Source organism: Lygodium microphyllum, chromosome 7 (genome assembly GCF_053477565.2).
Source record: "Lygodium microphyllum isolate KBCC chromosome 7, Lygodium_microphyllum_v1.1.10, whole genome shotgun sequence".
Classification (NCBI taxonomy): domain Eukaryota; kingdom Viridiplantae; phylum Streptophyta; class Polypodiopsida; order Schizaeales; family Lygodiaceae; genus Lygodium; species Lygodium microphyllum.
Genome location: NC_141141.1, coordinates 60,384,172 through 60,456,260, shown reverse-complemented (window position 1 = coordinate 60,456,260; position 72,089 = coordinate 60,384,172). Strand labels below are relative to the sequence as shown.

General features: G+C 41.8%; 2 protein-coding genes across 2 annotated transcripts; one reads left to right on the top strand and one right to left on the bottom strand.

The window, feature by feature from the left end:
• Window positions 1-19,805: 19,805 nt before the first annotated feature.
• On the top strand, window positions 19,806-25,291 carry LOC148033503 (pentatricopeptide repeat-containing protein At4g18520, chloroplastic-like). The gene is made up of 3 exons (XM_087681447.1): window positions 19,806-20,086; window positions 20,254-20,330; window positions 20,430-25,291. Exons 1-3 carry the CDS (start codon window positions 19,930-19,932, stop codon window positions 22,878-22,880), a joined length of 2,685 nt encoding a protein of 894 aa, XP_087537573.1. The 5' UTR covers window positions 19,806-19,929; the 3' UTR covers window positions 22,881-25,291.
• Window positions 25,292-54,659: 29,368 nt separating this feature from the next.
• On the bottom strand, window positions 54,660-58,951 carry NFXL1 (NF-X-like 1). Its single transcript, XM_087681446.1, has one exon. It carries the CDS (start codon window positions 58,774-58,776, stop codon window positions 54,937-54,939), a length of 3,840 nt encoding a protein of 1,279 aa, XP_087537572.1. The 5' UTR covers window positions 58,777-58,951; the 3' UTR covers window positions 54,660-54,936.
• Between the last annotated feature and the right edge of the window lie 13,138 nt (window positions 58,952-72,089).

The following is a 72,089-nucleotide window of genomic DNA, read 5'->3' as shown; positions in this document are numbered from 1 at the left end:
TCCCCATGTCCTGCGCATAATCAAAGTTAGTGTGCCCTATGACTCTTGTATCCTAGCCACCATAATATATGTACATAGCTACTATGCCCTTCATGTACCTCATGATACCCTTGATGGCATCCCAATGGTGTCAAGGGTATCATGATACCTCATGATATCCTTGATGGTATCCCAATACCCTCTGCCAAATGTAGCCATATAGCATGCCACAACTCCCATTGCAAATGCTATGACAAGATGATTGGCTATCATAGCACATATCAAACTGCCCATAGTGGATGTATTAGGGATCTTTCCCATCTCAACCTTTTTCTCACTAAACTATAGACAATTGGCTTAACTAACCTTCACATGAGAAGGTAGAGAATAGCCAATAGGCTTACCATCCTACACATGAAACCGCTTAAGGACTTTCTGGATATACTCCTTCTGTGAGATAGATAAACAAGTCCCTTAAAGTGATTGCATGCGATATACATCCCAAGAATGTGTGAGGCCCGTCCCATGTCTTACACCTCAAACCTCTTTTTGAGCTGAGTTTTCAAGGCATTTAGCTCATCATGAGCTCTCCCAGCAAAAAGTATATTTTCCACATAGAGTACTAAAATCATAAGGTTACCATCACGAGCCTTCTTCATGTATAAACACGGATCCATAGCACTATGACTATATCCCTATGAGTGCATAAAAGGATCAACTTGTGGTACCATTCCCTAGGTGCTTGCTTAAGGCCATAAAGGCTCTTTCTCAACTTGCACACTAGGTATTCCCTACCTTTTTCTTCAAAGCCCTTAGGCTGCGACATATAGATCTCATCATACAAGTCCCCATGTAAAAAGGCCATCTTGACATCCATCTATTGACAAAGGTCCATGAGCAACCAATGCTATTATCAAGCGTAGAGTCATCATTTTGACCATAGAAGAAAAGACTTCATCGAAGTCAACACCATGTTCCTACTTGAAACCCTTAGCTATTAGTCTGGCCTTATAAATGGGCTTGGGGCATTTAGGGAGACTTTTCAACTTGTATACTCACTTGCATGGATAGCAATGCCTTCTTGCCACTAGGAAAAGGAACCAAATCCCACGTATTGTTTGTCTACAAGGAGTCAAACTTCATGTGCATAGCCCTATCCCATGAGTGACTATTATCCTTGTGCACAGCCTCATCATAAGAGAGAGGCTCACCTGCATTTGTCATCATAACATGCGTAGCACTCATGTTGATGTCTAGCTCTAGTAGAGCATCTCAATATAGGTTGATCCTACACAACATGTAGATTTTGGGCTACTAGAGCATCAGCTTTGTAAGAGGCCATCTAGCTAGTTGTGCATGAGTAAGAGGCTCCTCCTGAAAGTTTATCATATGTACCTCAACCACCCACTCACACTACCTATGCGTCTTTCCCTCATGGAAAATGATATCATGGCTATGGAGGAAGATAACTTAGTGAGGCTGCAGATCCCATAGGTGATAGCCCATCTCACCTGCATCCCCATAACTAAGAAAGATGCATTTCACAAACTTAGGATCCAACTTATTGTGCTTGTCCTTGGAAACATGGAAAAATCCATCATAACCAAGGATGCATAAATGAGCATATGATGGATATTTTCCAATCCATATCTCCTCTACAACCTGGCAATCAATAGTAGTGCAAAGGGACCTTTAATCAAGTGTACAATAGTAGTAACCGCGTCAGCCCAAAAGTGATGGGATAAGCCTACTTGGCTAAGCATACTGCAAACTCTCTCATGAATCATCTTGTTCATGTGTTCAACAATACCATTCTGGGGAGCAAATGTAAGCGGTAGTCAACTGATGCTTAATACCCTGCTCATTGCAAAATTGCTCAAAAACTTTTGAGACATAATCACCCCCATTATTTGACCTTAGGCATTTCAGCCTCCTATACCTAGACTACTTCTCAACAAGAGTAAGCCAATGTTGAAAGGTAGACAAGACATCTGATTTTTCTACTTAATAGGGAAATCTTATACCTTATGTAAGTTATCATCAATGAATGTGACAAAGTACTTCGCACCACCTTGCCAAATGAACAAGAGCCAAAGGCTCACCCATGTGCTTCATGCTAGACTTCTTATGTGTACTACATGTCCACGTGCCATATAAACAATGATCACAAGACTTAAAACACTTATAGTCTAGGCGCCAGAGATATTGCAAAATAGTAAACATTTGCATTCCTTTCAAAGACATGTGCCCAAGGCGATGATGTCAAAGAGATAAATGTGGAACTACAACCACAATCAAAACATGATACAAGCAAAGGATAGAGGGTACTAGACTTAGCACCATGTACAATAACAAGATTCCCATGGGTAATCCTCCATGAGAAATCACCAAAAGAGATAGCATAACATGTATCATCTAAGGTACCAATAGAGATAAGGCTCTTTATGAGAGCCGGTACATGACATACATCACAAAGAGTGAACATGCTGCTTGTAGCTAGACATTACCAATACTAGCTATCTCCAATGCCAAGTCAAATTAATAGATCCAAACATATTGTGATAGGAGTGAGACAACTGTCTATGAGAGATAGGAGCGAGACCATTGTCTACGAGAGATCACATGAAAGGAAGCCCCTGAATCTATCAACCAACACTGAGTATATCTTAACAAAGCATTAGTCAGTCTGTTGAGAAGCATCAAAGAAGAAGTTGCCAAGATAAGAATGTTGGATACATCAAGTTGCACCTCATTAATCTCCTCAATCTTGACACTAGACTTTCTAGGCACAATGCTGCAATCATCATTCTTGTCTTGTACTTTACCCTTTCCCATTTCCTTACACTTATGTTCGTGCATTTTATGGCATTGTGGCTGAATATGACTTACTTTTCCATAATAATGACAAGTAAGACCGGACTTACAGCCATAGGACTTACTACGAGACTGTCCACATGTCCTAGATTGAGATATCTTAAAGTCTTTACAATGACCATTTCCATCCTGCTAGCCTCTCACAGTCAATGTATGGGACGTATGGAAAGCATCCACATTCTTTCTATTCACCTCTTTTGTCAAGAGGGCACTCTCAACATCTTGCAAATTCAGCCCATCCTTAGCACATAGAGCCATGGTGAAAGTGTCCCCCACAACTCAAGTAGAGTATCAAGTAAAAATAAAGTATGCAAAGTATCCTCGAACTCAATGTCTTGCGAAGCTAAATGGCTAATGATGGAGTGAAACTCATTCAAGTATATAGACATAGAAGTCCCTTTCTTCATGCAAAGGTCCATCAAATATTTTAGCTAATAAATTTGAGATGCATGACTTTGCTTGTCATAAAGATTCTTAATTTGTGTCTAAAGCTCATATGCAATCTAATTTCTAGTTACAACATTGTAGTGAACCTACTTAGAGAGTGACAAAATGATTGTGGACTTGCATAGCTCATCCACTTCATCCCAATCCTTAGTAGCAATATTTTTGGATATGGTACCCCCATTTTTGAGTGGTCTAACCTGCAATTTTTGCATTGAAAAAACCTGCCATATCTAGGTCTTCCAACAGTTGTAGTTGGTCCCATCCAATTTCTCAATATTGAAGATAGCACTATCATGAGAACCACCAGCCATAATGAGATGAAGCAAGTGTACAGATGAGCAAAACATGCTATTGTAATATCCTACAAATCACCCCCAAAACCACTACTAAATCAAGTAGGAGATTGGAGATACTGCCAAAGTAATGAGCTATCCAAAAATTGTAAGCAAAAGAATGCCAAGTCTAGGTGACTGCCCTCAAATAGAATGCATAAAACTGAAATGATAGGCTACTATAATAAATTGTAGCAATATGCCAACAACCAACTATAAGCGACCAAGAAGGAAGAAGCCAACAACAACTAAAACTAAAGACGATCACAATTGCAATGTATCAAAAACCATACCTACAATAGGCATAGACATCATGCACATGGTAGGTCTCAAAGATAAATGAAGAGAACTACCATATGGATAACCCACTAAGCAAAGCTCAATACATAACCTAGAACCACATAAATACCATTGACAACACCCTGATATACATAAGTATCATGTCTAAGCCAAGAGATCAAATCAGCCTACGATAGGGTAACTGTATCTAATAAATATCAAGAGAGTAAGTACATGCAATGATGAGTTCCACTATCTCACTATAATAAGCTCAAGCTCAATTGCATAAACCAAATGCTCTGTAGTACATCTAAGTGCCAATGTGGCTCAATACATAAAGCCAAGCAGCTCCCACTGAAGCAAAAGTTCAATGCCAAATGAGCAAGCAAAGCCCAAAACATCATGGGAATGCCATTTGAGTATCCAAGATCCATAGAGCATATATATGTAAGAATTGAACCCAAGTAGTTTGCAAGATTCTCACCGTAGCATCCAAGGACAGGAATGGCAGCCAGTGTCAAAGCATCCAAGCTCCAAATGTGGTACTCAAGTAGCTTCAAAGCATAATGAGCATAATCTTTATCAAACAACCACTTGCCATCCACTATGAACAATAGGGATATGACAATCAAAACCGAGTGAATATGAGCTCAATTGAAGCCCAAAAGCATTCTAAAACATTTGTCACAAGCAAACATTTGGGCATCAATACCAAGCTTTGAAAGCATCAAGTGACAAGATGCATATGCTTTTTCTAAATAAATGACATTCAATCCTATTGTTACAACAATGAAATCTTTGAGAAAAATGAGCCAAATGTCTGCTCAAATAAGCCCAAAAGTATAACCATACCATCCAGGCACCAAAATAACATCCTAAAGCATCAAACATGCATTATGAAATTTACTATTTATTGAGCTATCCATGACTTCTACAACGTGCTCTATATCCACTCAAAAAATGGATAGAAGGGCTACTTCCTAGCTCACTAAACTCAATAAGGCTTAGCTAATGGTGAACAGATCGCATGCCGTAAGTGTACGTAGTGAGCGTTAGAAGGTCCCCAAGAACAAAAGAACTCTACTTTTTGCACACCAATCAATGTAGAAAGCTTGCACGACATGAACAAGAGACCAATTGGATGCAATCTCCCCCCATGCTTTGTTTGACCACTCCACAAAGCATGTATTTCATATATTAATCATCTTCAAGCTCAAATAATAGCCCAAATTACAAAATAGCACGCTTTAGCTTTTGAATTTGCTTTTGTGCCAATAAAAAATTAAAGCTAATGGGTGCCCAAGAAGTCAGGCGTACCCAAATACAATGTCCAATACAAATATCTAAATCGTGCACCCATGCACATACAAAAATAATAAATAAATATCAAGCACTTTGATAAATAAGTGCGACAAAATATAGGCGCCATGCCTAAGATACGCGCCCATCAAAATATTGACGATAATTTGAATACACGCTATCCTCCAATGCTTTCCACTGCCACCGCTGCTTGCTCTACACATCAACTGAAGCATTCACAATTGTTAGAAAAATAATACAATTAAACCAACAAAAGTGAATACCTAGCAGTCTTCAACTATCTAAATAAATTGGTTAGAAATCAATCCTAACCTTAATTTATCATGAGTGCACACTCTAAACTCATAAACGTTTATTAATTTAAATATGTATTTCCTGGAATCACCCGCTATGGAATCACCCATGTTCACACAAAATTAACAAAACACCCGAAAAGGATAGGCGTCCCCATCGACTTCTCGCACAAAGAATCCACTTTGTGTATGAGCCCCGATAATAAAATTTTACGGAATCCACCGCAAAACCTCACAAAATCTACCGTGGCACGGAATCCACCGTGCAATATGTCTCCTGGCATCATACCCCCAGGGTGGGATAGCAATTGTCCTCAATTGCTATTAGCTCAATGTGGAGCTAACAGAGTGGGGAAAGCATTTAAGTCTCTAGCGTGCATCCATTGGGCCTCTTCAACAGGATGGTTTTTAAACTTGACCAAATATCTAGAATATCTACGGCCAGTTCTAGTGGTCGTAAAGTCAATATCTATAATAGTTTCATGCTCAAGGATTTCAGTCTCATCATCTAGCAAAGGAGGGTTTTCATAGACAGGGTGTACAGGTAATTGGCCTCTAAAGGGCCGTAATAAACTGATATGAAAGGCGTTGTGGATTTTCCAATGTTGTGGTAGTTCTAGTTTAAATGCACTATCATTGATTTTGTGTATGATCTTGAATGGTCCATAGAATCGAGGTGCTAATTTCACAACTGGGTGTTCATCTACACTTTGTAATCTATGTTTTTCTATGCGTAACCAAACATAATCATCAACTTTAAAATTCATAGCCTGTCTTTTCTTATTTGCTTGTTTTGTATATGATTGCTGGGCTTTGGCAATCATGTCTTTAACTTCATAAAAAATAGTGGCATGCATGTTAGCAATATCATCAGCAGTTTGAATTTTGTTTGATAATGATGCAACAAGTGTAGGCAATCTATATCCATAAATAACTTCAAATTGTGCTTTCTTTGTAGCTGTATGTGGTGTATTGTTATATGCAAACTGAAGTAAATGTAGATGTGAATCCCATGTGTGTGGTTTTGAAATGGTGTAAGTACATAAAAGATCTAAAATAGTACTGTTAGTAGCTTCTGTTTAACCATTTGTTTCAAGATGAAATGTAGATGAAAAATCAATCTTTGTTCCTAAGTTAGCAAACAAAGTAATCCAAAAATTATTACAGAATCTAGAATCACGATCAGAAATAATAACTTTTGGTAAACCATGGTTAGTGAAAACAGTTTTCAAAAATAATTGAGCAGCTTGAGATGCAGTTAAAGTTTTCTTTCATGGAATAAAATATGCTTGTCTACTAAACCTGTCTACAACAATCCAAATCATATCATGGTTAGCTTTAGTGTTAGGTAAACCAATGATAAAATCCATTGAAATATGTTCCCATGGTCGTGATGGAATAGGTAAGGGCATTAATAAACCATATTATTTACCATGGTGTCTTTTAACTCGTTGACAAACTAAACATTCAGATACAAAGTTAGATATATCAGTGTCCATATGTGGCCAATAAAAATCTTCAGTCAATGTACGCAAAGTAGATATAATACCTCTATGACCTTGATATGGAGGACAATGAATTTCATGCAAAACAAATGATCGAAATGAAACTGTCACACATAATCTTTTTTTATAAAACATGAATCCATTATTGTAAGATAGTGAATCAATAGGAATCCAGTTATTTGCAACTAGTTTATTCCAATCAGCTTGAAAAGTAAGATCCTGATGATAAGTATCTTTCATAGGTATAAGGGAATCAAATGATATCACAGAAATATTATGAATTGTCGGTCTTCTACTTAAAGTGTCGGCTACAACATTCTCTTTTCCTAGTTGATATTGTATAAGGGGATGAAAACTTTGAATGAAAGCTGCCCATTTAATGTGTCGGTCATATATTTGGGGTTGACTAAGGAGATGTCTAATGCTTTGTTGGTCAATTTTGATCATAAATTCAGAACCCATTAAATAATGTTTCCATTGACGTAAGGCTTGTACTACAGCTAGCAATTCTTTATCATATGTAGAATATTTAAGTTCAGATGGTTTAAGTTTACAGCTAGAGTAAGCTATGGGATGATTATCTTGCATAAGGACGGCTCCTATTCCAGATCCACTAGCATCAGTAACTACTAAAAAGAATGGTCTATTGAAATCAGGTAGTTGTAATACAGGAGCATGGGTTAATGCATGTTTCAATAAATCAAAGGATTTTTGTTGATTGTCAGACCAATTATAAACAATACCCTTCTTTAAAAGTTTTGTCAAAGGTAATGCAAGTAATGAGAAATTTCGCACAAACTTTCTGTAAAAACTGGCAAGACCTAGAAAAGAACATAACTCATGCACATTTTTGGGTATGGGCCAATTTAAAATTGCTTCTATCTTTTTAGGGTCAACTTTAATACCTTCTGATGAAACAATGTGTCCTAGATATTCAATTTCTGTTTGGAAGAATTCACTCTTTTCTGGATTAGCATACAATTGATTGTCTTTTAACAACTTAAAAACTAAAGACAAATGTTCATAATGCTCATTCTCATTTTTACAGAATACCAATATATCATCAAAGAATACTATAACACAATGCTGATGTTTCAAAAATATGTGATTCATCATACGACTAAATGTAGCTGGTGCATTAGTTAAACCAAAAGGCATAACTAGAAATTCATAGTGTCCAAATTGTGTTTTAAATGCAATTTTGAATATATAATCCTCTGTTAAGCAATTCCTCTATTTGATTTTGAATTTCTTTTTGTTCAATTTGGTTATGTCTATATGGTGCTTTACATGGTGGTTGTGTTCCAGGAATTAAATCTATTTTGTGATCTTCAGGACGTGAAGGTGGTAGTCCAGGTGGTAAATCATTAGCAAAACAATCTTGAAATTGAGCAAGAAATTGTGTATGCCTAGGATGCATTTGTTTTTCTTTAGCTTGAAGTTCATTTACCCATATTAAATAAGATTTGCTACTTTTACGTAATGCACGTTTAGCCTGAGTATGAGTAAGCAGTGGAAAAATATTGGAGGCGTGCATACCATGCAATGTGATTTGTTTTCCTTGAAAATAAATTTTAATTGAATGCATAGAATAATCTATGTCAGGATTATATTGATGACGCCAAGGCATTCCTAAGATAATGTCACTCTACTGCAAAGGTACAACTAGGAAATTTCTTCGTTCAGTATATTCACCAATTTTAAATTCTAAATTATGCACTTCTTGTGTTCCATTATATCTTGTGCCTAGGAATGCAGCTTTAATGCGATAATGTGTAGAAATAGTTTGTAAATTCAATTCTTTGACTAACTTTGCAGAAATAAAATCATGTGTGCTACCATCATCATGTAAAATAGTCTTTTCTTTACCATGCACAAAACATTTCATTGTTAACAAAGAATGGGGAGTTGGCATACCTGGCAAAGTATCCGAAGTAGTACCAATGTCGTCATCATCTTCCGTAAAGTTAGGCATTTCCTCACGTTCTTCTTCTTCAATTGCTCCAAGATAATTGATATGGAAGGTGGCTTTTTCGATTGACAATTGGCTGCTAGATGTCCAGGTTGATGGCATTTGTAACAAACTATGGGTTTGGCTTTAGAGACATTATTGGTAATGGCAGGAAGTTTAGGAATGTTGGGATTTGGCTGTGAGGATGGCTTAGGGTTTGGATTGGTGTTTGATGGCAAAGCAGGTGGTCTTGTCCAAGACTTACGGAATGAAGATGGAAGAAAACGACTTTGATTGAATCTTCGAAAATTTGAATTGAATTGTTTGGAACCATAGTTACCATTAGTTTGAAATTGTTGTGGTCGCTTGTCTCTTCCTTGAATCTTGTCTTCAGTGTCATGAGCCAAGGAAATTGCATCTTCAAGGGTTGTTGGCTTGAACATATTGACTTCAGCATAGTAATGTCCAAGTAGGCCAGACATAAACTTGTGTTTGTGAGTCGCTTCAGGTACATCTTCGAGCATGCACAGTTGCAGTAGAGCATTCCAGAAACGTTCAGTGTATTGGGAAATAGGTTCACGATCTCTTTGTTGTAGAATATCCCATTGCTTGATGGCTTTTTCATGGAACTGAGGAGGAAGGAAATTCTGCAAAAACTTCTTTTGGAAAGTCTCCCAGGTAGTAGGGCAATCAATGCTCTTGCGGACCACAGTCCACCATAAGGATGCTCGATCAACTAAATGGTTAGTGACACATTTAATTTTGTCTTTCTCAGCATATGTTTCTTCATGGAAGTAATTATCAAATTGACTGATAAAAGCAAGTACAGTCTTTCCATCTCGTGATCCATTGAAAGTACGAAATTTGAAGTTTCTTTTACTTATCTTTGTTTCTTTGCGGATGGATTGGGCTTCAAGTGTCGCATCAATGGTACATCATATAAGATCTTCGGGTTGCGATCCATCTTTGTCGGTGGTAGATTGTTGCAGATTGGCCAATTAAACTTGCAAAGCTTATTGGGCTCTTCGTTCTTCTTTGAGTTGCATCATAATCAAATCCAACTTTTGCTCCATCATTGGTTCGGGTAAATCACCTTCAGCCATAAAATCGTCCATGTGTTGTTCAGTCATCCTGTAAAATCCAAAAGACCTCACACTCTCAAAATCTTATTGGCGAGATGAGCATAGCTCAAAGGTGGGTATACAAGGCTTCTATATTTTTGTTTGGCTTTTATGGTTTTTGTCCTTTGCGATTGCGGTATTCGTTGTCACAACTGTCTTCGTAGAAACGGCATATAATCTTCGTATAACCTGCGTATGACCTTCTGTTCTTGCTGAAACTGGTTCAGCAAGTCTGCAAGTGTGAACAAGGTCTACCAAAGAGCAATAAATGGATTCTGTGCTTCTACGTGTGAACTACCTTTATGGAAGTTGTTAGAGTAAGTCTGTAGTGACTTCTGTGACTTGCATAATTTAGTAGACTTGGAAGACATAGGAACTTAAGGCTTGATGTAGCCTATGTGATTTTCGGGTATCTCAGGATGTTGGCGACGAAATCGGCGCCATTTAGAACATATTCTTATCGTCGATTGATGAATTTCATGGAGTAAGCTTTTTAAAGCTTACTATTAAGGCTTAATAAGCTTTAAGTTAAAGCTTTTGAAGCTTTTGAGCTATGGAAGCTCACTGTTTGTCTCTTTGAAAAATGACTTGAAGAAGGAGATGTCCACGTGGTTCTTTGCCTCCACAGGCTGGTCCTTCACGACGATTAGAGGGTGCAGAAGGGGGTTCTTGACCGCCAGGAACACACTACTATCGACCGTTCACGACGAAACTGATTGTAGAGCTCGATCGTTCCAGGAGCTCTGCCTTCGCGCAAGATGGTAAGCAATTGGAAGCTCTCGATCTCAGCTTCACTCGGATACCACAATCAATGTAGAAAGCTTGCACGACATGAACAAGAGACCAATTGGGTGCAATCTCCTCCCATGTTGTGTGAGCGCTCCACAAAGCATGTATTTCATATATTAATCATCTTCAAGCTCAAATAATAGCCCAAATTACAAAATAGCATGCTTTAGCTTTTGAGTTTGCTTTTGTGCCAATAAAGAATTAAAGCTAATGGGCGCCCAAGAAGTCAGGCGTACCCAAATACAATGTCCAATACAAATATCTAAATCGTGCGCCCATGTGCATACAAAAATAATAAATAAATATCAAGCACTTTGATAAATAAGCGCGATAAAATATAGGTGCCATGCCTAAGATATGCGCCCATCAAAATATTGACGATAATTTGAATACACGCTATCCTCCAATGCTTTCCACTGCCACCGCTGCTTGCTCTACACATCAACTGAAGCATTCACAATTGTTAGAAAAATAATACAATTAAACCGACAAAATTGAATACCTAGCAGTCTTCAACTATCTAAATAAATTGGTTAGAAATCAATCCTAACCTTAATTTATCACGAGTGCGCACTTTAAACTCATAAATGTTTATTAATTTAAATATGTATTTCATGGAATCACCTGCTATGGAATCACCCATGTACACACAAAATTAACAAAACGCCCGAAAAGGATAGGCATCCCCATCGACTTCTCGCACAAAGAATCCACTTTGTGTATGAGCCCTGGTAATAAAATTTTACGGAATCCACCGTGGAATATGCCTCCTGGCATCAAATAAGCCTTGGAAAGCTCCTCAACAAGCACAAAGCAAGCTAGAACAAGCCAAAAGAAGGAAAAACTCAATGTATACCTTGAGAGAAAGAAATAATGGCTACCATGAAACCTTGAGTTGAAGTTTTGAATCCGAGTTGAAGCAAAGGATGTGAAGAAGCTCATCGAATGGTTGACTTTGAAACCAATTGAAGGGAGTGAGCCCAAAGTGGAAGCACACGAGTAGAAGCAAGAGCTATGGTGGAAGGAGCAAGAGCAAGAAAAGAGAGAGACGCAAGATATGGGAACTCCAATAGTCGCAATGTGTGACCAACCTTCTCTTTATTCAAATGTCACTAAAAGAATAAAAAATGAAGAAACAATGATGGGCGCTCGCCACCTACAGAGTATAAGTGTGCAAATATTGTTAGTGTAGTAATACACGAGTAGCTAGGCATAGGCACTTTTACCCCCAACAGTATTAAGAGTGCTTATAGCAGACATGGTTTTTCCTTAATGTGCAATATGGTTGTCCCCACCAACTAAGCCAAATATCCATGGATGTAATATCACTCTCTTGCACATGGCCTTTTTGCCACCACTTTTTTATCAATGCTACTTGTGTCATTGCATCGGCTTTTGTTTGTACAAACCTCCATTGCTCATATATGGAGAGGTACTCTTTTTTTTTTTCCCTTCACAAACTTTCTAATACGTTCCTGCAAGCTTTGCTTGTAATGAAATAAGCATGACATATCTCTCCCATCTATCACATTTTTTAGGTCCTCATTGAAGACAGTTGTGATTGCTAACAAATTAGCTCCTGCCTTGTTTGCCATGAATCCATAAAATTCTGCATGTGGAGATTCTCATTACTACATCACAGAGTTCAAACACTCCCAAAACAAGACCTAGTTGGTAGTGTCATCCATTTTCATCTCACATGTGACTATTGTTGTTAGTTCCTACATATTGCAATAGATTTCAATTGAGAGTGAGTCTCAATGCCTTGCACTATATTGCATTGCATAAGAAATCCTCTTACCTTGGCACATACATGTGGCACGCCATTGTAACCCATCTATTTACTCTATGAGTATGATCAAATTATATCCATGCATTGCAAAGATATTCATTTTGTAGATACACGTGGCAGGCCATTGTAACCCATCTATTTACTCTATGAGTATGATCAAATTGTATCCATGCATTGCAAAGATATTCATTTTGTAGATATCTTGAAAACAAAACATTTCTCTCCAAGGAGCAAAGCTTGACCAAGGAAGCAACTTTTGTGGAAAGAAGTATACATTGATATTTTCTTCAAAAGCAATAGTGCATCATAGCACTCCCTTGCTAGAATTGCACTTTTTTTCTCTTGTTGCATGCTACATCAAAATCTATAAAGCCCCTAAAATATTAGTAATGAGTAATCAATGTGGGTAACAAAAATAATAGATTGTATGCATTCTCAACAATGTTGAGATAGCAAGCTCAACACATGTGGACATTGATGATGGACTACCTGGTTAGATGGGTCCGCATATCTACACTTACCACATTGGTAGTCATTATGATACTCACATAGCCATTGACTTATCACTTATTATATTTGATTTGTTGCACCTTCCCACAGCTAGCATAGTTATAGCACCAATCGATTAGTATAGTTAGCTATGTACTATTTGACTTAGTAGGCCACATTCCTTTGTGTTGTATCTTATCTATACTTTGTGCACATTGTATTATGTGTAAAAGAAGAAGAAGAAACCAGAAAGAAAATGTTTTTGGCCTCCATCTCTCTTCTTGTGTTCTCAAGTGAACTTCCTCTTGTATGTATAGTATGTGTTTAGTGCAATGGTCAAGCAACTCCTCCCATCTCACAATTCATGGCATGGTATCAAAGCGATGCCACTGAGAGAGACTAGTTTTGAAGGCTGAAGTGAAGGAGAAGAAGCAAGGATTCGACCAAGCAAGCAATATGCAAGAAGCTCTTCCACTCTTTCTGTTGGATAGTGCATGTGGAGGCACTAAAAGCATGGTAGAGCAAAAATCTCATATTGATGTGAGATTTGTTTTACAAGCAAAGCATTGTATATTCTATAGCAAAGCTATTTAGGATATGAAAGCTACTTTTTTAGCCAATTTGAGGCGGTTTTGGGTCCCATTTAAGACCTGCAAGGTTGCAAACAGTAGTTTTAGAAAATATAGCGATTTCGATCGTGTCGATCAAAAGTGGATGTATAGATTTTGAATTTGTAAGTTTTGAGGTGTTTGCTTGGAAGCAATCACAAGTTTTATCTACTACTGATAGGTTGTAGATTACATGTACTATTGAGCAGTCACTGCAAAAGGCTGTTTGGTGTGTTGTTGTGTACTTGTTGTGAAAGTTTGTAGAAGACTTGCTTACTATTTTATATCAATCATGTGATAATGGCAAAGAATAATAGAAACCCCATCATTTAGAAGCTGGATAAGAATAACTACATATCATGGAACTTTCGTGTAAACTTCCTTAGTGGAAAATTCCTTTATGAGTTTTTAAAAGGTAAAAAAAGGAAGCAGAGCTAAGTAATCCTATGATTGTAGAAGAATTAAAGGTGTGGAAATAATGGAATGCAAAAGATAAAAATGTGATGTATTGGTTATCTATAATCATTGATAACACTATGTTGGGACATTATCAGAAATGCAAAAACTTCATGTATAGCTTGAATTTGAGATGAATGATTTGGGAGAACTATGCTATCTTCTCAACATAGAGATAATCATGATTCTAGAGGATATATGGTTGTCATAGAGATAGTAATGTTGAAGAAGTACGGTATGGTTGTGATTACAAGTCTATTTCTATACCTTCGAATGTTAACGCTAAGCTTAGTGCACATGAGGGTGAGTTGATTGGATGTCATTATGTATTGGAACATTACGGGTAGCCTTGTCTATTTGAAGATCATTAGGCCAGACCTAAACTACACTTTTCATTTGGAGAGTCAATTTATATAGCCTCCATAGAAGACACATTTGGATGTAGTGCAGTGCATATTGTGCTAAAACAAGTCCACATTGGACTATGCCTTATTCTATGGTGCAAGTGTACCATTGGGCTTCCATGGTTGCACAGATGTAGATTGGACTAGTAGTAGACAAGAGATCTACCAATAGTTTTATGTTTTCCTTTGGCAATAATGTTGTTACTTGGAGCAGTAAGAAATAGTCAATAGTTGCCTTGTCTAGTATAGAGGCACAGTACAGACGTGCTGTAATTGTAGTATGCGAGGTAGCTTGGTTATGCAAGATACTTGGTTATTTGAGAATGTAGGTAACCTTAGTAGCATTCAATTGGCTAGGGGCCCAGTATATCATGCACAGACCGTTCAAACACATAGAGGTCCATTACCATTTCATTCGAGAGTGGGTTTGGCAAGTGACATTGACTTGGTTTATGTCAACATAGAGGATCAAGCTATTGACATTTTCACCAAGGCCTTGGGAGCTAAGAAGCTTTAACACTTCAAGACTATGCTTGGAGTTCAGATCTCATGCTGAGCTTGAGGAGGAGTATTGAAATATTGAGCTCTACATGAGTTGGCATCCACTACGTGTCTTGTTGATGTGGCAGGATATTATTCATTGGCATATTAGGTGACCGACATGGGGATATGCTAGTGATTCTAGAGCTGCACTACACTCACGTAGTCCACCCTTGGTTATGGCACATTCATTGTACCATCTCTTCTTTCCTTAATGGGTTCACACTTAGTGACCGCATGTACATACATTGTAGTACTCTCCTATTAGTCTTTTATCATGTTGTAGACTGTTCTTTGTATGGAAGAAGAAGGAAGAGTAAGAAGAAGAATTCACCCCTATCTCTATGTGTGCTTAAGTTTCCATTTCCTTTGTGTGTATGCTCTTCATTCTTCATATCTCTCCCACTTTGTCTAGTTTTAATGGTCCCATATGGCAATAAGTCATGTGAAAGTGAAATGTTAATTCTTGAAGGTTACAAAGGAGAGAGAGAGCGAGTTGTTAATGGCACTACAATCCCAAAATGAGTAAGTTTGAACGTACCCTTTTAGAGCACTCCCCTCGTGGTTTTATATTTTTTTCATTTGCCTCTCCTACGATCATGTGTTCACAATTTAGACAATTGTTAGAGGATAGCACTCAGAGGAAATATTCTATTTTTAGAAGTTTGGGCTAGCTAACAAGAGTTTGGTGATGAGTAACCTAAGTGATGATGTGTTTAGATGGTAGGAATATGATATGGCCCATAGAAAGGCGAATATGTTCTCCATGGTATAATGCCCCATCCATGCTATTGGGACATCTTGTATGGAAGGTACTTCATTCTATCTTGCCAATCTTTTGTTGACTGACACTATGTTAAAGTGACTCTAAAGCACTTGTAATACTTTTGTTTACTATATGAACATGACTTAAAAGTGTAGGGCCAGTTTGCACATGTTGTGCAAACAACAATTGCAAGTGTGGATAGGAGATAGCTTAATGATGCAGAGTATCACACCAAGCAAGACAAGATCATTAAAAACATGCTGTCATGATATAGATACAGAAAGTACAAGATGCTTATTATTACAAACCCCACAAATGGAGAGGGGTTCTTCCAATTGCTCTTCACATATAATTGGATGAAGAAGGGTGTGGTACCAATAATGAAGGAAAAACTTTATATTCTTGCAATATCTAAACTCAGTCATGGAAGGTATGCTATTTGACTACTCATGATTAATATTTGCATGGCAATGTGTTTGGAAATTGCATCCAACTCTCTAATGGTTGTAGGAAAAATGAGATCTTACACATGCTAATCAGTAGCAAAACTCGAGATACCATAGCTCAAGCTAAGTTTGGTGATAACAAGAGGATGCTTGGTTATGTCCTTGGGACTATATATTGTAGACATCTAAGGGTTTTATTGAGGAGTTGCAAGTTGTTGCTATTGAGTTACCTTTAGACTTTTGCAAGCACTAGAGGGATGCTCGGAGTAAACATGTAGATGAAGCATTCCATAGTCTATGGAAAGATGTGAGCATAAGTAAGGAAATAGAGAAAAAACCATAGCTAGAAGAATCCTCAAGGAGAGTGGTGTATAGGTAAGTGTTTTGTTTGAACAATGTATTGAGTATATGCAAACAATAATACAATTACATACATGGTGCAGGTGGACATGGACTTTAGAGAGGGAAAGAGATTTGGATATGCCAAAGCCCATGTTGGTTTGGGCAAATATAGAGATGCCATGGGGATCTATATCCACACTCATGGAAGGAACAAGAAATCTATGCTTGGGAGTATAGAGAGTGTCCATGGTGGTTGGATTGTCCATGGTTGGGCCACATCCATCCCTTCAAAGCAAGCCCTTTAGGATAGTAAACAATGAAAATGACTATTTGATTATTAGCTAGTATACCATTTTTTCTCAATAGATATTATGATGTAGTAATGTGTGGAGTAGATTTTCAAGCAAATCAACATAGGGAAGGGAAGGGGAATGAGGATAATGAAGATAATGAAGAAGAGGCAGAGTGTGAGTACATAAGCATGCCAAATATGTTCATAGAGATGGAGATCAAGTTAGGCTCCATTAGTAGCAAGAGGACAAGATCTACCTTGTATGCCTTAGAACGAGAGGTTCACACAAAGAGATGCTTGGACGAGAGAGTAGACAACTAAGGGCAAAGGAGAGAGGTGTTTGATACTATGGCAAAGGTCCTTATAGAGGATATAGTAACCATTGTGAAGTGGCCTACCATGTGAATATTTATAAATTGTTTTGATACTTTCATAACTTTTCTCAATGTGTACTATTAATTTTTTCATGTGGATTATATTGTGTAGAGTGGATGACTTTTTGAAGAATATTGATAGTGCATTGTGCCATAGGGAAGAGCCATGCATGATTGTGGCCAAGCTAGTGTGGGCCAACTTTCCCACCTGTCTTGTTGTGGAGATGATGGAATTTATAGGTTGTCCGTCATGGAATTATGGATGTTGCATCATTTGGTGTCAAGTAGTTGCAAACGAGGGATGGTTTATGGTATGTAGCATTGTAGACCATTTGGCTATGTTGCCAAGAATGTAAAACAAGCAAGGTTTGTGCATTACAAAACCTTGATCTTGATAGTCAAGTATGGACATATATATAAGAATGAGAAAGAGGTTTGTATCATGTCCTTCTATATTGAGTTTCATATGTCTTGTATTGAGTGATGTGCTCATAGAAGCTAAAACTATCTTTTACTATTGGGGTTAGGACTCTCATGGTCACAATTTTCTCAAAGAAGGGACATCCTCAGCCCATTATGAGGTGAGATAGAGATCAGGAAGTTTCAAGAGCCCTCTTCAATGCAAAGTGGAACATGTTAGGGGAGCAAAGCAAAAGCTTGCCATATGAGCACACCAAAGTAGGCAATGGAGGGTTTGAGCGGTCACAACACTTTACAAGTGATGTTTATATTCAAAGATGTAAATAATAAATGTACCTAGGGACTATGAATGATGTTTTATGTAACTAATGGGATGCTTTGTGTAGGTGGCTATTATCTACTTTTATCGAGGAGAGAAACATAGTAGTCAATATATTTGTTGGATGTGGGGAGCTTGGATTACAGTGCGAGGACCTTGACCTTGGGCATATAGAATGATGAGCATCTTGTTTCTCATGCTTTGTAAGATATTTAGAGTTATGAAATTTTGTGAACCTTATTCATGACAGGTGTTGGATATGACTTATTGCCCTCATATGTTATTGACTTTACCACAAATTAGATTATATGATGTTATGGTGTCTCTATCACACCCCCTCTCACACCTTTTTTAAAAATATGTAAAAAGGGTGCTTTGCTTTAGGCCAATTACACACAAAGAGAAGATCCTTGCCACCCTAAAAAGTGAAGGGGTGTAACGCCACATGGCAAAGAAGATAGGTCTTGCATTTTACTAGTTGTAGATAGATTTCAATGGGCAACATCCCCCACCCAGCGTGCATCGTCCTTGGCCAAGGCATATAAAGGCAAACAATCATATCAATTAGAAAATACAATAATGAATGAGATTTGAACTCTTGACATTAACATGCAAGGCAATTGGTTGAACTACTAAACCATATGCCTTTTTTGTAATTGTTAGAGCATTTTAGTGTGTGAACTAATGGCATTTTATTTTAAAATTTTTTTAGGTGAGTGTTTGAGGGATTAGTGGTATGTAACCAACATGAGACACCAAAGTGCCCTCTTCTTATCAAGAAATGTAGTATGGCTTGTTCATTGATCTTTGAGGTGGGCAACAAGGGACTAGTGATGTTAACTAACCTTAGATGCCAAAAGCTCCTCCTTCTTATCAACAAATGCAATATGCCCCAGTGGTTAAGGCCCTCTACTATCATCCTTTTTGGAAGGGGTCCAAACCTCATTAATTGCAAAATTCACTTTTTCATTGTGTTTGTAGATTTTTCCGCTTGTATGGGGTTGTTGCTACTACCCTAAACACGAGGGGAGGGGGGTGGGAGGAGGGGTTGTTGTTGCTACTCTAAACAACCCGCAACTCAAAAATTTGTCTTAAATCATTGCCTTTTAGGTGGCTACACAAACCTTCATTTTGGGTAGGGTTGTTGTTGCTACTCTAAAATAGTCTATATTGCAAAAAATGCAGCATGAATCATTGCCTTCAATGTGTCTACATGCACCTTCATTTTGTTTGTGATGTCTATTTGTGGATACACCCACTATGTAATCGACCTAAGGGCTACTCCATATGCAGGTCGATGGACTTGCATGATGGATGAATTGACATGTGATCTCTTCGATCATGTGCATGTATGAATGTGGTGGACCAACACACATGAGAAAGCTAGAGGGCGAGATCAATGGATAAATATGAGAGAGAGAGAGAGAGAGAGAGAGAGAGAGAGAGAGAGAGAGAGAGAGAGAGAGAGAGAGAGAAGTAAAGATGATGACTAGATCTACGCCGTGGCGTTTCAACTTGCACGACTTGTGCAAGTCGATTTTGACTTGTGTGTGGCATGGCTCTAAGAGAAATTTGCCTCTGTTTTTAGCGGGCCCACGTTGTTTGTAAGAGCGGGTGCCACACTTCTTGGGCTAATGAGAAAAGGGAAGGCGAGTCACCAATTTATCCTGTTTCATCTCGTGACATGGAAATGCCTCCATTGGGTCGGGCTGCCTTCAAGCAGCCGAAGGCGAAGAAGAAGAAGAAGTGTAACGAAAATATAAGCAGCAGAAGCCCGAAAGAGATACCAGAATGGCGAGCATCTCAGTGCGTCCTCTCCCATGGCGCAGCCGTGGGGAGGATGCAGACACATGGAAGGACGCAGACAAGAGCTCGTCCATCTCCAAACAATTAGCCATCAAGATTCCTTTGCCTCCTCCCCGAACAACGTTGAGAAGCTCAAGCTCAGGTTTTGCAATATCGCTTCCCTTTTCGCGCGCTTGATTAAGTGCACTATGATTATGTGAAGTCCTGCTTGTTTTCTGATAGCATGCGGCTGTGAATGTTGTTTTGTTGCACTTATGAGAAGTTTCTTATGTCTTTTCGTGCTCATTATGACGCTCATGATTTTTACAGAAAATCTGAGCGCTAAGCATCTCTGGCCAGATTGTCTCACAGAGCCTATGCAGTGGCATGAAGGCGGGAACACCCATGTAAGTGAATGGATGCAAGTTCATAATGGTTTAGAGGTTCAAGGCGCTGTAAACTATGTTAATGCCCTTTGGCTTTTAATATCGTGTTGATTACGACAGACAAACTCTAGAAATCTTGAACATGAGGAGCTGCTGCAAGTGAATGGTGGAGAGGGTCCACTCTTTGAGGAAGATACGGTTGAAAAAGTCAATGGAGAGCGTCCGAAGATAAATGGAAGAAGTGTTTCTAAATTGGAGTTCTCTAGCTACATGGATCCTCTGCTTTACAAGGCTACAGGTTCTTGTACAAACTGCTGCTCAAATGAACGAGAACACACTTTTCGAGAGAGGAAACAAATGGACCGGGAGATGCTGAGCAAAGAGGTGGTACTTGATTCTCTGAAACAAATCGACTGGGAGATGCTGAGCATAGAGGAGGTACTTGATTTTCTGAAGCAAATGAGTTCGATGGAGGCACCTGGTTCTTCAGAAGAGATGCCTGAGCCTGTCCTGGCACATGTTTTCATCCATATCATGACAAAATGCAGAAAAAAGTTTAGTCTAGCTCAAACAAGGTGCCTACATCTGCATATCTGCAATAATGGACTTGAAGATCATCCCAGCCTTCAGAATTGCCTAATTTCACTGTATTTAGAATGTGGAAGCCTGCCAGGTGCTCAGCAGCTATTTAATCGCTCAAGCAAGGTGGATGGCCAAACTTGGAACTCTCTAATAGAAGCCTATGTTGAAACTGGGGAACTGCAGTGTGCTCTCAATTTATATGCAAGTATGAGGGAGTGTTGTACACACCTCAGCAGACATGCAATCATGGGTCTGCTGAAAGCTTGTGCCAAGCTGCAGGACCTTGAACAAGGCCAAAAGCTGCACACTGACTTTGCCAAGGAGGGATTTGAAATAGATTCATACGTTAGCAATACATTAGTTGATATGTATGCTAAGTGTGGCTTGATCATAGAAGCAAAAAGTGTGTTTGATTGCTCTCCTGTCCAGGACACTGTTTTGTGGAGTACACTTGTTCGATGCTATGCTGAACTTGGGCTATTCAAGGAAGTGCTGGAGACTTTTCAGCAGATGCGGGTCGAAGGGGTGAATGCAGATGCTGTGATCTTCATCTGCAGCCTGAAGGCTTGTAGTATTATAAAAGATATAAACACAGGTAGGGAAGTACATGCGGAAATTGTAAAATATGGTTTTGAAGAGCATTCAAATATAGGAAATGCTTTGGTAGATATATATGCAAAATGTGGGTCACTAGAAGAAGCACGGAAGGTCTTTCACAGCCTGTCCGCACAAGATGTGGTCTCATGGACTACACTGATTTCTGGATATGCAAATCATGAGCTTGATGTAGAAGCATTAAATTTTTTGGAACAGATGCAAGAAGCAGGCCTGAGCCCAAATTCTGTTACATTCCTATGCAGCCTAAAAGCCAGTGGCAGACTAGGAGCCATTACCAAAGGTCAGTGGATTCATTCTCAGATCATTAAGCAGGAGTTAGAGACAGATGTTATAATTGGCAGTGCATTGGTGGGTATGTATGCCAAATGTGGTTTAATGGCAGAAGCACAGGCCATTTTTGATGAGCTTCCAGTCCGCAATGTAGTCTCATGGACAGCCCTGTTGGCAGGATATGCTGATTGTGGGCTTGGAAGAAAAGCTTTGAAGTGCTTAAAGCAAATGCAACTTCAGGGTGTGGCCCCAAATTCTGTTTCCTTCCTCTGCATTTTGAGAAATTGTAACAGCATAGAAGACAGAGAAAAAGGCAGAATCCTGCATTCTGAGGTTGTTAAGAGGGGATTTGAAGGGGATAACAATATTGGCAGTGCGTTGGTAAATTTGTATGGCAAATGTGGCTTGCCGGAAGAAGCAAGAGTACTGTTTGACAAGCTTCTAGTTCGAAATGTAGTTGCATGGACTGTGCTGATTTCAGGTTACACTGAACATGGCAGTAGTGAAGAAGCACTCCAGTTACTTGAAAAAATGCAACTAGAAGGTGTGCTTCCTGATACTGGTACATACATTTATTGCTTGAAAGCTTGTGGAAATCTTGGGGATGCATACAGGGGCCAACAGCTACATGCAGAAATATCTATGAAAGGTCTTGATGAGGCTCCTTTTCTGGCCAGCACTTTGGTGGAAATGTATGCTGATATTGGTATGCTTGCAGAAGCAGAGAACGTGTTTGAAAACCTAGCAGTTAGAGATGTTGCATTATGGAATGTTATCATTATCGGCTATACCGAGCATCGATACATTGAGGATGCCATAAACTGTTTGGAAGAGATGGAGTTGGAGGGTGTGTCACCAGATTTTGTGAGCTTTGTTTGTGTCTTGAGAGGTTGTATGGATGCAGATTGTATAGATAGAGGGCGAATTGTACATTCAGAAATCCTCAAGCGTGGGATAGAAAAACATTATGAAGCTGTTGGCAGTACATTGGTTGAAATGTATGCTGTACATTGCCTGTTTACAGAGGCATGGAATGTGTTCAACAAGCTACCATCGGGAAGCTCTCTGTCATGGAGTGCAATAATTGCTAGTCTTTGTTGAGCAGGGGGGGCTATCATGGATGCAATGATACCAGCTTACATTCTGTAAAAAACTGTCGCTTATGTGAGACATTTGAAAGTGTTAAATTTGAAGGGTGAATGTGCAGTCTGTTTGAGCCTTCCTGGCAGCTTCACTGGTTGGAGCATTTATGGTGCTTAAACACTAGCAGAGCCACAGTATATCAAGGCTTGATCAAAGCCTAGTTGAATGGTGAATGATTTGGTTAATCATTTTGCAGGACAGCTCAAGATGCTTGCATGCAACTCATGTCAGATGGCATTTTCTGAGTGGAGGAGCTTAGACCATGCCACATTGTCTGGATGTTGCTATGTTGGCATCTTTGAGTCTATCGTGGGGTTGCAAACAAAACTCTTGAAGAACCTCTATTGATCCTGCTGCAAAACCTTCCAAAGGAATCAAAGTGGATTTTTAAGGTGCCATTGCTGATAAGGTGAAAATGTGTCATCTGAATTGGGAGGAGGACTTCAGGAGCTACTGCTTGCTACTCAATTATTGGAGAGCTAAAAAAGTGGAGTTATTCTTTATTGGGTGGAGTAAATCCAGGATGTTGGAGGATATATAGATCTCTGGTATGTGAAAACAGGAACAAACATAGATCTGATAGATAGGTGGAGCACACAAGATTTCACGTGCAGTGTAAGGAAAATGCCACTCTGCTCAAGTTTTCTTTGGTGATGCAAGCAGGTCAATAGGCTGTCATGCTGATTATGCAATTAAAACACTGAGGGCCAGTTTACTGTTTGCTCTTACACAAGTGATTTCAGCACTTCTGTATTCCTAACAACATGCGAAGCAGAAACAGGATCATGTGTCATAGCTGTACATTCTTTTCCAAAGCGAGCTACACTGTGAGGTACAATAATTTTAAATAAATGACATGATTTCTGTTGGAGTCATGTGTAATGACCTTTGTGGCCCCATTAACGAGTACACGAGGCTTATGTGACAGGAGACGTCCTTGGCATAGCTTGTACAACAGGATAAAGGATTTTGGGTAACCTATAAGAATTATTGAACTTCTGCTGAAGGTTATGGTTATGAGCCTTGAGGAAACATGCAGTGCGGAGCTTTGCTTTGTGCACTTCAGAGAAGTAACTTGTCTGGGTCATTGCACAAGTGCAAGGTTCTTTCTGCTTCGAAAGGTGCTTTGTGACACCATGTATTGTACTGCTTCCCCTTTTTACTAGTGGAAGCATCAGAGAGTTTCGATTCTCAGTAGATGCATAGGAGGAGGATCAGCGGGCTGGTTTGGTTGAGATGGGGATGAGGTTACTCAGGTTTGTTGAAAGACACTATTCTTATTAAGCTTTTCTGGGCAGGAGGGAAAGAGAGAGAATCATGGAAAATTAACATTTCACATGAGTATGTTCACATGATTCTATTAAGATGTCTAGCAGAGCATCAGAAATGACGCCTTGAAAATAGAACAGCCGTGCACATGCAGGTAACAGGACAGGCTGCCAGTGTAGGAGCATGCCTGCGGAAATGGTCTCTGCCTGATGAGTGGGCCAAGGGCGGGGTCCTGCAAGCGCTCTACATTCTAGAGGCCTGTGAGAATGTGATGGCTTCCTTAAATTAAGTAAACGAGGTGTTCCTGGAGCTCAAGATGTGGGAAGAACCTTTCACAAATTCAAATTTGATGGGCGATTGAACGCTTCTAACCAATTATAGCAGGTCGAATGCTAGTCATGACCTGTTCAAAGAAGTCAGAGAAACATGAAAAAGATGTGGGTGGTATTTGAAAGTAGGGGTCACTTAGAGATCTCTAAGTAGGGCCATGGATATATTTACCTGCCATTTTTTGAATGTGGAAGATCTTGACGTACGTCCTTCAGAAGGCCAAGGATGATGGCCTAACATCGTCCTCTGGTTCTAAGGCTGGGTTCAGACGGAGGCGGCAGCACTGCGAAACATGACCAAGCTTTCACCTCCTTTGTGTGAACAGTGAAGCTGGAGGAAAGTGTGTTACAAGAAGGTAAAGAGTTTTTTTCTTAGTGCCAAGGCTCTTTTGAGGGGGAGGGGTCGGTAGAAAGAGGGTGGGTCCGGCGGAAAGAGGAGGGAAGTCTCAGCCATTTGTGAGATGCCACGTCAAAAGTACGTCCCTTAGACATATCTCTACCGTCGCTTGAACCCAGCCTAATTCGAATGCTGACTACCTCACCTGTCCATGTGGCCCCATTTTGGAGCCTGCTATATATGGTGTACAATAAAGTGGGGTGGCACAAACAGGCTATTAGAACACATGCTTTTTTAGACATTTTCTTAGCACACTAATGTGGGTGACCCAAGATAACATGCTTTAAAATTGACCGACATGCTTGTAATGTTTGCTTCCTTTGTGGAAAGAGGCTCTTCTTTCTTGGTCTATTATGGTCATGATCATTTCTCTCTATACCCATGTTTTTAGCTAATCTTTCACTCCCTCACTACTTGGCAGAGCTCCTTCTTGCTCCTTGCAAAACTTAAATGTGTCTTGGTTGCACTCTTAGCTAATGTATAAGGAAAGGTTTGGTGGTTAGTTTATATGGTGATACTAGCGCTCTATGCTAGGACCCGCCGTCCGAGCACAGGTCATTAGTGAACCAAAAAGTGATGGTGTTAAATTCCTCCCTCTCTCTTTCTCTCTCACAACACCGCATTAACTATACCTTGAACCTTGAACTTACTCTTGAATTGTTACAATATTACGAACCTAGATAGTAATATGGTTGCTTGTTACAATGTGTCGCCATTCTCTCTCTCTCTCTCTCTCTCTCTCTCAATACATTCCCTATGAACTTGCTTCTTGTAATATATAGCCCTCTTGTGCTAGACCCACACGTGTCAAGGTGCTCTTTATAGTGTTGATGCACACCTCTCTCTCTCTCTCTCTCTCTCTCTCTCTCTCTCTCTCTTTTACTTCAGTCCTTTCAAGACATTGGATCTCCTATGGCAATTGCTTTTTCCTCTTGCCACAATTACTTTCATGCCCTTTGATACATAAAATCTACACCTTTGTTTGGTATTTAGAGGGTTGGGGTTGGAGCATTGCCGTGCCCTTTTGATTGGGCCTTTGCCATGCCCAGATACCCCACATTGGCATAATCATATATGAAGATTTTGTTTTCTTTTTTGAGTTTGGGGCTATTTGCACAATTGGGTTGCCTTGAATGCTTTTAATTTTTAGTTTTGCTTTTGGTATTCAAAGTCATCTTGCTAGGTTGAAGGGTCTTTTAGAGTGGTAGGAACTTATCCAACACATTGATATTCTTTCCAAAGAAGACTTGGTCCCTTGGGATCTTCTCACCCCTCCTCTTCGATTCTACTTCCTCTACGGCTATTCTCTTTGATCTAGTGATTGCTAGATCTTCTGATCAACTTCTAGAGACCAATGAATGTATTTCATCCAGCCATTATGTTGCTGCCAAGGTAGCTTGGTTTCACCCTTCTCCTACAGGGGTTAAGGGTAGGGGTGGTAGGTTTATGGGTGGTAAGTTTAGGGGTGGTGTGGCTTTTTTTGCGTGTTGCCTTGGTGGTGGGAGTGGTGGTAATGGTCTTGGATGGATTAGCTCTTTCCCCTTGTCTTCAGCCCCATTGTGTCCCCCACTTGCTAAACTTCCTATTTCTTTGTGCTTTTACTTGATCCTACTCTAGGTTGAGGTGGGTTGGGTGGAGCATCTATGTCTACTCTTCTTTCCCCTCACGCTTGCTCCATAGAGTTTTGTACAGCCTAATGATAGTCCTCATTCTCCTATCTTTCCTTGGCTTGGCATTCCTCTTCTGTCTTTTAGGATTTCTCCATGGCTATTTCTAGTGCATCCGTTTCTTTCAATGGCTTTTTTTTTCTCTTTACCCTAGTTCTTGGTGGCATCTTTCTTCTTCCCCCCTTTTGCAGAACCCTTATCCTTGCTTTTATTTGGTCATCTTTTTGTGCCTTTTCTTCATTTCCAGCTTTCTCCTCTTTTTGCTTTCGAATGGTTTTGAGCTCTTCTTGCTGTGCACCTTCTAACCTTTTCCTTCTGTCTTCTTCGATCTTTTTGTTCCTCAGTGTCTCTAGTTTTCTTCTACCCTAGGTGGTCTATGCACTCTCCTCTTCTTAGGTTTGACTTTGCTTCTCTTGTGGATCCTGCTTTGCTTGTGGTCTTTTCCTTTGAGGTTAATTCCTATGTTGAGGAGGTTGACATGCCATCCTGCATGCTTGTTACCCAAACACTGCCTAGTCTTTTACAGTTTCCTCCACAATGGCAATTAGTACATTGCCAAAGGCCACCATGGCAACTCTTCCTATAGCTTTTTCTCTAGTCGGTTTTTGACGTCCCCCAGCGACTTCCTTAGACTCCACAACCTCCGAAAGTAACTTGGCCAATGCATGTATTGTGTTTCTTGTGTATGTGTTTAGGTTCACATCATTCAAGTGCCCTATGACCAAGTCTTCAAACATGGTTAAGTGGATCCTATTCATTGCAACATTGTGGTGAGCATCGGAGAACAATGTGTATAAACTTGGCCTGCAGCAGCTATAAAGTGGGATCGGGGATTGCCTCTAGCTTGATGCTGTCATTACCCATTTTTCTCTTTGTAAATTTGAATTGAGCTACAACATCTTTTCTTTATTTTGGTTGAAAGAGCACTGTGGTAGACCTAGAGCTCAATGCACCAATTCTACTGAGAGAGAAATCTTCACCTTCTGTAGTCCCTTTACTGCTTTCACTGTGATAGTCCCTCCCTTTTGTTTACATTATAATTTGTCAAGGACTCAGTAAGTCTTGGATGGTTAACTCTACCCCCAAACTTCTCCACATACTTAGCCAAGGAGCACACTTCCACAAGTTCTTTGGCTTTCTACTATTTGTCAACAACTTGTCTGAGGTTCTCGATTTGTCTATACCTCAGATTTCCATTTCTTAGGATGTCCATGTTCATGTTATAGTTTGCTTGCTTTGTGTTTGTAAAAGGAATTTGTGGCTTCCCATGCCTCTCACGGACAACCTTCTCATTGGTTCCTGCCATTTTTTGATGTGCTTGTAAAAAGGAGAATCCATTTTGAGAAAGAAATTTGAAATTACATAAGCTCACACCTTTCATTTGTTCAAAAATTAATTGCTATTTTATTTCTTGCAAAAATTGTGAATTGTGAAAGAAATTGACTTTGAGCAAATGATTGACTCCCTCCCCTCCTCGGAAGTTTAGCAATGCTTCCTAGCATGCGGAGGTGGAGTGGCGGAGGAGGAGATTACATATGGCTCAACTATGCTTATTATAGAATGACCAAAAAAAAAAAGAAAAGAAACGAAAGAACATAAATTTTACAAAGTGAAGACTTTATGCATACACAAGGACGTAGACTGATGAGATGCTCTTGGACCCTTGTACAGACGCCCATCATAAAAACTAGGATTATATTCCGTGGCAACATAGTTGCCCATGTCACTTGGTTTGATGCCCACATGGGTGATATAGGTGAGAACATCTGTGAGAAAATCTCTTGTGTTAATGAGGCTAGCAATGTGCAGTTCCTCCTCACATAGTACTCTATCCAAATACAAAAGTGGTAGCACATGGTTCTGGAGGTGAATTTTTCATGTAATGGCGAGCACTCAAAAGAAAGTGAGTGCAATATAAGCGGGCTCATACTCAGTGGTTTTAATGGCTCGATGTTGTTTAGTGTTATTCATTATTTGACAATCAAGTCACTCCCATATAGGGTTAGATCTTCAAGATGAGTCACCTAAGTCGAGCCTTTTCTATTGGTCATTTAGGTAGTCCATGCTCAAGCACTTGGACTATGTCATCTATCCAATACGGCATCATGTGTGCTCTAAACAAATCTCTTTCACTGGATAAGTAGAATAGATGCATGTCGACAGTTCATCTACAATGTCTTGTTTACAGCAACTTCTCTTGTGGGGATGCGAGACATATGGTCAGCCATGTAGTGTTGCTTCCCTTTACGTACCACCGTGAATAAGTTGAACTCTAACAACAAAAATAGCCATCGAGTGATATGTCTTGTAGCACAAGGTTTATTAACAAAATACAATAAGGCTTGATGGTCAACAAAGAAGGTAAAAGGCGTAGCCAAAAGATAATGCCAAAATTTCTTTACAACAAATACCATGGCCAAACCCTCTCTCTCTATTGTTGAGTAATTGATTTTGGTCTTAGTGAGTTGTCTGCTAGCAAAGCTCACCGGGTAATCTAGGTTGTGTTCACTAGGCTGGCACAAAACAACTTCTACAGCAAATTTCGAAGCGTCAATGTGCACATGGAATGGGAGCGTCCAATTTGAGGCTCATAGAACAAAGCCTTTTTTAGTTCCTCATATTCGCGTTGGCATTCCTCTGTCCATTCGAATATGATCAATAGTTTGTATAGAGGCCTAGCAATCAAGGCATAGTTCAACACGAATCGCCAATAATACCTTGTATGGCCTAAGAAGCACCGAATGCCCTTGTAATCAGTTGAGGGTGGAAGATCGACAATGACCTTGATCTTCAAGAAATTTGTGGCAGTGCCGTTCTTCGATACCACATGTCCTAGAAAGGATCCATGCTTCACCCAAAATTGGTACTTCAAGGGGTTCAATGAGAGACGATATAGTCGACACCATTCAAAGACCACTCGGAGTCTGTCTAAGTGTTCCCTCCAAGTAGAGTGAACACACGTCATCCATGAAGACCTCTAACTCCTTCCTAAGCATGTCTTTGAATATAGTGCACATCAGTCACTTAAAAGGTGGCTGGTGCATTAATCAACCCAAAAGGCATGACTATATAGGTAAAGATGCCCCATTCAGTGGTGAATGCGGTTTTATGCCTATCATTAGGATGCACTTGCACCTTAAGTATATAGAGAAGCCGTCCATAAAACTATAGGCCTCTTTGCCAACCACTCTCTTGAGCATGTCCTCGGTGTACGGAAATGGATAGTTATCTCTCTTTGTAGCCGCGTTTACCCTCTTGTAATTGACACACACTCTAATCTTTCCATTCTTCTTCAATACGATGACAATGGACAAAACCCAGTCCATGTGCTCAATTTTGTAGATGAATCCTACTCTCATTAGCTTGTCAATTTCTTCCTTGACGGTGTGGACATGCTTTGGATTCATGGGATACGGTCATTGCTTGACTAGCATTGCGCCTAGTGTCATGGGTATATTGTGAGTCACTATACTTGGGTCTACCCCTTTGAGACCCTCTAAGGACCAAGAAAAGATGTCTATATACTCTCATAAGAGAGCAATGAGACTTGCTTCCTCTTACTCAGTCAAGTCATCAGCTATAAAGACAGGTCGAGGTGTCTCCCCTTCTCTGGCTAAATTGACCTCCTTGACCTTGGTGGGTCCTTCGATTGGTTCACTTGCTTGCCCCTATTGTTTGGCTCCCAGCAAAATCACTACCCTATCTTCTTTTTTGAATTTCGTGAATCGCTTTGGTAGGTCTTGCGGTTTTTGCTACTCTTCTGTCCGTGTTTCCTTAGGCAACTTCCGTCGTTCCTCCCTTAACCATTGGTGTCTTAGGTGGACTAGTAGGTCTCTCTTGGTGCATCTAGCCTTGGAAGGTCGAGGTATCTCACGATCACTATCTGAGATGACTTCGGACTCAGAATCAAACTCTTTGTCTTCACTAGAAGAGGGAGTCTCTCCTAGTGGGCGCAGCTCAGAAGGTGTGTCCGTTCTTAGTAGTGGTGTGTCGCTTGGTTGGGCTAGGCCTACCTACTCATAGTCAATTGCGCCTATGTGCTCTAGCCAGGTTCGGTCACAGTCCATGCACATGACTCCTCTTTGTATCCTAAAGGTGTTCTGCTTTCATGTTCTGGAGTCAACTCATATTTGTTCAATTACACGTCCCCCAATGCCATATTCTATGGTGTCTATTTCCCTTTCGCTCTCATCATTGAAGGAACAACAATCTTCATATTCGTTGTCAGAGCTATTTTTGTCCGACTGCTCATCATTCTCCAGGTTGTGGTATGTCTCTTCTTGTTGGTCGGGGACTAAAGCCCAATTGTACCTCAAGTTTAAATCGTGCACCTTAGACCATCACCATTCAGGCTTGTCCAAGAGATCCATGAGTGGCTTGAGATTCATTGTTGGATTGCCAGCCAACTTGTCGGTTAGATATCCTAGGATCTCCAGGAGCTCTTGTCTATTGTTTGGAACTTGGAATGTAACAAGGTTGGGTCTTCCGCATAGGCTTCTAGCCATCATGTAGATTGGTACTGAGGGTGTGTCCTTGGGCTTGCCAATCCTCTTGTTGTCTTGTTCGTACTCCTCATTGTTTGAGAATGGCAGGTCAATGGTAGCAAGAACATGCATCCAGTCTCGCTCGTCCTCACGACATGTGATATACTTGGTTAAGGCCCCATAGGATTTCCTAATCTAGCCATCACCCTTTAGCGTGGTGGAGATGGCATCTAGGTCAACTGGCGTAGTCTTCCAAGTGTCCATCTCTACTCTTACAGCCTTCGTTCGATTGCCTAATAAGATTAGACCATTGCCCTAGTCTTCTATGACTCTCGCATTGCAATCCAGGGTTGGCCTAATAGGATGTTGTAGTCCACTCCCTTCATGACTATAAAGTCAATAAAGAATTGGACTCCTATGATCTTGAATCGCCAATTTTTTAACATGCCGAATGGTTTCACCTTCATTCCGCAGGCCAGCGTGACATTAAACCTAGCAGTCTCGACCGACGGGTTACCCCAAGTTTGGAGTATTGCATGGCTTAGCACACTACTCTCGCTCCCGTGTCTATGATTCCCTTTCTTGTGACATCTCCAAGAGCTAAGACTGGCAAGACTGTATGCATCTCTGTGCCCTCCCAAAAGGCATTCATGTGCAAAGACTTAAGCACGGAGTGTAACATCAAGCTAGGTATTTGCATTTCCACATCGTGCTTGTGCAAGTTTGCGATAACTTGCCCATTTGATTCTTCAACCCACTGTTTCAACTCTTGCCATAGCGTTGGATGCTGCCTAAGCAAGTTTCCTAAGCTTGGAGTCATAGGAGTGGTCACCAATGTATTAAGGAGGTTGCTAGCTACTTGCCTCTCTCCTAACCCCATAGTTCATGGCCAATGGCCTTAACTAATTCGTTGGCCCATAGCATTTAGACTTTATCTAAGCGGCACTACTTGTGGTGCAGCCACATCCCTTGATTTTAGTCGTGGGGGTGGGACTAGTGTGCTTATGCTTGAGAGATCATCAATCTCGTCATTTAGTATGGGCTTAGCATCTTTGAGGTGCTCTTGGGCTTTTTTCACTCACTCCTTCACCTTCTCGATGGCTTCGAGCTGGCACTTTGGGTTGGGGTACTCCTTGACCCTAGCACTTTCCATCGTAGCCATCTTTGAAGCTTACATTTCTGCCTCTGTGTTAGTGACCTTCTGTCCAGCAAGCAGTGTTGTGGCACTTTTGGTTTTGAGCATGACCTTAGTGTCTAGTCTCTTCTTCCGTCATCTCTAACTCTTCTTTTCAATTGAGATTGCGTCGAGATTGCTAGGCCCTAGCAATGATATGCCGGTGTGCTTTATTTGTGCATGGGTCATGACATGCAATGGGATAGGTGTGGCCTCCCCATTGAGCGTCTTGACATCGAACAACCCTAATGGAACCGATGGCTCATTTTTCGAACTAGAGGATGGCTTTCGTCTAAGGAAATCAACAAAGAGATGAGTGATTCCACACTCAGCACATCTCAGATCAGCCTTATCTCTATTTGCTTGCTCCCTCTCGGGGCAGCACAAAGAAATGTGCCATGGGTGATTGCAAGGTGTCTACCCTCTTGGGCCTCTGCCTCTCCCTTTACCTAATCCCATCACTAGTATTGGTCGGTAGTCCATAAGGATTGCATTGCCTTCTTCATCATACGATACCTGAGGGTTTAGATAAGGCTCATTGTTGTTCGGCTCCTTCACGTAGTGGACTAAAGCATCACTCGATGGATGGGTTACATAGGGTTTAGGTGGTCTAGGGATACCCATAGGGTTTATCTCCATCCTAGGGATGGTTAGCTTAGCATCATTAGGTGCTGGGAGGGCCAATGGGGCTCCCCTTCCAAAGAAGTTTGGTGGCCTACCCACAAGGTAGGGTTTGACTGTAAGACTATGAGTATGCGAGTCTCCAGGGTAGTCGACAATGCATGGCATCATGGCCGAACCTACCGCAATTAGCACAAGGTCGTGACCTAGGGTCCTAACACTCAATTGGCAGGTGGTTTTCACCACAATGCATGCATTGGACATGTGGGCGTGTTGGTTGTCTCATTATCTCTCCTATAGTTTGGCTATTTCCATCTTCATCTCTACTAGCTCTTGACCTGGATCAGTGCCCTTTCCTTTATCTCGAGCGCTTGGGCTTGATCTCTCACTCGGCCTTGAAGCCCTTTCAGAGTTCTTGGTGCCAAACTCTTCTCGATTTGAGCTCCTGGAGCTTCTCTCCTTGAGCTTATCATCCACTCTAATAGCTTCTTCAAAGACCCTTGCCAGTGCATCTAAGCTTGAGTTGCAGGCCAAGGCTTTGTAGAGCTCCTCACTTCGCATTCCGTTAATGAATACCTTGGATACTGCTCTTTCGGTTGGTCTCTCACCCATAGGGATTCTCTTGAAAAAGCTCCTCACATGGGCCACGTAATCTCGGATGTCCTCTTTCTCTCTCTGCTTGACGTTCATAAGTCGCACTAGTAGGTTATCGGAGTTTCCAAGTTTGGAAAATCTCTTAATGAAGAGATTTTTCATGCCATTGAAATTGGCTTGCTCCGCAGCATCCAGACTTGTGTACCAGGTCCACCCTTGTCACCTAAGCACATACTGAAATCTTTTGAGCATTGAGTGGGATCAGTGAGGCCGTTGGCCTCGTAGACCTGCTCAAACCGCTTCACAAAGCTGTACAGGTCGTCGTTTGCATGGTATTTGTCTAGCTGTTTCGCTGCCATGGGAATTTTTGATTGGCTCTTAGAGCCTTGGGTGACTCCTAACCCTGCCAGTAGTGATGTTGCTAACACTGCAACACTTTGCTTTGCTGACGTGTTATCTAGTAGTCGCTTCATCAAAAGCTCGCTTAGCATGAGGTCTCCTTCTAGTGCTCTCTTGCTCTCTGCCCTATTTTGGCATGCTAGGGCTAGCACTCTCTGGATCTCTCGCATTTCTATGCTCTAGCGTGAGCTCCTAGTTTGTTGATCCTTGTTGTATGTGACTATGCCTTGCGTGCTATCTTCCTCTCCTCCTTAAGATCCACTATGATTTTCTCCACAGGTTTGTTGTGGTGTTCCAATTGGGTTTGAGCGTCATATTTGCTCACTATCTACTAGATCGCCTCAAGAAAGTCTCCTAGGTCAAGCTCTTCATTGCTTCTACGGCTCGAACTACCCTTGTCCATGTCTAAGATTTCTTATTCTGCCAAGTTTTTTATCAGGCTGATGAGGTCGGGTAGATCCACTTCCTCGATAGTGTTAGTTCTTGCTACATCTGGCTTTTCAGTTGTGTTCTCCGTTTGGTCCTACTTTTTGAGATTCGATCACTCTTGGGATCTTCTCTTACTGGTGGATTCCTTTAAGTTTTTATGTTTGAGTGAGTTCCTTGTTAATTACATCCAGTCCTCAACTTACCCTCACTCTGCGTGTGTAGGTTTACTATTTTCTGTGCACTTTGTGCAGCCATACTTTCAGCTCTTTCCAAGTGGACCTCATGAAGACAAGATGACTATTTAGCTTCTACACTCCTACTTGTGCTCGTGGCCTGATGGGATGCTAAGCTTGGTTCCTAGCCTTCCTTGCCACTCAATAGGGTCTATGCCATGTCATTCAGCTTGTTCAGGGTCAATTTGGGGTCTTACAATCAGCTTACAGTACTAAGTATGTCAAGGTTGTGGAAATGTGTTGCCGCACGATTCTTGGTTGTTCGGCCACAATTTTTAGGCTTGTAACTATTTGTAAGGCGTTCGGTGAATTCTTCCGGTGCATGTCACACTCTTTGTTGGTCGGGTTTGTCAAATTTCTAGATTTTCTCTGTCAAGTGGTGTCCGATTTTGAAAATCAGACATCCGATTTAACAGTGTCCGATTCTAGGAATCAGATAGGGTCAGGTCTGATTGTCACAATCGGACAAGGTGTGTTCGATCGAATAGCGTGGGATGGTCGATTTGAATAAGTATGATTCTCAGAATCAGACAGGGGCGCTCGGTCTGATTCGGATCGGTGTCCCACAGGTCACTGGGTCCAATTTTGTGGTCCGATTGTCGTGATTGGACGGGTCGAGCGTCCAATCATTAGACGAGAAGGTGTGTCCGATTTCCTCTTGTCTGATTCTCATATCAAACAGGGGTGGGTTGTTGAGCGGTGATGTGGTAGGTCTGATCTTAAGTGTCTGATTTTTTGAATCAGACAAGGTCTTTGGTTCGAGCATTTGATTCTGCAGAATCAGACATCTGATTCTAGGAATTAGAGACTAGAAATTCCATTCGATTCCACCGGCCAAAACAAGCATCAACCACAATTTTGATGAAAATCTCCACACTTTTGCCACAATCATCTACAAGACCTTCTAGAGTTCAATTAAGGGTGTAGACCAATGGTCTCATATACATGAATCTCGCAGAAAACTTTGGCATGCTCCGATCGATCCGATGTAAGCTCATGACCTACAAGCTCTCTCTCTCTCTCTCTCTCTCTCTCTCTCTCTCTCTCTCTCTCTCTCTCTCTCTCTCTCTCTCTCTCTCTCTCTCTCTCTCTCTCTCTCTCTCTCTCAAAGCTAAGACTGCAAATGAGGCTTTTCCTTGCCTCCGAGGTCTTAAACCCTTGCTAGACACAACCTTAATCTTTTTTATCACTCCTCTTGCGATTCCAACACATCTAAGCACTCATTTTTTCCCTTTTTTCCCTATTTTTGCCTTGTTCGGACATGTTTTACAGCACAACGAACCCTAAGCTTTCCACTCCAATTTCTTTATCCTAACCTACTCTAAATGCAAAGTATTGAATTGATTTCTCCTACTTAACTAATAGTCAAAAACCAAAAGCATTTACTTGTAGCACGGATTAAAAACCAAAAACCTCCTATCTATCTCAAGCTTCGGTTCATGGATGAAACCCTTACTTTGATGCTTGATTTGAAGCACATAAGCGCTCAAGCTTGAATCTGTTGGTCTCGACAATGGAACCAGAATGTAAGAGATCTTGATCAATTTCCAAGACCCATAGATTGCTTATTCCTTCAAGCGTTTCAAGTAAGCACTAATGGCTACCTCTCACATAGCTGACACACTATCCCTCTCTATGAGTATAGTGAGTTTACCTTGATGCCCGATTGAGTTGCCTCCTCTCTCAAGCACATTGGTAGCTCTAGGATTCTTAATGCAAGCTCAAGCATCCTCAAGACTCTTCCTCCAAGCTCCATCCTCCATAGCCGTGCGCGAGACAAGAGAAGAGAAGAGAAGAGAAGAAGACCCCCATCATGTTATACACATCCCTTTTTGGGCATTTCTCAATCCTGCTGTTGTTGGCTAAACCTAGGGCCTTCTCCACCATCGTAGGGTTCAACTCCACCTCTACTTGGTGAGCTTCTTCTCCTCTTCTTACCGTCATCATGCCACAGTTTCTTTCTTCATCGTAGCTCCTTGAAAATTCTGCGCACTTGCTATAATCGACAGCCTGCCCGACCTTCTCTACATACTTCTGTAGTCTGCACTGGTCCAAAAGTCGTTTTATGGCTAGCTCCTCCAAGATGGCATCTTCTAGGTCTAGGGTAAGCTTCAATGTGAACTAACTAAAAACCCTCATTTCTACCATCAAGCCATGCTTTGCTTGCTCTTCCATCGTGAATGGGAGCTTGCCACCTTAGCTTGCCCTGCCATTTTAGGTTTCTCTTTGTAACATGTGAGACATTAGAGCGATTGATGTAGCAACTAGAGTGAGTTGTGCATGGACAAGGGATAGAGCATCTGGAAAATTGAATCCTGGTTGATGAAGAAATGTTTGTCATTGTTGAGAGTGTGGCTCCTACCTGGATGATGTAGAGTTTGGCCAAGAAAGAGAGAGTAGCCAATGACTATGCTTTGGGCCATGCTCAAATGCAATGTGTGCTTTCTGTAGGGGTGATTTTCTCTTCCTGTAAGTGGGGCTTTCACCATGGCTCTTTGTTCTTGGCATTTCTGTTGGTTTCTCTATAATGGCTCTTTGTGGGGTTGGTGGTCTTCTGGTGACTTGGACATTGAATGCTTTCATATAAAGACCCATGTCATCCTGTATTCACTTGGCAATTCGTGAGAGTACATGCAAGTCATATGCTTCAACCATAATGAACATGTGCATCTCAAAAAGACATCACTTATATGAATCCCATAGTGTTGACTTTGATGCATGTCACATGCACTTGATTATCATTGCTTGTGTGTGTGTTGACTTTGCTTCTTTTAGTATTATTTATACACAATCAAAAAACACATTGTTTATTTATGTTAAGGCTTATGAATCCATGTCACTTCATGAGGATAAAAATCAATTGTAGAACTTAGGATTGTACTGGAGCGTGGCATACGTTTCCAGTAATCGTGGCAACCTACTCAGTAACAATAGATATTTTACAACATTGAGTAGCATGGTGCCTTGTCTGAGTCTATTGGCAACATGTAGCTCCTCCTCGGTGAGAATTTTATCAATAAGAGAGTTCTCTTGGCTAGTTCTAGCTAAGTCCATACCCTGAATGGTAGTCAGTACTACTCGAAAGGAAATTGGGGCCACATAGATCGGGTCTCTTGGAGACCGCCATTTGGCCAGTCACTCCTTTGAGACTATGGGCTCCAAACATGGTTTTCAAACCAACGTTTTTCAAATTGACTTCAACCCTCTGATTGTCACTTTAGCTACTCTATCTCTAAGAGATTTGGTTGGGAAAGCACTTTGTTGAATGTCACAGTTAAACATAGTTTGTCAACTTCCTCGTCAGAGATGAGTTGCATACGTTCATGTAGGAGCTTGTCATAGTGTTTGTTTAGATATTCTTGCTCTTTCTAGGATAGTGGATATGACAAGTATTCCTTAAGCCGCTCTTTAGGGATTGGGCCCATGTCTGTGAAGGACGTAGGCACGTGCGAATAATTTGAGTTTAGCATCCAACTTAGTCAAGCACACTATGACACCCCTATGTTCGATGAGGGCTTGCTCGGTTGCTATCTCATGCAAGGTTCTGGGAGTTTCCCTAGGCTTTAGCATAGCTGGGGGCTCAGGCCTAGATAAGCAAGATTGGTCAATGCTAGGATTGCTTTGTTTTTGGGGTTTTCATGTTTCTCCTGAGGATTTTTTGCTATTGTGTCATGGTTCTCCTTGGACGTGACTGGTATAGTTTTGTCAACCTATTGTGGAAGTGTCGTATCAACTCTTGATTGGTCAATGCAAGTTCTATTGTCGGTGGATTGAGTGTTGCAAGCAACTGTTGATGGTAATGGTTGCTTTGACTTATCAGAACACATGGATGTGTTTGAGGTATCACCGTTATTAGGAGAGATGGCAATGGGTTCATTCATAGGTGGACTCCATGCTTTATTCCTTAGCTCTTCAGCATTCTTGGTCTCAATCTTCTTGGCATCTATAGCCACTTGCAACTGCCATTGTTTTTGTTGTTTTCTCCTCTTTTTTTTAGGCAATCGAGGTGTATCCTTTAAAAACTCAAGACCCTAAACTAGGTCAGCTATTGATGTGCTTGGTTGGGCTTCATCATTCTCTTTTTCTGGCATGTCCTTATGGAACATAGCCATGGCCTTTTGAATAGCCTTGCTAGGTTGTGAGGGTATAACTACCTCTCTTTTTGGAGAGTCTAGCTCTTTAGCTAATTCCCCTCTATTTAGCCCCTCATCCAATTGCATTGGCAATTGCTCTAGACTCTTGTCCTTACCCATTGGAACATGCCTCCATTGCTTCTTATCAGAGCGGGTGTTGTGTTTAGAGTTGTTTTCTCTTGCTCAAGAGGTTTGCGTGACTCTAGTGTAGAACCAATAGATGGTTTAGGGTTCATGTCATGTAAACTTGGATGAAACCAGTTGAAGAAGTCATGGTTGTATTGATGGGAAGCATAGAGATCTAGGATTGCAGGGGCTTGAGTGAGGCAGAAGACATATGCGTTAACATCAAGTACTATGCTCCCTACTCCATGCCTGCTAGCCACATGTAGATCTTCTTGTAGAAGCACTTTATCGTACAAGGGATGTTTTTGGACAATGGGGCAGAAAGTTGGATGTGATGGATCGTTGCCAGCACTCTTAATGAGGTTGGGGCAACGTACGTGGGATCATGAATTGATGTCCAAAGGGATTTCCTTTACTCAGCGAGCATCATTAGTTGGTGGCCAATTTTGGTTGCCACACTCTGATTGGAGTACCATTTCTGCAAAAAGTTACCTTTTTCCTTTCCCTTTTCGTTTGATTGCTTTGAGATTTTCCTTATTTGTCTCACATTGAGCAGTATAGAGTGAGGGTATCAAGCACAATTCTCTAACTGTGGCCTTTGGGATGTCCTTTATGACTTTTTCAACAACAACTACATAGTGGGAACAAACACGTTGCTGCTTGAGTCAGGGGTACGGCTATGAGCTTTGTGTGCTCTGGTGTTGGCCTTTCAATGTCCACATGGACATATGCACGTGTGATGGCTGTCAGCTTGTGATCAAACTTCATCAAGCACTTCATCTTTGGTTCATTTGGTCAGATGCGTAGTGTTAAGTCCTTAAGCATATCAAAAGTGGTCGTGTCTTTTATTGCATTTTGCGCATTCACTTGTGTAGATCGAGCATCAATTGAGCTAGTCAAGGTGGATTGCACAGGCATATCCTTAGGGTGAGAACTAAGGGTGGTGTCATGTCACGTGCATCTTGGACATTTGGAAACCCAGATGAAGATTGAGATAGGGATTGAGCAGCTGCACTTGACATTAGCTGTTGTGCCTCCTGTGTCCGTTTAGGGAAAGAGGGTGTAGGAGATTTGGGACTCCTAGGTGGACTTGGTTCTAGATGGAAGATTTTCTTGTGGCTGTCAGATGATTCTGCCATTTGCTTTGTTGAGCAATCAGCCTTATCATGAGCAGCATCGTGCCTGTGGTGTTTATTATCCTTTGGAAGTCAAAGGTTCCTTGGGCACTAGTGGTCTTTGTGCACGCTCAATGGTTACATCTGATATGTGCTTGTTAAGCATGCTAGGCTGAGGATCTACCTTTGAATAGTCATGTTGGGTTTCTTGATTTCAATCATGAGGGACTCAGTCACTCCAATGTTTTTGACTCGAGACACGGATTTTCATTTAGATTTCCTCCTGCACTTCGCTTTTGATACGATCTAGCCTGCAACTAACAGAGGTGGTTTAGCACAGGGTTTTGGTACCCAAATCCATTGGTTACCTGCGTAATACCCTTGAGCGTGTAGTAACATGTTGGATATCCATTGCAGAGTTGTGCTGGCTCTCCATCAATACCTTCGTCTATAAGGCTTGGGCTTCTTTAGTAGTCTTCTATAATATTTGTAAGTCCAAAGCCTATCCTTGGCATTGTCTCCTGAACTTCTTGGTTCAAGCGTAACCTCACTCACACTGGTTCTCTCTATTCAACACGCACTTGTATCAACTTTCAACAAGTCCTTGCTCTCGTTGCTAGGCTTGCCTAGTATGTCAAAATGTTCCTTATCTTTCCCTCGAGGTTTGATGAGATCACCCTTACTAAAGGTTGTGATTATCCTCATACCCGGTAGTGTCAAGTATATCCTCTGTGCTACATAATCGGCTTCACAATTCATCACCCTTTTGAAGGGTCTTCCTAGGAGGGTTTCCTTTCCACAATTAGCACTATTTGGAGGAACATGGAATAGGATAGGCAAGCTTTCAATTCCAATAGCTACAAGGATTTTGCACTTCCCTATAAGTGCTTGTGGGTGTCCCCCATAAGGACTAAGAGTTGCATTAGTAAGTGTGAGCTCTGGTTGGCCTAGTAGGTCCATGGTTCATAGGTCAAGTTATTAAAATCTGCTCCTTCATCGATGAGAGCATTGACACTATGCTCTCATTTTGCGGTGAGTTTGACCCTAAGATAAGCAACCAGTACTATGTCTTCATCTTTTGAGTCTTGGCTTATAAATTCAAGCCTTCCGATACATACCTTTGAGTCCCCAACTACACAACCAGATGTGGATTTTCCTAATGTCTTGGGTTGTCTGTACAGTGCCATTCAAGGTGCATCTATCATCAGGACTGTCATATCTAGTCATCCTCACAATGTAGCTTGATATTTTTGTATTTCGCTTTGACTAGATGCAGTCCGAATGCAATATATACATGTTTTTGTGTTGTGGCATTTTTGCCCTTATTGGCTAGATTGGCCCTTTAAGGTTCTAGGGTCTCTGTTTGTCTTTGTTCAGGTATGGGCTTTTGGTTGTTTTTTTGCAAGTGAGAATCTATGCTTGTGTAGAGCCATTGCTACATTAGGATCTAATTTGCAGGACCTGTCACAACGCAAGTTTTCTCTCTAGCCTACTTGGGGGAGGTGCGGAGTCCCCCCGGCTCGCATGGCCATTATGCTAAACACCATGCATAATTTAAAGGACCGTTCGTAGCCAAGTTTTGAACTACTTGCTCTAGATTTTAGCCTAGTGACAAATCTATGATGGGCGTTCAGCTCTATATGGTCTCTAGGTCGGTTTCAAGGGTTAGATGTTAAAAATTTAAAAAAATCCAAATTCGACCCAACAGGTCCAAATTGCAAGGGCCGAATGTCCAATTCGGCTTGTCTAAATGGTCGAGGGCCAAATGCAACTAGTCCAAATGTCGAATTTGAACAGTCCGAATGTGGTTGTTCGAGGGACAAATGGCCGAACAGTAGTGGGCCGAGTCAAGTGGGCCAAATGCAAAGTTGGTCCGAATGGTGAATTCGGCCATGTCAGCTTATCCAAGTGAGGTGGGCCGAGTCGGCAAGGCCAAGGGCCGAATTTTCATGTGTCTGAGTAAGATGGGCCAAATGGTTGATTTGGTGGGCCGAGTCTTAAGCGTTTAAATGGTGGTGGGTCAAATGGCCGAACACAAGAGGGCCCATGGTCGATTTTGGGACTCAGCCCCAAAATCGTTGTCACTTTGATAAGCTAAACGCAATGCGATTTTGGACGACTCAACAATAAATCACTCAAATCACATGATTTAGATCATGGCATATCATACGCATCTCCAATCAAAGCTATGGATAGAGGGGATGAGTTGTATATACCTGGAATAGCAAATAAAATCCAAAATGTAAATTGGCAAACAAATCAAACCCTCTTGCCCTACTATGACACTAGATACCCTAATGTTTTTTTTCCTTTTTTTCTCCGTTTTTTTCTACCCTAATGTATCCAAATCACAAAGCAAATACCTACACTACTCCAACCTACTTTCCCAAATCCAAAAATCCAAAAACTTGTTAAGGAGATCAAATACCTCTTAAAACTCCCTTGCTTCTTACCTATCTACCTCAAGCATTGATTCGGGGAAAACCCTACTTCAATGCTCGATTCGAAGCGTGTAAGCACTCAAGGCTTAAATCTGTTGGTCCCGTCAATGGATCAAAATGTTGGGAGCTCACGCTCAACCGCCAAGTCCCACGGATCGCTTATTATTTAAGCATTTCAAGGCAAGCACTAATGGTACCTCTCACATAGCCGATGTGCTATCTCTCTCTATGAGTGTAGTGAGCTTACCTCCGTGCCCAATCAAGTTGCTTCCTCTCTCGAGCACTCCGATAGCTCCAAGATCCAAGTGCAAGATTCAAGCGAGCTCGATCCTCAAGCTCCATGCTCCACGCTCCATTGCTGCGAGCAAGAGAAGAGAAGAGAAGAGAAGAAGAGAGGAGAAGATGGAGAGTTTCTCCACCATGGTCCCTCACCCTCACACACTCACTTACTCGCACTCTCATGCTCCCTTTCTCAAGCAGAAGCTCAAGCAAGAAGAAGAAGAATAATAATAATAATAATAATAAGAAGAAGAAGAAGAATAAGAAGAAGAAGAAGAAGAGGAGAGCTACTTTTGGCCACATACAAGAACGAGCTTCTCATTCACTTGGGCGGCCATCCCCTTTTTACATGGCCGCTAGGCCCTTTTTCCCATTGTCCTCCTACCTTCCTAGCTTCCTTCCTACCACCCATCTACCTTTACAATTTGCACTGCGGCACTCTTTTACAAAATAAATCATGGTGTACCTTGCACTTTTTAACCAAAGTATTGACTTGCGTTTTTTCTTGTGCGCCTCTCTTCTTGATTTAGGAAAATTTTGTACTTCTTATGTTTCCATATTTTTCTTGGCACACCTTTATCTTTCATTTCACTTTTGCCTTGGCCTTGTCTTCTGCTTTAGATTTTTTGGATTTTCCACCTTATTCATTTGAGGGTTAACATGGGAGTACTCCATTTGAATCCTGTGATCCTTGCAAAACTTAGAAAAGAGATTAGAAGTAAACTTGCCACCATGATTCCCTCATATGCCTCAAACCTTGGAAGTTGTTTCTGTCCCCACAGACACCTTCCACTTGTAGAAGTAGGTGTATGCATCACTCTTGTACTCCAAAAAATAAGGCCACACATAACAATTGAAGTTGTTAACAATCAACATCAGATACTTGGCCTTCCCAAGGGAGGCCATGCCCATAGGTCCGCAAAGGTCAATGCGAACCAACTCAAGCGGTGGACAAGCCCTCCATGTGCAACTTGGGGATGTGGATGCCGATGCCACTTGCCCCTCAAGTAGCTAGGGTAGAGGATATGAATAGGAGAAAAATCAAAAAGTCCATCCACCATCTTTCTCCGAGAAGCCTGTGAAGTTACATCCATGTTCAAATGATCATACCAAGCATGCCAAAGTAGCCCAAGATCATGGGAAGACCTCGCGACTAAGGTTGTGAGCATGTAAAGCCCACACTCCTATGTACCAGTCCAAAGAGCCACTCCCATAGACTCATCCTCTATAGTCACTACATATTTGGTGAAGATTATCCGGGTACCTAGCAGGGTAAGACCATAAATAGATAAGAGGTTGAAGCCCAGCTCCAGAACATAAAGAACTCTAGAGGAAGAAGGCTGTCTATTTGGTAATGGGGGAATGGTCCTCACTCCATGAACTAGAATCATAGAGTTGTCACCAATGGTCATGGTGGCCCCCCTGTAGATCTCAAATCTTGAAGCCAATCATGTCTGTAGGTCATATGAGAAGAAGTGACACTATCCATGAGCTAAGGCTTATCTTGTGGGAAGAAGAAGTAAGAGCTATATCCTCCATGACAAATACATGCACAAAGACAGATTCTATCGTAGTAGGGGTCGCCTTTGAATCCTTCGAATCCTTCTCCTTTGGCTTCAAATGGGGGTAATTTTGCTAACACTTCTCCTCAGGGTGAGTGCCCTTCCCACAATGTGGGCACTTGGGCTTCTTGTCCTTCAAATCCTTCTTGTCCTCTTCCTTCTTCTCCTTGGCCTTCTCCTTCTGCTTCTTCCCGCCTCCTACCTTGGTGGAGCCAAAACCACTAAATGGAACCTCTCTGAGTTGTTCGTCATGATCTTCAAGATAACTAGTGAAAAATCCTCCCATAAAAGTCTCTTGTGCCCTCAAGCGATAAGGTTGGTGTAGAAGCCGTCAAACCGAGGAGAGGGCAGCTGAGTCAAAAGGATTATAGCCATAACCTCAAAAGAGATCTTCCATCCAAGAGAGGCAATCTCACCTCTCATATTCTCCATCTTCGTGATGTGCTCCTTCATAGAAGGAGAGTCATCAAGACTGAGCATCTATAGCTTCTTCTTGTGGGCAAACGTCTTGTGCTAATATACAAAGACGCAAGCTTGCTCCACACTTCCACCATAGTCTTCAACTTGCAAGCATGCATAAGAACAAAGTCCTACAAACTCATTAAAAAAAAGATTTTGCTCGAGATTTGAGCCAATCCCATAAGGCAACACGATCCATAGAGGACCATCAACTGGATCCTCTTGGAAAAAGGGAATAGGGAACATATGAAGAAACGAGCTCCCAAAGATCAAAGGTGTTGAATATACACTCCACCTTGCAAGACCACAAGGAATAGTTGGAACCATCTTGTTTGTCTTCTTTGGGCATAGAAGGGAGAACATGCAACTGAATAGAGGGTATCAAGAGAGGCATCTTCACTTCAGATGGGTCTCGCTTCTGTGATAGATGAGTAGAAGAGGGATGGTTTTGAGGAGACTCCTCCCATCGTTGGTAATCATGAAACTCATGATAATCACGTCTCCACTCAAATGAGTGGTGTGAGATAAGCTCCTCATGGGAGTCATCAAAGCCTTGAAACTAGTAAGACATCTTCAAAATCTGCAATCACCTAAAAAGCTATAAAATAGAAGACATGAATTAGGTAACAGAATGTGTCGCTTGCACACAAGGACTATCGCCCGCACCAAAGATGCAGTTGCCTGAGGAAGGGAGAGAAAAGTTTACGCATGCCCTCCCTGGGGTTTGGTGCCACCCCATTATATGATGTCGCCTCCTCCTCGGATAATGTTGCCTCCTCCTGGATGACTACATTTGAAGCATAATGTAGATTGTACTACCAAAAAAGTTGACGTCTCCTCCATAGAACGCTACGTTGCAACAAAAGCAAGGGGGGCTGAAGGTTGCATTTGATGGTTGGGCTCCTTCTTTGCAAGAGATCTCGCCTCCATGCTCTCAGTTAGGCTCTGCTTCCATGTGAGAGTGCAGGATGAAAGAGGAAACATGAGCACAAAGAGAGAGAGAGAGAGAGAGAGAGAGAGAGAGAGAGAGAGAGAGAGAGAGAGAGAGAGAGAGAGAGAGAGAGGAAGCAGAAGATGAAGGAAGAAATATTGGACTGACCAAAGAAGAATGTTGAATACAATGATGGATTGATCAGTCCTTGCATGCAACCCGGATCATTAGTGAATGAGGGCGCCAGATCAAGCTAAGATGATGAAGGCAACACCAATGTCGGAGAGTGTTAGAGATGGATGTGCTAAAGACAACCTACAGAAATAAGTGAGCCATCGGCAAGGTGGCTATAAATAGCAAACACCCTCCAAATCTAGTTGATTGCTGCTACAAGAGGTCCTAAATCTGGGTCGACTATAGCAAATGCACAAAAATGGTTGCAATAAATGCAATCTGACTACTATTGAAAAAATGGAAAAAATGATGACAAAAACATATAGCAGAGTCGTGGAGTAGTCTGACATTGACCAAAGGGAAAAATCTCTCTTAATAAACTAGGAAAATGCACAAGAAATGTGCCTAAAATGGGAGAAATGCATAATAAACTACCAAAACTTCCATGTCTTTATTAGACTCTAATAGGAGCTCACAACCAAGAGATGGCATACTAACATGACTAAATCAGGCAAGCTAACAAGCTCAATCGCAATCCAATGCGCAATAGAATATCCAATGTCAAGTAAGTGGCTCAATACATAATATCTCCCAATGAAGCAAAATTTGAATGCCAACTGAGCAACAAGCTCAATAAATCAAGTGAATAGCATCCAGACATCCAAGATACATGTAGCATAAGTGTAAGCATCAAACCCAATAAAGATCTTCAAACCCGTAAATGTAGTATCCAATAACATCCAATAGTATGAATGGTTGCCTATATTGAGGCAACCAAGCCCCAGTCTTAGGTTAAGAGCATGTCATGAGCATAGCCAAGTATGTGCCATCAATGGCATACATCAGTGTATCCAATAGATATCCTTGATAGCATCAATTGCAATAGGTATAAGCTTTTCCCAGATAGATGACATTCAACCACCTTGTTATTCTCTAAGAAAAATTAGCCAAAAGTGTGCTCAAATCAGCCCAATAGCATCTCATAACATTGACATAGCATCCCCAAGTGATCTGGCATCAAATAGACATTCCAAGAAGCATAAGCAGCCTCCAACAATGAGGTAAGTGATGTCGTGAATTGTATTACAGTAGGGTGCCCTGTTTGCACAGTCATAGCTAAAGCTTGATGGCTCAAAACCAATGTTTAATGTGAAATTAGTGCCAAGGGCATCAAAGATGATTGCAAGCATGCTAATGATCATATGGGAACTGGAGGAGATGCCATATGGGCAGGAAGAGGAGCACGGACAGCAGGCACAAACACACTACCTACAAGCCCTATTACTGATACTTATGGTGCCCATAAGAGGGCCTAAAACAATGATTACTGTGGCCAGTGGAAGGCTTGGAGCAAGCCTCAACAAACCTTTAATCATCGGGAAGGAGAAGAGCACCAACTCATATCTCTCAACGCTAAGCCATGGCTGCCATGAAACCTATGAATTGTAGGTATTCTCCACAAGCTGAAGCAATGCTAGGTCAAGCTCCTCAGTTCTAGTGCAATGGCTCTTATATCAGTTGAAAGAAGTGAGATTGGAGTGGAAGCACGCAAGCAGAAGTAATAGCCATGGTGGAAGGAGCAAGAGCAAGAGAGAGAGACACATAAGATGTGGGAACTCCAAGAGTCACAATGTGTGATCAGACTTCCCTTATTTAGATGTCATTGAAAGAATAAAGAACGAAGTGACAATGATGGGCGGGCACCACCTGCAATGTACATGTGTGTGGGTATTATCAATGTGGCTAATACATAGGAAGCTAGGCACATGAGCATTTACCCCCAACACCATTCACAACATGAAAGGTATATTAATATTGTCATGTCCTTTTTTTCCCAATGAGTACTTAACACTATGGCACATCTATTGAGATATTTACTTGGCCTATTGCCTAATTCTACATGGTAAGCTCTTTGTGCCCCCCAATCCTTAGAAAATTTATTAAAACTACATTTGAATTAAGAAAGGAATCAATAATAGTGATAAGAAAATGTAAATGTGGCAAAAGGGATTAGTAATCTTTTCTTTGGTTTTTCAACTAAACATCCACCATGCCCAACCATGTTTTTTAAATACATTAGTTACTGACTCAAGAAAAAACCTAAACCATAGTAGTCTCATGTAAACACCCATTATTTAAATCCTAAAGTGGATTTCCTGACATGACCATTTGTTAAACCCAAACTAAGAACATACATTGGGTAAACCTTAAATATATACATTCTACAACCAATGAATATGGAGTTGGTAATTATATTTAGATGAGAAACATGTCATAAAACACACCATGGAAGGACACCAAACCTAAGTATGGCTTTGATATGTCCCCTTGGGTGACCTTAATATACCAACGTCTTGGCCTTCCCTATGCTTCCCTCCAAGTTCTATACTTTAAATAAGTTAAGTGCCTTTATATAGAGAGTAGTAGACAAACACATCAAATGAACACATATAAACAAACACACACATCTACACCATATATCATGAAGAGATCTCTCAAAAACTTGATACATGTCATGCATGACCTTATATAGAGTTATTCATATCATATCAAATGTTTACATATTTGAATAAAAAGTAAAAATATAGGCTCTCAAAGTACTTTTCCTTTCCCATGAGCTATAAGTAGAGATGCATGTAAATGTGTGCATGGTTTACACTACTTAGAGCTTTTTTGTGTGTGTGTGTGTGTGCGCGCGCGTGCGCGCATCGCACGTGTGTGCATGTGCGCGCGCGCGTGTGTGTGTGTGTAAACATGTTAAAGAGAGAAAAGATAATACAACTTTGTCAACATATGTGGAGTGGGTCTTCAAACATGGATTACCCCTATCATTGGGCTTTAACACCGCCTCCGTGTGGCTTGTTCCACGAAGAGAGAGAGACAGAGTCTTCACTACATAAACAAAGCTAGGGTAGAAGGTAAAGAACACGGGACATTTGGATGGGTAGGCAATGTAGTCCAAGGGCTTACTCATATTGACATGCAACACATGGTACGTAGCGACTCCCTTGCTTCTAACACACACATGGATTGATGTGCTAGAGGCCCATGCATCCTCATGCAAGAATTACCACTAGATAGAACTTTTCAGCCTCTAGTGACTACTGTATCATAGTCTTTCTCTATCTCTCCCATGCAAATATACATGCAATAAAACATGAGTAAAATCTTTGCTTGGTGTAGCATAATGGGAATGACCTCTCTCTCTCTCTCTCTCTCTCTCTCTCTCTCTCTCTCTCTCTCTCTCTCTCTCTCTCTACTTATATATATATAATGTTTAGGCCCATGGTCAAACTTTAGAATACCTTAAGGCTAAATCTAATAACTTTGAAGAGTTGCTTGAGATGCATTGTTGAGGAGAACTCAATGGATATCATCATAGAAGTTGTTTCCTTAACAAGGTGTGTGAACCATATTCGCAAGGGTTTGTCTACATCTAGCTTGGGCTAATCCTATCTTGGGAGTGAATTTAGTGAAGTAAATGAGTTACTTAGATGAAGCAATGCGAAATCAGCTCATTTGGTCATGCTTGGGATTTAGAAATAAGTGTTACTTTATCATTGAGAAATAAATGTTTCATGAAAATGATTTTGAATTTTAAAAGTATAAAATTTATTTCTTAGGATCATTGAGATTTTGTGCATCGTTATGAATGAAGCATGATATCCATCCTTTTTTTTAGCATAGTGTCATGTAATCACATGTTTAGTGAAGGAAAACAACATGAAAGACCATCTACACAAGGATTTACATCGTATGGCTATGGGACATTATTTGCTTGATTTCATAAGGAGATAAGCTTAAGTTAGAGACATGACTGGGAGCTTACAACATGCCAAATAATCATGACATCTTTTAATATTTGAGCCTTAGTGGGTGGACGTAAGGTTGAGCCTCTCATAAGAGAAGAAAAAGGTCGGGCATGTAGTCGTGGGATCAAGGGCTATTATCATGTGCTTTTTGTGCTAAAATTCCTAGTAGGTTGAAGGAATCCATTTGGAAGAACTCTTGTGTATATGGATTGCTTTTTGTTAAGGCAAGGATCGGAAGTAATCTTCAAGATTTCTATAGGGTATTCATGACATATGAGCAAAAAATTTGAATAGGGGCTATTATGGACTTTGGTAAATAGTGTTTTATGCAAGCCACTACTTTCCATAGAGGGTTCTCATTGTTCTATGCTTGAAGATTGCTCTTAGTTGTCCCGAAGCAATGCTTTTTGAGGCATATTATAGGGTAATATACTCATTTGATGTGATGGGAGGAGAAGGAAAAGCAAACCCTTGATGTATATGGACTATTATGAACTTTTTATTTTTGGATATATAGGGAAATAGGGAAGCACTATTGTTTGTAGAGTTCTCTCTGTGACCTATCTTTGATCTATGCTTGAAGAAGGCTTTTGGTTGTCCCAAAATAGGGCTCCATGTGGACTATTTTGATGCATTTTTCTCTACTGCCATAATAAGCTACTAGATTGATGTTTTGGGCTACTATATTTAGAGAACTTAGAACACGGATTTACATATCTGTATGAGTTGCATAGGTTCTTGATTGTTCTTATGAATGTAAGGGCTCTTTTCATATTGTAGATACATTGTTTGATGTCTAAACTCATGTATCATGGACAAAAATACATATAGTTTGAATACATTTAGGCTTATATTGACCCATAGCCTTAGTTCTTAGTTTATATGTTGATGTACATGTTGTATCTGGTATGGGCTCAAGCTTTTATGCCATATCATAATCTATAGTTGGGTTTTTTGCATAAATTGAAATTTTGTTGTTTCAAACAATCTTCTTCTATGAAATCATTTATCTTAGCATATTGAGCTCTTCTTCCTTTGAGTCTCTATGACTTTTGGCCATACACCCTAAATACCCTAACATATTTGGTGAACCTAATGTGAAACACCAAAGGAAGAGGTTTAGAGTATGGATTACAATACAAGTTGAATCAATGATGTGAGGCAATTGATTCAGACTTTTACCATGTATGTGCAATAGCAACAACAACATCTATCTTATGCTAAGCATGAGTTAATTTTGACAAAAGCACTGCACCTATTAAAAGCTAGGTAAAGCTATTTGTTGGATAGACTGTATCAAATTATTTGAAGGTGTTTGCAAAGAAATTGGATTTTTTTCGGATACCTATAAAGTGGATGAGTCAATATTTTGTATGGCTTGTAGTTTATGAATAAAAAATGCAAATAAATGAAATCTATGCCAAAGGGCCTACATGGAATGATTTCAAGAAAGCAATTAAAGAAGAACAATTTATTGAAGATGCAAGATTAGTCACTAGGACTTTCATGGAGTGGGTTGTAAAACCTTGGCTGGTATAGGGTTATTGCATGAGTTTGAATGCAAATATGATTAGTTGAATAACATAGAGTATCAAGTTGTAGAATCGAAAAAGATTGAGGTGTTCCTTCAGTCAGTAGATATTGCATTGCAATTGAGCCTTGAAGAGCTCTTGGAGCATAAAAGCACATAGCAAGGATTGAAGACACATTGGCATGATGTAAAAGATGATGTATCTATGCTTGTAAGACAATAGAGAAGAAGAGAAAGGGTGCATGTCAGGTTTACGCCTTTATATTTAAGTAAAGTAATTGAGCATGTAGGTAAGTAGTCGGTTTCCATACCAGCTCCAATAAGATGATGTGATGGATGAGTTGATAAAAGGCATGTGTCACTTGCAATTGAAGCTTGCAAAATTGGAACAAAAAGGGTAATCTATAGGACCAAGGATTCAGACTCATGAAGACTTTGTGCTTAGATGTGTCTAATGTGATAGCACAGAGCATGAACCTAGAGATTGTGACATATATAAATATGCTTTAGATAAAAATATGATCTTCCCTAAATATGGAAACATTAATCTACATGAGATATGATTGCCACTCGATTCGAATATTGGAAAGGGTGGAATGCAAAAACTAGTAGATGGCATAGATGTAAAAAATGCATATGCTGCAATTGAAGCTACAACATTTGGTTTACAGATTGGAAAGGACCCTAGTTGTGTGACTATGCTTGGTAAGAAAAAGAAACTTTGAACACATCTGATGCATATGGTAGAGAAAAGGAAAGATTCCTAGAGAGGAATTGAATGAGGCAAATGATTGTATTCAAGAGAAAATAGGATTGGATACTCCATGGATTCTTTTCTATCTATGCATATCTGGATTGTTATGTTATTGCATCCCTATAGCTACTTTGTATACTCCAAGCTTGCTCATAAAGTGTCTTTCCTACTTTGTTAATGTAGAACACAAGGTTTTGAAAGATGGTATTTGCATATATGTGTGGCCATATTTTCCCATTTTTTCATCACTACATTCAATGCTTAACCCTAATAATACATGTAATAAAAGTAATATTATTTAGACAAATCATGATGGAAGAAGCAATAGAATTGAGAAATCAATAGTTGTAATATTCAAAGAGTATATTTTTACCCTGTATCATGGAAAGAAATGTGATTGTGATAGAAGCAAGTGACGACAACATTGGTATCCTCTAAATCTCATGATGCCTCAAGTGATCAAGAAGCAAGTGATGATAATATTGGTCTCCTCCTTTGAATCTTGTAATGCCTCAAGGGTGTCCCATCATCACGCAAGAGGTAACCAAAGGTAATTGATAGTGCATCCATTGATTTAGTTATGTGATGAGGATGGTGTAATTGTGTTGATCCATGCCAATCATGATACATTAACAATGGCCATTGAACAAGATTAACAAGATTAATGGCCACTCGACATTGTACAAAATAATACATCCTAATTGATAATATGCATCTACGGCTCTTGCTTCTCTTTGGTGTCAACCTTGTGCAAAACCCTACCTATCTACTAGATGCCTAATTATAGAAATGTGCATGCATCTTGTCAATTCTTCTCATGTACCCATAATCACATTGCTTGCATGTCCATTAACAAGCTCTTTCACCATGCATAAGGTGCTCAACATTTTGCCATTTGGTTAAATGCTTTTTTGCATTATCAACCCCCTTACTTCCATCAGGGAAAACTATTTTCTACTTAGAATTCCTTACTTTCATAATTTTGGCCATGTGGCCAAATCTTGTCTTGCAACAAACAAACCACAATTTTTAGGAATTCATCTTGAAAAATTAAGACTAAATTAATGGTGGGTTTGATCACACAGATTTTGGGTATGCTAGATTTGGTCGTCTAGCAAAATCTTCTAAGACAAACATATTCTATATTATCTCCAAAAAGGTAGATTGTATTCTACTTGGAACTCCTTAATTACTTACTATAATTATAGGAAGTTTGGCTATCTGGTCAAAACTTGTCTTGCATTATCCCACCACAACCAACCCATAGGTGCACTTTGCCCAACTTGACTCGCTTGTAAAAAGATGTCACTAGGCAAAGGGGTGACTCATAGAACACTATGAATTTATCTCATCATAACACAAAAAGAAGTCAAGATGAGAGACTAAAGAGCCAAGCCTAATAGCACATGAACAAATGGCAACCAAAACATCCAACAAAAAAATGTGATGTAAAAAATTGGGTGTATAATTGGATTCACTTTTATGCCTTTTGAATGCTCGAAAAGACCAATAGAAAAATGAGTGTTTTGGCCTCACACAAATGTACCATATTAGACCCCCCTTAGTGCAAATAAGGTGTTCTAGCAGTGGCTATAGTTCAATGACTAGCTGCTTCGCACAAATGGTTGCTCAAAATCATAGTTGACAAGTTCTTACATGAGTACGCACACACACACGCCCACAGAGAGAGAGAGAGAGAGAGAGAGAGAGAGTGTGTGTGTGTGTGTGTGTGTGTGTGTGTGTGTGCTTAGATTGCAATAAAATGCAAATAGAATGGAAATAGACTACAAGAAAAAGCCACGAACACTGAAAAACAGGAAACGTGTCAGTAAAGAGCAACATCAAGCATTCCCACTAATGAACTAAAGATGTCAAAATCCATAAACCCACTTCAAAATGCTTTTGATACATTAACCCGCCTCAATATGCTCTTGCCACATCAGTTTGCACGATTGATATAACAGATATTTCCTTTCCACCAAAGGAACTTAAGCTTCAAAGCAATGTTGAAAAACAATGTTCTAGGAAATGTTTCTAAGCTGATACAAAGGCCCTTAGCCTTTTGAAAATCTGCAAGGTCTTTTCCCCCTTAATTCTGCAGGTCCTTTTGCGACTTTCGTAACCTCAGATAACCCCAAATTCTCCAATTGAAAAATCCTCTCAAAATTTTCAATAATTTTTTCTGAATTTAACGATTTCCTAAACATCCAACAAGTTGCTTTAAGAGCACATAACTATCCAAGCCTCAGAAGACATGGAAATCACATGCTAATAATAACCTGGTGCTGATGTGGTTGAACGGCAATTGCAAGCCATTAGTCCTGAAATTTGTCCTGACCATTAAAACAGGCTGCAGTCATCTGATAATTGTGCTTGTTCAGCGTTCTGAAATGTGCTGCTCACTACCCCAGAAATTGCAAAATTCCTCCCTAACTTCCATGTTACATCTTTTTTCCTAGAACATCAAACCTTTTCCTCTTTTACAGAAGACCTGATCTTTGAATGATGCCTTGAGATGTATCCAAGGCTTGAATTCACACAGCCATGTACACACCCACACATTCAAACCACTCGGGCCACAACCCTATTGGCACACATCCATCATACCTTTCAACTATTTTGTAAAGAAAAAGATTAACAAATGAAGCATATACAAGTCGACTTCAGCATCAAATTCAAAGAAGAAGTTTCTGAGCCCACAAAAGTAGCCATTGAGAAATAAAGTTTGCCATACCAAATTATTGAGTGTACTGGGCAACACAAGCTGTGAGTGCCTTCAACAAAATTCAATTCACCTCGATTATTGCCTTAACCAGATCTTCCCTTTATTTGAAGACAAAAAAATTCACCTCAATTATTGCAGATTCAAAGAGAGCTTTATTGTTTGTAAGACGTGTCCTCAAACTTGCCATGATTTGGCTTTCAACCGATGCCAAAAAGGGTGCAGAATATAAATCATATATCTGTGTCACTCTTTCCATGCTCTAAAACCTCTGCAAAGTTTACAAGCATCTAAAAACTCATCGCATTTACAGCAAGCAACCAAGAATGGCCTAGAAGCTAAAAGGGCCTTCATCAAATCAGCATGAGCATCTTATACTTTAATCATCCAAATCTTCCCAATCATCTGCAGCATTGATAAGGGTACTCGGAAAACTAGAGTGCTGAATGGAGCTGGCTGTGCTAGAAGATGAAGGTTTGTCCAATGGCAATGGGGATTTTTCTACCCGAGTCTCAGCCTGTTCCAGAGCTCCCCACGGGTTCTGAGAGGTTGTAATCGGGGCACTCCTCCCATTCCATACAGTTTTGGGTTGCATACTTCTCGATTCTTCCCCCCAAGCATCTTCACACCAGCTCGACTCTTGAATGTTTCTCCTACGTGCTGAGCCTTTTATGGTTACCCCAGTTTCAGCAGAACCCCATCCATGGGAGGTTGATCCAGAGGTGGGCAGAAATGCTCGTACAGCACCACTGTATGCAGAAGCATGATCCACTCGTCGCATTGCAGTTGCGGCTCTTGCAATATCTGAAAATACAGCTAAGGCATTCTTGTCAGTCAACCATACGAGTTCACACTCCCCGCCAAAACGGAGAACAAGTGTACTAATATCTGCGTCTCTCGGAAGGTCAAAGAGACCAACAACTAGCCTCGGATCCATATCCAGCACTGGATTAAAGACAGAAGCCTGTGCCTGTCCAGGAAGGGGAAGAGCTGACCTACCAATCAAACTTCGCATTGGTGGAGCTCTGGACTTCGCATTCACATGAACTGTCAAGAAACGCCTTGGTTCTCTACCAACTGCACTAACAGCAAGATTCCATCGCTCAGCTATCTGCCGCACCACCTCCCTCCTTTCCTTGGTTAAGAAACAAAATACATGAACCCGAATCGGCCCTGCATTTGGAGACTTTGAACCTAGCACCAAATACTTAAACCGCTCTTCCACTGCCACCACCCACTCTGGTTCTTTCCTAATGAGATCCTTCAAAGCCTCTGACCCTGCTTGCACGCTTTCAGCTGAAATTGCTGGATCTATTGGTGCTGGTGTTATACCAAATGCATCTGCAAGTACACGTTTCTTTTCCATTTTAGCGCACTCTTCATCACAAGCCAGTTTCCTTTGACCAAGTGGCATTCTGACTTTTAAGTCTACTGGCTGCAAATGGAGATTTGCAAAGTAAGCAAGTTCTATCGGTTCACTTCCCTTTATACTTTCCCCGGCATCACATGGAACTTGTTGAGATAGTCGACCACATGCACAGCTTATGGTGACAGGAAATTTGCACCTTGTTTCAGGGCAAGGTGCAGATGGATGGCAGGGAGCTACACACACATGCTGACAGTCTCTGCGTGGAGCTCCACACTCTTGCCCACAGCTTTTATTCCTACCATTACCATCATCCGAAAGGACATCACAGGGAGGTAGATGACATGTACGACCACAGGCATGCATTCCACATTGCCTTGGCCTTCCACAAAGCTTATTGCATTTTATGTCTCGTGAACCACAAGGCACATTTCTTAAAATCACATGCTTCCCAACACATTCCTTAGCTGTTGGCACAATACAAGGAGGGCACTCACCATAGTGGCAGCTATGAGTAGCAGGATGACCACATGGCTGGGGAACTGAACATGGGTGTGGGCATGAAGGAGGTGGAGTCCCACATGGTACAGGAGGGAGAATAGATGTCTGTCCACAGGCACAGGATAGCTCTGTAAAGGTCGATTCCAAGCATGAGGGGCAATGCCCATTGTGACACAACTCTTGGCATACATGTTGTCCACACCTCAGTTTTTTACCACAGGATAATGAGCAGATGTGAGGATCATCCTCTCCTAATGGGAGTGCATAATCATCATTAGTGAGTGGACAGCATTTAGTGTTACATCTGTGTCTTCCACAGTTCTTCTTCTTACCACACTTCCTATTACATAAAAACAGCTGCTCGTCAGATTCTCCTGTATTCACTGAGTTGGGTGCCTCTCTGTAAGCTGCTGACTTGTAGCAAGGCATCATCTGAGAAGATGACTTGCACCTACACTTCTGATCCACCAAAACTTCACATGGAGGGCAGTCACCCACATGGCAGATGCTTCTACAATGATGATCACCACAAGAAAGTAACTTGTTGCAGGGTTGCCCACAACAGGGTATGGGATCTGTGCAAAGCTTCCTGTACTTGCCAAATCCAGTTAAATCTTGCATGGGCACCTTTCCACATGGGCATGTCTTCACTTTTTCTGGTGCTAGACCACAGTCTGCACATTGCCCAGGGTGGCATTTCTTGTTACATATATGCCTCCCGCATTGAAGATAGTTAGGACAAGGCTTGTCACAAGAAAACACCCCTACCTCCCAGTCAAGGTCCCCTTGCATATCCATCTTGCTACATGTTGTTGTTTCTGTCTTCCTTCCGCAAAAGCACTTCACTGTCAGCAATGCATCACAGTTTCCACAAGAACCTTCATGGCATATTCTAGCACAATAGTGTCTACCACATTGCAGCTGCCGGCCACAAGGTTGCATGCAGCTCTTCATGACTCTTTGCTCTGAACAACGCTGTGTATAGCTGGTCTTTCCGCAGTAACAAAATTGAGCTGATGCTAATGCATTGCAAGGGGGGCAAGGCCCAGGGTGGCACTGCATCGTGCAGGTATGTTCACAATAAGGATTTTTTCCCAAATTCAATGGCTTCTTGCAAGGTCCACCACAGGAATGAGGAGTGATATAGTAATCAACCTGAGGTTCTGTGACTTGACCACAAAAGCATTTATACCTGAGCTCATCAGCAGCTATAAACTGTGGAGACTGACATCCAGGACATCTCCAGTTGCCCACTGTGGCCTGATTAGTTTGAGAGAGAGAGATATCTGCAGAATTTGGAGCCCTCGCCCACTTCCTTACACAGGCAATGTGGAACATGGAATAGCATGCCCCACAAGACCAAACAGCTGACTCCCTCTTTACGATGTCAAAACAAATCATGCATTCAACTTGACCCCTGCTGAGCTTCTCCTCAAGTTCTTGAACCAGCAGGGGAATATTGCTCTTGTCTTTCAACAAGTTCTTGTTGGCATTTGACAAAACTGCAGGCTCTCCATGCCTCCGTATATACATGCCTTTAGCATCTCGTGTCTTGTCTCCACCTCTCCTGCTTCTGCCTTTTGGATTGTACCTCCCCTGCTCTCTCTGTAATGGCAAACTCTGGAGCACCTCCTCCACAGCACCTCTTGATAGTTCCAGTGCCTCTGAGGATGTCATACCACTCCTTACGTTGACAGCATCCTGCTGCCGATCAGATGGATCACTGCTCAAGCGGTTGACTTGAGAAGATGGCCTCCACTGTCTTCTTTGACCATCAGCTCCAGTTGGTTGATTATTTAGGTTTCGGTCAATGGGAATTTGGACTCGTGCATCTTGAGATTCAAGTCTTCTAATGTCTTGGGATGGATTATTCATATTCCTTTGGCGCCGTGGCCGCCGATCATGGTCTCGGCGATTGAGATTATTTTCTGAGCGCTCAACCATGCCCTGGACAGCCCCGGGCAATTCATGCGCGTTTGTTTGCCTGTACGGAATGATCTCGCAAACCCTAGAATCAGGCCTGCTGCGAGGGTCAGCATTTTGATGATCTATTCTCCTCGCGTCCTGAGAGGCAACGTTCTGGTTCTGCAGCTCTTCTGTCCTCAAATGAAGAGGCTCTGCAGACAAGGCTGGGTTGTGGCGGGCATGGTTATCTACGAAGCTCCGTTGCGGCGGGGGAAGGGAGGTGGGAATGCCATCGGGAGGGCAGAGGTCGAGGGGCCTGTCGTCGGAGGCAGGTCGGTGACGCCACAGGCCGGGGCCGCTGCCGCCACGGCCGCGGCGGGGGGGAGGAGGGGGCCTGCGCCGGCGTCCAGAAGGAAGTGGATGTACAGAAGGAGAGGGGTCGGCCATATGCTGTTAGCTAGAGGCAGACGCAGGACAGCAACAGGTATATAAGGCGCTGGCACTGTCCCAGCGAACACTGTCGGAGAGGAACAGAGTACAGGAATGCAAGCGGTTGTGCCTGTGGAAACCCCCACAAAGAACTGTGCTATTTCTAAGCTACGTTATTAGCTATTTATAGCTATAATGAATTTATTTCCTATAGCCGACTAATTGGCTTATATAGATAGAGAGACCTAGATTCCTTGGACAGCACTCCACCCTCCCCCCGCCACTGCCCCCCCGGGCCCCAAGCCAACACTACTCTTTGCACCTTTCTCTTGAAGGTTCTTTCCCTGATTTTTCCCACTCGGAGTCGCTACATTTTCCTTCTCTACGCCTCGTAACGCCAAAGTCTAACCTCACGTGGACCGCCCCCTTCAACGGTCAACCTTCCTTTCTACTTAAACGTGTGCATATACTTGTTTGTGCCCTTGCCCACATTGCCGAATCTAAGGGCCGTGTCACGCATAGACTTGCTATAGTTTTTGAAAGTATGGCAAGTAAAGAAAACAGCATGTTGTCCCTAATTACTTTACTTCCAAGACTTTAGAACAATCTGGTTATTGCTTGCGTGCTGCATGACCCTAGAAGATTATCGAGCGTAACTTGTAAATTGAGCCTTGTGACATGCATCTTCAACGAATACAGCAAAGACATTGTTCTCCTCCACTTGTTACAATTCTCTCTCTCTCTCTCTCTCTCTCTCTCTCTCTCTCTCTCTCTCTCTCCACATGCACATATTGTGTGTGTGTGTGTGTGTGTGTCCACACGTGCATGCATGCACTTGTAATATGACTTGCATTTTTGTCGGCAAATGTATGCATTAGGATTAAGTGATTACTAGCTAGCCTAGCTGGCTACAATTGGCATCATCACAAAGTCCACAAGGCTATGCCTCATTCACTTCACCTTTTTGTGAGCAAGGGGAAGCAATCATTGTCACAATATTTAGCATATATGGCCAAAAGTCCTAAAGACTCGAGTAAGAAGAGCTCAATGTATAGAGAGAAAAAATTTCATAGAAGAAGATGGTTTGGAACAAAAGAAATCCAGTTTATGTGAGAAACCAAACTATAGATTATGAACATGGCATAAAAGCTTGAGCCTAAACCATATACAACTTGTACATCGCCATACAAATAAAAAACTAACACTATGGCTCAATATAAACCTAAATGTATTCAATCCATATGCATTATTTTTCACTATACATGAGTTTAGGCATCAAACATTTATTTATGGCTCAAAAATAGGCCCATACATTCATTCGAACATTGTCTAACCTTTATAGCCCATATAGACATCTAAATCCCTGTCTGGGATTCCCAAATACTCTTCTTTCAACCCAAAATATCAATCTTGCATCCTATTAACAATAGTATAGCAAGATACATCAAAACAATTTTAAAAAGGCCCTATTTCAGGATAGATGAAAGCCTTCTTCAAACATAGATCACAGGGAAAACTCTATGAATAGCAGTGCTACCCTATTTTCTTATACATACAATAGTAAAAAAGCTTCATGAACAATCCGTTCACATCAAGGGTTCACTTTCCCTTCTCCTCCCTTCATATCAGGTGAATATACCTTGTGATAGGCCTTAAAAAGCCATGTTTCGAGATAGCCAAGAGCAATCTTCAAGCATAAAGCAATGAGAATCCTCTATGGACAGAGTGGCCTACATAAAACATTATATAATATAGTCCATAACATTCCCTTTGATTTGAAATATATCTTCTTACTTAGCTTCATATATGCCATGATTACCTTATAGAAGCCTTGAAGATTGCTTTCAATCCCTCCCTTAACAAAAGTAGCTCATACATACAAGAGTTGTTCTTTCAAACCAATGCCTTTAGCCCAGGAATTTTAGCACAAAAAGCATTGGATAGCATCCCATAATGCCACAACTACGTGCCTCCCAAAAGCTCTCTCCCACGCGACTTTTATTTACACAAAAAACATGTCCTTTGGTCAAGTAAAGTGACCCTTTTCTTCTTTTATTAGAGGCTCAACATTGATGTCCACCTCCACTAACACTCAAACATGTAAAGGACTTTATGATTATTTGGCATGCTGGACAATTGTCAAAAACCTCCCATTTATGACTTTGTCTTAAGCAGCTTATCTCCTTATGAAGTCATGCAAATAATGACCAATAGCCATATAGTGTAAATCCTTATATAGATGGTCTTTTTCATTGTTTTCCTTCATTGAACTTGTGATCACACAAGATTGAACCCCCTCTAAACTTGCACATCCTTTGGCATGTCCCACAATACTTAATCTTCAATAAATTCAAGATTGTATTCTTCATCTTTGTTGTCATCCTCATCATCTTCTTTTATGTTGTCATAAGTAGTCTCAATGTCACGATCATCTTCTTCATAAGTAATGGCTCTCTTCTCTTAAATAGCTTGATCCTTTTTCTAGCTATAGGTCTTTTCAACTCTGTCCCATGAAGTGCATAAAGAGAATATGTAGTGTTATCATATGCATGTTTCACGGTGCAAGGACCAAACCATCTATTTGAGACCTTCCTAATGGTGCTATATTGATTATCCATGCCACTGTCATATATAAGCACCAAATCTCCTTCTTCTATAGCTTTCGGTTGAAGTCTATGCCTCTTATCAAACCTATCTTTGTTTTTTAGTTTGGCTTCCTTCAGTCTTTTTACTACAAGCTCTATAACTTCAAGTCTTCTCTCCAACTATCAAATCCATGGAGCTAGCAACTCTTATTTGCTCATTCTTTTTTCCAAAGGTAATACATTCCATATAGCAATCACTTCCTCTATTGACATAATTAGCTTTTGCTATATATCAACTCTGTGGGCATATATCCTATAGAGATGCTATGAGTAGTGTGATCAGCCCATAAATCATATGGAAGTAAACTTGGCAACTCCCATATCTTTCCTCTACATACTATTGATAAAGCCTGGATAATCAATGGTGGATGTCATGTTTCACTCTTTCCATTCCCTTCAAGATTGTATGCCGATGTAAGTGCAATTTTAATCTCCATTCTAGAGAAGAAATCTCTAGCTTCATGTGCATCCAACTCTACTCTATCAGTTGTAATCTTGTCCACACAACCATATCGACATATCGCATCTTCTAGTAAGAACTTGCATACAACACTAGTAAGTTTTGTCCTCAAAGCTCAGCCTTCAACTTGAATTGTGAGTTCCTAAGCAAGTACAATATACCTCATCTACCATAAACCCATAAGCATGGTCATTAAGTCCACAACACACTTATACTGTGCATGGGAAGGGGTAGGCGAGTCTATTTTAGAGTCGGAGGATGGAGTGGAGGAGTCCACGTATAAAGTGAGAGATGAGGATGCCATGATTGGACATTGTGGATGAGCCTAACTCCACTTGAAGTTTGACAAATGCAACTTGCCATATCAAGCATATATTGATTTAGTATTCATATGTATTTTTAAATCCCCTCGCGACTTTGTATTGTTCATGGCTTGGGGTCTTATGCTCTTTAGCAATTTGTCCATTTTTATTCTAGCAGTTTCCTATGTGCATACCTTACTTTTATTAGCCTTTGTTCATCTACTGAAGTCTTGTGTGTAACATCAAGTGGTTTTATTATTTAATGGGTACACTCTTCATTTTAATTCCTAGTACAATATAGTCTCATTTATATTCAATTCTCATTTATTACATCAAGTGATGCTTTGAAGTGTCTTTGTATGCTAGTAAATTTTTTATTTTCAAATTCATGAAATTTTTAGTTTTATCTATTTGTAATATTCAACTCTTAAAATGGGGCCTCCTCATTCCTATGCACATATCTTGTTCTCATTTCTTGTTACATCTATGTGACTTATCTATATAGCATAGAACAGCCTTTTTGATTCATACATCACTTATGTATACAACATAGGAACATGATTTTGTTAAATTATTTTTACTTTACTTTTATAAACTAAACAAGATCAATGCACTTATCCTCAAGAACCTCTCTGAGAAGTGATACTTCACCTGAATGTGCTTTGTCTTTACATGAAAGAGTGGGTTGCGTGCCAACTAAATGGTACTCTGACTATCATAGTGCAATGTAGGTACATCTTCTACAATGCCCAAGTCTCCCACTAGATGAGTAAGCCATATATATCACTTCCGTGCAAGCCTCAGTGGCTACAACATACTTTGCCTCAATGGTAGTATCTCAACACCATCGCTTTCGCCACAAGTGTGCTTCTCTTACAAGCTTGAGACATGCAATCATTACTTCATTAGCCTTACTAGTCCTATAGAGTAGAGAAGTAATCTTCAACGTACTCAATCCAAGTTTTGGCATTGGTTCCACCTTCATTTTCCCCATTAAATCTAGTAGCTTGACCTATTTGAGAAGAAATCCTCCTCTTCTATAAAAGGGGTCTTCTTGTAAAAAGGAACGTTTGGAAATAATAGAATCGTGTGATTTTCTACTCTATTATGTACTTTGTCTTTATAACTCTACTCCATCTCGCTCCACCACTGCACTCTACATCTCACTCCTACCTCACACAACACCACCATTGCACTCCACTTCTCCACACCATCACACTTCTCTCACCTCTCAAAATCTCTCTCTCTCCTTTGTCTCTTCTTCCCAACTTTCTCTCTCTTATCACCTCTCTCCTCTATTCTCTTCATCTCTCTCCTCTCATCACCTTTCTCCTCTCTCTCTCTCTCCTCTTTGTTCTTCACTTCTCTCTAGCACTCTCTCTTTTCCATGTCCTCCATTGTCTCCTCTCTAGCTTTCTCTCTCCTATCACCTCTCTCTAACACTCCTCTCCTATGTTCTCTTTTCAACTCTCTCTATCACAAGTGTTCCTAAAACTCGACCTTGGGAGATGATTCCTATGCTAGTCAAAATGTAAAGGCACAACCACCAAGGTAGTTGTCCACCTATCATGAAATTTAATAAATAAATAAAAGTGTAGAAAATGATGGTTAAATGATAAAAATGTCTCAATTGAAAGGAAAGAAAGACAGATGCCAAGATAAGGGAAAAGGATGCTTGATCTCGAGAGAGAAGATATTGTCTCTAACTCCATGCTGATGGAGGCAATAGTCACCAAGGCAAGAATTGAAAACCAAACCTTCAACTTAGGTAGGACCAGTAGAACACTTGCAGTGTTTGTCCTAATTGAAATACAAAACCAAGCATGAAAGGATCAAGAAAGAAACCTACATATGAGATGTTTCTGTTAACCCCAAGTCAAGATGGCGAAAGATGGAGGAAAAGCAAAAGAAGATGAAAGAGCGAAGACATGCAAGCGGCCCCTAAAGATGGACCGGGGCAAAAAGCACAACCATAAAAGAAAAGGCGCCTCAAAAAACTCGAAAAATCCTTGTAAAAGAGCACCAGGCTCCCTTCTGTGCCCATTGTAAAATATTAGACGGGTGTAGGCTAGAGGCATAGGGCTAAAAGAGGAAAATGGAAAATGGACCTTGCCACAATGGCCGGTCATGTAAAAAAGGGATAGGTGCCCATGGGATTTTAGGGTTTGTATATATAAAGGCCAAAAAGTGAATAAGAGATCATTCTTTGGTGTGTGGCAAAAGGAGTCTTCTTCTTCTTCTCTCCTTCTCACCTTCTTGCTTGTGTGTGCTCTTGAGAGAGGGAGTGTGGGAGTGTGAGGGAGTGAGTGTGTGTGAGAGTGAGGGATCAAGAGTGTGAAGCTCTTCTTCTTCTTCTCTTCCCTTCTCTCTTCTTGCGTGCGCGGCTATAGAGGATGGAGCTTGGAGGTGGAGGAGGCTTGAGGATGCTTGAGCTAGCATCTAGGATTGTGGAGCTACCGGTGTGTGGAAGAGAGGAGGCAACTCATATCGGCACTAAGGTAAGCTCACTACACCCGTAGGATCGACGACGCGTCGGCTAGGTGAGAGATAGCCATTAGAGCTCGCTTGGAATGCTTGAAACAATAAGCGGTTCGTGGGTCTTGGAGGTTGAGCGAAAGCTCCCACATTTTGGTTTCGTTGCCGAGACAAACGGATTCAAGCTTGAGCACTAGCGCGCCTCATATCGAGCATCGAAGTAAGGGATTCATCCCCGAAATGGAGCTTGAGATAGGTAGGAAGTTTGGGTGTTTTTGATCTTCAAAACAAGTAAGTATTTTGGGTTATTTTGATTGTTTAATGATTAGGAAACATGGAGAAATCATTTCAGTATTTTTCTTTCGATTCGTGTTGCATTTAGAGTAGGATAGGATTAGGAAATCGCACCGGAGAAGGGTAGGGTTTACTGTTGCAAAACAGGGCAAAAAATCATCCAAAAATGGCAAAAAGCTCACTTGCGATGCTTAAGATTGGTAAGTGAGCAAGTGGGGGTGTCAATACCACACCCATGAAGGGGTATAAGAGCCAAAAGGCCAAGGAAACACTCATTTGCAACAGTTCAGTGAGAGAGAGAGAGAGCTACCGGCCGATTCGATTTGATTGCACCAACGACAAGCCTGTCACTCCATCCAGGTATATGAATCCCTTCTCTTACTCCCTTAGGTTGGATCTAGAAGGTTATGCCTAGTATGATTGAGTGAAGCACGAGAAACGATCGAAATTGAGTTTCCGCTGTTTACGTGCGCCGCGCTCGGCCCGTTCGAGTGGCCACTCCTAGGCCGAGTCCCAGAATCGGCCCTCGACCACGTATCAAATTCAGCCCATCGGACCAAAACCCTAATCGGCCCGTCCGAGTCTATACCGTGGGCAAACTCGGCCCTCGGCCCATGCGCCTTGGCCCGTCCGAACAACCTTGTCCGAGTCAACCGCTCGGCCTGTCCGAGTGACCCCGTCCGAGTCCACCTTGTCCAAGTCCCCGAATTCGGCTCTCGGGCCATGTGCCTTGGCCCGTCCGAGTAACCCACTCGGACCCTGCAATTCGGACCAGATGGGCCGAGTGTAGATTTTTACCAGATTTTCAAAAAATTGACTTGACTCGGCTAGGACTCAGCAGCTTAGACTATTGAAAGCTCGTAGGGCACTCAGAACTTGATTCTGGCATGCGGAGTAGGCAAAATCATAGGGCACCATTGATTAGCAGCTAGAAGTGGGCGGTTGCGAGACCTAGAGGCTTAGATGCGACCCGTTGAACTGTAAGGCCTGATCGAACTAGAAACGAATGAGGCAACAACTTAGGGAAATCCTAAACCCTGACAAGATGGCCAGGAAGTTGACCAACAAGCCTATTCGGCCCAAAACAACGTGAGAGTGTGTAAGACGACTAGGAAGTGGTTGCTGCACTCATCCTGAATTTTTGCACTTGAAGTACACTTAAGGAAACTGAAAGCCTGATTGAGCACAAGTGCATGAGGAAAGACACATTGAGTGGCCATAAATTGAGGATTGTATTAAATAACTGAAGGAACTCACCCAGATAAACCACTCAAGGAACCCACCAATAGGAGAGAACCCAATACAGAGACAAACCATCAACGCTCAGAGGTAGGACCAAGCAAGGGACGCCGACGAAGCGGATCTGATGAGCCTACTGAACCTAATCGATAGCTTGGTGGAGCATGACAACTCGACAATGGTAGAAGAAAGTCCAGACCACAGATACAACGAGGAATTCGACTTAGGAGCCTTTCCAAATGCAGTTCAGCAGAGCTGGTTAGTAGTTACGACGCTTATGCTCGGTACGAGCACCGCGGTAGGACGGCGGACAGTATCATTGCAGATCTAGAAGAGGAGAGAAAGCTGGCCTGCAAGGCATTGCAAAGCATGGCTGAGTACAATAGGGATCAGCAAGCTAGGAACCAAAGGCAAGGCATGGAGTTGCGAGAGGTGCAGCAGGTACTGAACTTGGCTAGCAAGAATCGAACGCGGACCATGAGAGGGCACTAGAAGGAGACTTAACGTTGAATGAGCTTCTTATGAAACGACTGCTCGATAATACGGCTGCAGAGCAAAGTGCCACGGCTCTAGCGACATTGCTGCTCGTAGGATTAGGAGCAAACTAAGGCTCAAAGAGCCAGGCTAAAATCCCTATTGTCGCCAAGCAACTCGATAAGTACTAGTCCCATGACGATCCCTATAGCTTTGTCGAGCAGTTCGAGCAAGTCTGCAAAGCCAACAGCCTCAACGACCTGACCCAATGCTCTCAAGCATTCGGGCTTTGCTTGGGCAACAAGGGTAGGACGTGGTATACGAGCTTAGATAACGCGGAGCGGAGCCAACTTCGATGGCCTCAAGGATCTCTTCATTAAGAGATTTGCTGAGCCCGGATACTCCGATAATCTACTAGTATGCTTGATGAACGTCAAGCAAAAAGAGAAGGAGGACATTCGTGATTACGTGACCCATGTACGGAGTCTCTTCAAGAGAATCCCTACTAGAGAGCAACCGACTGAAAGAGCAATGTCAACTGTATTCATCAGCGGATTCAGAACGAGGAACTATACAAGGCTTTGGCAGGCAACTTGAGCTTGCAGGAGGACGTGCTAGCCAGGGTCTTTGAGGAGGCCATCCGAGTTGACGATCAGCTGAAAGAGCAGAGCTCTAGGAGCGCGAACCTAGAGGAGACCAACTCTCGAAGCTTAGAGAGAGCGTCAGCCTCGAGTGAGCAATCGGCACCATCATCCCAGGATAAGGGGAAAACCACCAAAATGAATCAAGACTTGGCCGATGTTAGAATGGAACTAGCCAAGTTGCAAGATATGTTGCGATGACCAACGCGCCCATACATCCAATGCGTGTATTGTGGCGGAAACCACTTGCCAACTGAGTGTCAAGACCTTAGGTAACGATCTTGCACTAACTGCGGTAGGTTCAGTCATGACGTCGCGCATTGTAGACTGCCAAGGAGACTTCCATACTCACAACCATATGGCCAGCCTTACCTAGTGAATAGGCCGTAGCCATTTTTCAGAAGGGGAGCCCCACTGGCCCTCCCCGCGCCCAATGACATTAAGCCGGCCGTTCCTAGGATGGAAATAAATCCTACAGGCATTCCTAGGCCGCCTAGTCCTTACGTAACCCACCCAACTGAGTGACGCTCCTATCCACTATGTGGAAGAACCAAATGAGGAGGAAGCTTACATATGCCCTTACGTTTCACATGACGACGAGGGCAACCCTATCCTTATGGATTATCGCCTAGTCCCAGTGATGGCGTTAGGAAGAGGACTAGGTAAGGGCCTAGGAGGGCAGGCACAGGACCCAATCACCTGTTGGACCTGTGGCCACCCAGGTCATGTCTCATCGCGCTGCCCTGAGAGGGAGTAGCAAAATAGAGATAAGGCTGACCAAAGGTGTGTCGAGTGCGGAATCCCATCTTTTCGTCGACTGCCCAAGGCGAAAACCGTCATCTAGCTCAGCCAACAAACCATCGGGTCCCATTGGGGCTGTTCAGTGTCGAGAACCACGACGAGGAAGCCACGCCTATCCCCTTGCGGGTCATGACCCGTGCCCAAATGAAGCAGGTTGGCATCTCTTTGCCAGGACCTAGCAATCTTGATGCAGCCTCGATCAGGAAGAAGAGCTGTAGATGGTGGAAGAGGAAGTTAGAAGCTAAAATCGCACTAAAGACGGAGAGTGTCACAACTCTGCCCACTGGAAAGAAGGTCTCCGAGGCAGAAGTAGAGATGTCAGCCCCTAAGACGGCCGAAAAGAGAAGTGCTAGGGTAGGGGAATACCCGCAACCGAAGTGACAATTAAAGGCCATAGAGAAGGTGAGAGAATGGGTGAAGGAAGCCCAAGAACACCTAAAGGACGTTGAGCCCATCATAGAGGATGGGGTCGATGACCTCTCCAGCATAAGTACGCCGACCTCACTCCCACAACCAAAGTCAAGAGAAGCAACTGCACCATAAGCGGTACCGCTAAGGCCAAGCCTCGGCGCTGCTACAGGGCCGCGGTTTAGTCACGGTCACTAGCCAAGACAATCAAGGTTGGAAGAGAGACGAACACCCAACGATCTCCTAACCACACTGGTGACTACCCCTGTGACACTCAGCCTGGGAGATCTGCTTAGGCAGCACCCCACCCTATGGCAGGACCTTAAGTAGTGGGTTGAAGGGACACAAGAGCATGTCACGACAAACCCTCATGACCATGAGGCAGAAACGCAAATACCGAGTTTGACGCTGCATATTGCGCCTAAGTACTTGCAGGTTAATGCCTTTTGGGAAGGCTCCGAGATGCGTGCAGTCTTACCGGTCTTAGCCCTAGGTGATACAACGAGGAAGGGAATCGTAGACACGGGGGATGGGGTTAGTGTGCTTAGCCACACAGTGCTCTAGACTTGGGGAAACCCACCTATTGAGACGGCTAGGTTTAATGTCACACTAGCGAATGATATGAGAGTCAAGCTATTCGGGGTGCTTAAGAATTGGCCAGTGAAGATCTCAAGTGTCCAGTTCTCCATTGACTTCATAGTCATGAAGGGAGTGGACTATGGCATCCTATTAGGCCGGCCCTGGATGCGCAACGCTAGGGTCATCGAAGATTGGGGTAACGGCTTAATCTTCCTTGGCAATAGGATGGACACTGTGAGAGTAGAGGTGGACACCTGGAAGACCTCATCCGTCGACTTAGATGCCATCTATGCTATGCTCAAAGGTAATGCTTAGGCCAAGAAGTCCTATGGACCCTTGACCAAGTATATCCCATGCCCAGAGGACGAGCGTGATTGGATGCATGTCCTTGCTACAATCGACTTGCCGTTCTCTGATCATGAAGCATATGAGCAAGCCATCAAAACAATCTGCAAGGTTGATGACACACCCTCCGTGCCAGTTTGCATGATGGCAGGAAGCCTCCAAGGGAAGCCAAAGCCCATCAACTCCCACGTCCCAACCAACAAAAGGAAACTCCAGGAGGCACTGGAGTATCTATCAGACAAGCTAGCTGGCAATCCAGCTGTAAATCTCAAACCACTCCAGGATCTCTTAGATGAATCCAAGTGGCAATGGACCAGAGTGCATGACTTAAACTTCATGTATAACTGGGCCTTAATGCATGACCAACGACTAGGGATAGACCGAGTCTTAGGAGATGACGAGCAGTCTGATGAAGAAAATTTGAATGACGACCTTCAGTGATGGAAGTGAGGGTGAGGTGGACACCGTGGAATACGACACTGAAGGACAAGAAATAGAGAAAATATGAGCAGACTCCAAGTCGTAGAGAAAGAGTATCTTCCGGAGGAAGCGAGGAGTCATGAGCGTGGAATGTGACCGTGCCTGGTTGGAACACATAGGAGCCATAGACCTCGAGCAAGCAGGACTAGCCCAGCCAGGAATGACGTGGGTGCAGTTCGTGGGTCTTGGCGATTGAGCATGAGTCCCCCACTGCCTCTACATTTGGTTCCATTGACGGGACAACCGAGCACATGCTTGAGAGAGTGGTAGGCAAGGAAGCCTATAGCTTTCTGGATGGCTTCTCACGATACAACCAGGTGCAAGTGCATCCTGCGGATAGACTGCCTTTGCCACTGAGTGGGGTGTCTTTGCTTACATAGTCATGCCCTTCGGGTTGACTAATGCCCATGCCACTTTCCAACGCCTCATGTGCACCATCTTTAAGGACATGCTTCGCAAGGAGTTAGAAGTCTTTGTCGATGACCTCTGTGTCCACTTGACATGGGTCGAACACTTAGACAGAGTCTTTAAGCGGTGTTGGTTATACCGCCTCTCCTTGAACCCCTTAAAGTGCCAGTTCTGGGTGAAGCATGGATGCATTCTAGGGCACATGGTGTCAAAGAACGGCATTGCCACTGACTTCTCGAAGGTCAGGGTCATTGTTGACCTTCCACCCCCAAGCAACTACAAAGGTGTTCAATGCTTCCTAGGCCATACCGGTTACTATCGGCGGTTTGTACTCAATTATGCGTTGATCGCCAGACCATTGTACAAGCTGCTTATGGTCTTCGAATGGAATGAAGCATGCTAAAGGGCATACGAAGAGTTGAAGAAGGCTCTAACCACAGCACTAATCCTACGAGCCCCAGATTGGACCATCACCTTCCACGTGCATATCGACGCCTCTAAGTTTGCCGTGGGGGCAGTGTTGTGCCAGCCTGGCGAACACAATTTAGACTATCCAGTGAGCTTTGCTAGCAGACAACTCACTGAGACGGAAATGAATTACTCAACGATGGAAAGAGAAGGACTAGTTATGGTATTCGCAGTAAAGAAATTTTGGCATTACCTTTTGGCCACGCCCTTCACCTTCTTTGTGGACTGTGGGAGCTTTCACTCAATCACTGAGACCCACGGACCGCTTATTGATTCAAGCGTTCCAAGCGAGCTCTAATGGCTATCTCTCACCTAGCCGACGCGCCGTCGATCCTACGAATGCAGTGAGCTTACCTTGATGCTCGATCGAGTACCCTCCTCTCTCTTGCACTCCGGTAGCTCCATGATCGTAGATGCTAGCTCAAGCATCCTCAAGCCTCCTCCATCTCCAAGCTCCATCCTCCATAGCCGCGCGCGCAAGAGAAGAGAAGAGAAGAGAAGAGAAGAAGAGGAGAGGAGATGGTGAAGAGCTTCACCCTCTTGATCTCTCACTCTCACACACACTCACTCCCTCACACTCTCACACTCCCTCTCTCAAAAGCACACACAAGCAAGAAGGGGAGAAGAAGAGAGGAAGAAGAAGACTAGTTTTGCCACACACCAAAGAATGAGCTTCTCATTCACTTTTCAACTTTATATACAAAACCCTAAATCCCTTTTGGGCGGTCATCCCCTTTTTCCCTTTTTTACATGGCCGGCCATAGCCTAGGGCCTTTTTCCCATTGTCCTTCTATCTTCCTAGCTTCCTTTCAACTGCCCGTCTACATTTACAAATTGCACGGGTGAGAGCCTGGCGCTCTTTTACAAGATTTCAGGTACGCCTTTTTATTTTAAAATGCACCTTTCCCCTTTTGCATTTGCCTTGGACTTTTAAGGTTGCCCTTGCGCTTTTGGCCTTTTCTCCTATTCTTTCTTCAATCGGGCTACCTTTTTTCCACCTTTGCCCTGCGTCTTTTTTATTTCCTTTTGCTTTGCTTTCTTCGTGTTGGGTTTAAAATTACCCCCCTCCTAGATGAGTGCCAGTCCCATGGCACTCACCGTCGTAGGTAGCATGCGGAGCTTGCACCGAAGACGTAGGTGGAAGAGACTATTGTGGCTTGCCTTGGAGGAGTTCTGATGTTGGTGCAGATGAAGGTCATTGGTGGCACTTTGCTGTTCTGATTGGCTGGTGATATGATTCTTGTAGGTGGTGATAGGGCTACTCTTTGTTGGGAATGGTTACTCATAGCTGGCACAGGTGTTGTGTTCTTGG

Coding starts and splice junctions, on each gene's coding strand:
- LOC148033503 (XM_087681447.1), top strand. CDS start 19,930: ATGGCGAGCATCTCAGTGCGTCCTCTCCCATGGCGCAGCCGTGGGGAG. Junction 20,087..20,253: donor GTTGAGAAGCTCAAGCTCAG/GTTTTGCAATAT, acceptor TGATTTTTACAG/AAAATCTGAGCGCTAAGCAT. Junction 20,331..20,429: donor ATGAAGGCGGGAACACCCAT/GTAAGTGAATGG, acceptor TGATTACGACAG/ACAAACTCTAGAAATCTTGA.
- NFXL1 (XM_087681446.1), bottom strand. CDS start 58,776: ATGGCCGACCCCTCTCCTTCTGTACATCCACTTCCTTCTGGACGCCGG.